At 36.9% G+C, this 59,452-nt stretch overlaps 2 protein-coding genes and 1 long non-coding RNA gene across 4 annotated transcripts; 1 reads left to right on the top strand and 2 right to left on the bottom strand.

The window, feature by feature from the left end:
* Window positions 1-12,559: 12,559 nt before the first annotated feature.
* On the top strand, window positions 12,560-19,914 carry LOC130014121 (uncharacterized). Of its 2 annotated transcripts, XR_008789111.1 has the most exons (5): window positions 12,560-13,708; window positions 14,012-14,050; window positions 16,784-16,915; window positions 17,615-17,690; window positions 18,491-19,914. It is a non-coding gene; the product is annotated as an uncharacterized LOC130014121 (long non-coding RNA). The 2 variants fall into 2 exon arrangements; XR_008789110.1 differs by lacking the exon at window positions 12,560-13,708 and having other exon boundaries at window positions 13,736-14,050.
* Window positions 19,915-34,500: 14,586 nt separating this feature from the next.
* LOC126829649 (tripartite motif-containing protein 2) lies at window positions 34,501-36,400 on the bottom strand. Its single transcript, XM_050559657.2, has one exon. It carries the CDS (start codon window positions 36,148-36,150, stop codon window positions 34,915-34,917), a length of 1,236 nt encoding a protein of 411 aa, XP_050415614.2. The 5' UTR covers window positions 36,151-36,400; the 3' UTR covers window positions 34,501-34,914.
* Window positions 36,401-45,569: 9,169 nt separating this feature from the next.
* On the bottom strand, window positions 45,570-51,644 carry LOC126830194 (uncharacterized). The gene is made up of 3 exons (XM_050560529.2): window positions 51,518-51,644; window positions 48,617-48,698; window positions 45,570-47,371 (listed from the first exon to the last, which is right to left on the bottom strand). Exons 2-3 carry the CDS (start codon window positions 48,696-48,698, stop codon window positions 45,654-45,656), a joined length of 1,800 nt encoding a protein of 599 aa, XP_050416486.2. The 5' UTR covers window positions 51,518-51,644; the 3' UTR covers window positions 45,570-45,653.
* Window positions 51,645-59,452: the final 7,808 nt, after the last annotated feature.

Raw genomic sequence — 59,452 nt, 5'->3', positions numbered from 1 at the left:
CACACCCGGCTTGAAAATATGGAAAAGATATGGAAAATGAAAATAATCCCTTCATTAAAAATTGTCCTATTAGAAAATCCTATGATAGGATACGAAAGAATCACGATAATTCTGAAAACAATACAGTATTTTGCACTATTCTGACATGCCGATTATGACGTCATGATACTTTTCGATTTCTGGCGCATAAATGCTAGCAAAAGTGGCACAAAAGTAATGGCAGTTGCGCATGAGTATTGCTAAGCCTTATCACCAGGCCCTTGTTTTAATGACGTCATGGCAAATATATAATATGAAAAAGTAATGAAAACTGACAGCCAATCTACCTTATGAAATATTATGAAGTATAAATAGACATAGTCATAGGTGCATATAAGATTCCAACTTCAGTGTCACACAATCACGTGACATACTTCCAAGTAATCTCGGTTATATATACTGCGCGCCATGGAAAACGCATCACTTTTTTTTCCCAAATATTTTATTACTAGGTGGTTTTGTATGTATAATATTATGCAATACTATGAACTTAATTGTTTCACACAATGTTCCCAATCGCAAAAAATATCGGCCCGTGTGCCAAAAAAAAAAATTGCACGAGATGCACATGAAAAACCCAATATTCACGTGCAGCATTGTGTGTGAGCCCTTTAAAAGCATGTTTTCAACTTAATGTGCAGTACATGAACTGTGAAACGTCAATCTGTCGTAATTTGTTGTTGGACGTGTGAAGGAATCGAGCTATAGGCCGCATTCCATGGGCACAAATTGTCGTTGCAAAAATATTTTCGTTCCTACAAATCCGGTCTAGAAGAAATTTTGTCAGTGTATAGTTCATATAGAGATATTCGTTTGTTGTAATGTTCTCCAAAAAATTTCATAGTTCTTCGGTGATATTCTTCTTTGAAATCCGGACTATTTATTGATAGTAAAATTCATAGTGCGCGAGGTCACTGGACAGAATTCAGCGTTGTTCGCCGCGTCACGTGATCGTATTTTCCACAATCGACCAATCACGTTATTGTCTACATTCGCGTGTGTTGTTGGTAAACACACAATGGCGTGCTTCACGAGGAACACATTGCAGTTATACATGTAGAAGCTACACGAAATGGCGACAAAGGCTCAATTAACTTGTATTGTTCACTTAGACAGTGTTAATAAGGGAGGTTTCAGAACCCTTTACAAACCCAATGTGAGGCAAATGTCGTGAGGTAGCTATAGACTGGTTTCAATTGGATGGAAATGACCAATCTATTGCAGCATTTTTCGATACAAATGGATTTATTACGAAGGATATTATATTGAAGATACAGTCAGCAGTGGTTTTGGATTTCACCCAACGTTATATAAATGTTTTAAGAACAAAACAGTTGAAAGATGCGAGAAAGAAAGAGAGTGAGAAGGCAGCGTCTACGTTCAGTCAAACCGACTAAAACTGTCACAACATTCAGAATTTTACCAAACATTATTTAACAACTGACTATTACTATTAGTATATTAATCATTCGACAAAAATAACAATTCACTCATAACATAATATTTTTAAAAACGGTTTCACCAAACCTTCAACAAGATATGACCACTTCTATTCCAACTAGTAGAAGTAATAAATAAATGAAATAAAGGTGCATCATATATAGGCTACAGACCATAAGTCCAGAAAAATTTGTGAATGAAAGAATTTTGAATATAACCATCCAAGTCAACCCAGAACATTGCATGCTGTGATTCAAAGGAAAGAGGGGTTCATACCAATTAATCAAAGTTTTTGATATCCCTAATTAAGCCCTTCACACCCCACTGATAAAGTAACATGAGCTGAACATTAATGTCCAGTCGACACAAAGTAGGTCATTTTGGGGTCCAACATATGGTTCCTTTTTATTTAAATAATTCGCTTGCGTGTAAGGGTCTGTAGCAGAGGAAGGAAATTGGGGGACTCAGAGAAAACCCACAAGGTTGAACAAATGACCCTAGTCCTTGTCACGTACAAGCAGAGAATTGAAACTACGTCACTTGACGCAATGACAGACCTTATGATTTCATGTGTACATGTTAAACCATTTGCCACCCACCCTCCATATTAAATAGATGTCTTTGTAAATTATGTATGTTATAGTTATACAGTGTATTGAGTATAAATGTCTACAGTGAATTTAAATTTATGTATTAAATAAATGTATATGAAAATATTATCTATTAAGAAATATTGGTATTTATATTATGCAATATTTATATTAATAAATATCATTTGATACATAATATATCAAAATTCAAATGTTCTTTTTGGCCATTATGACCTAATGTTTTGACCGTTATGTAGTTATGACCAAAATGTTTGGCCGTTATGACCAAATACTTGAGTCATTTTGGTTTAGGGCCTTTATGTCCATAACCCCTACTACTAGGCCTAGTACTTCAACAACTTTAAAAATTAAAAGTGTGTCTCATTCACCCCCACTCCTTCATTAATCTCACCAAAGGAATCACATCATGGTGCAGTACTTGTTACTACTTCATCAGAGTTAAAGAAGTTAGTTTTATCAGAGATCTGTATAATTTGCAAGAAAAAATCCAAGTATGTTCGATCGGGGGCCACACAAAAGAGGGACAATTTAGTCCCATGCGAAATAAAAATAGCATTTTTAATATTTTATTTAAAGCCCCAATAACACTTTTGCTGTTTTGATAAGTCCAGTGAAACAAATACCGGTAGCCTTATTCTAACTACTAAATGAGTTAGTGTCTTACTCTTAGTGTAAATCCTCCATTAAATTGTATTTTATTTATCTTAGGTGATCAAAAATATTTTTCGAATCAAGAAATGAAATGGGGTTTGACGTCCTACTGTTCTGCTCCTAAACTGGGCTAATGAAGACAGGTAAATCAAATGTAATTAGTATTGGATTTGATCGACTACATGTACAGTATCTGTTATAATTGTTTAAAGAAATCAGAATATTTATTAATCAGAAGCAAGATTTGAACATTGAAAGTGTGTGTGGCATTTTTATCGATGATTATATGTACATTGTCGTAGGTGAGCCCCATATTGATGGGGGGGGGTGCCATCTGGTTCATTGGCAGTTGCAGACAAAACCCATTTTTCTATATGAGAATGAAATTTGACAGCTTTTAATTACAGTCAAGTGTTATTTGAATTCATATATCTATTGTAAGCTTATACATTGTAGATGCAAAATTTTATTTCGTCCATATGGGCTTTTCCCTGACAATTCTGAGCTAGTTCAAATTATTTAAGCATTATTCTTAATATTTCTGCAACTTTTTAAGTTCTCAACCTTTATTTCAAAATATGTTTTTTTCATTCTTAATCTTAGCTATACACTATTCTATCCATGATCGTTATTAAGACAGCAGGCTAGACAGGTTTTAAGTATGTTGTTATGTAAAATGAATGATTTCATTAGAATCATAGGCGTACGGGAAAATTTTTGACTGGGGGGGGGGGGGCAGTGGTGGTTGGTGCCCAAAATATGTAGTTGGGTTCTTAGTATGTTACATAATAATAATAAATTCGCTGTTAAATTGGACACATTCAAGAACGTAATATTATTTTATACAACTTTTACAAAGTACAATTGTGTGCCCAAATTTTCCCAGCATTTGGTGCCCAAAATGGGGGGGCGGCCGCCCCCAGCTCGTACGCCTATGATTAGAATTACACTTATAGAAGCAGTGACCTTGTAATCTCCCTTGATATTAAGGCATTTTTCTAGTGAAATCGACGGTCCGATATCCTTAATCAGTGTTGAAAAAACCTGACTGACTGCCACATTTTATGTCAGTGTGATCAAAATACCTTTTGTGGCTCTCATACACCACTTCTCTACACAGGTGGGACGTTTTTTGGGTTCATTTGATCTCTGTTCGTCCCGACCGCGAGCAATTTGCAAGGTAAATCGTGCACATGGCTTTGTTTACAAATGCTATGACCTGGCACTTGACCCCAGAATTTTTGACCGCAACCCCGCAAGCGCGACCGCTGATTGGCCAAATTTTAAATAGCTGCGCAGGATCCAACTCACATCTACGCAAATATGGCTCCGCACTATAAAGAAATAAGTCATCGATTTCTAGCCTCTTTCGAGCTTGAACTATTAAATTGGCAAATTTTATTGGAGAACTTTGTTGACATATTGATTGCACGATTACTGATAGTCCGATTTGTAGACCGGTTTAGCGGGAGCGAAGGTGACAAGATTTCCCCCCCCCCCCCCCCAGAATGCGGCCTACTAGAGATGCCGAGACTTACTGAAAATCAACGGAATGAAGCCATGGGAATGTCCAGGGCTGGCATGTCTACACGTACTATTGCCAGACAATTCAATTGTCATCAGTCCACTATTGTAAGGTTTGGGGAACGTGTTCGAGTTACTGGATCAACACGTGACCGTCAACGTCCGGGTCCATAATGCGTAACAACCCAGGCTCAAGACCGCTACACCCGGGTCACTCATCTGCGTGACAGATTCCACCCAACGACTCGAACAGGTGCAGTCGTCGGAAGACAAGGAGCAGTAAGTGCGAACACCGTAAGACGTCGTCTAAGAGAAGTAGGACTCCGTGCACGACGACCTTATGTTGGAGCTGTCCTCAGGGATCATCACCGTCAGCGGCGTTTGATATGGGCTCAAGGACACCAGACATGGAGAAGAGTAGACTGGCAAAGTGTGCTCTTCAGTGATGAGAGTTGCTTTCATCTTTATCACGCTGATGGCCGTCAACGTGTGTGGAGACGTCTTGGGGAACGTCTTGCAGACTGCTTCGTCTTCGAAACGAATCGATGGGGTGGGGGAGTGTAATGGTGTGGGGAGGCTTCACATTTCATCACCGAACCGCCCTACACATTTGCAGGGGTCGCGTTAATGCTGTAGCCTACCGTAATGATGTCTTGCAACTAATTGTTGTTCCGATGTTTCGAGCGCACCCACAACTTCAGCACTTCCAACAGGATAATGCACGTCCGCATGCCGCCCGTTTTAGTATGGACTACCTGGCTGCTAACAACACCAATGTCTTGGACTGGCCATGGCACCGATAGAACATGTCTGGGATGAGATTGGACGCCGTCTGTATCGGAGACCACAGATGCACACCATTGCTGCTTCAGAAGCTGCTCTTGTCCAAGAATGGAACAATTTGCCCCAGGCCTTCTTTCAAACATTGGTAAATTCCATGCGACGTCGCTGCACAGCGTGCGTAAGAGCCCGTGGATGACACACGCGCTACTGACATCTGTGTCGTACTTTTGGTTTTGACCCCTCTGACTTTGTACCGTTGATTACAGATTAAACATCCATAAGATATGTTTACAGGATCATTTTGTTATACGAAAAACTAAGTGACGCGTTTTCCATGGCGCTCAGTATATTTATCTACTTCTGTCGTCTGTTTAAGCATACAATGTCATGCAAGAGCTAAATCTGCCAGTCCCAGGTCTTTCTTTAGGCCTTAAATGCTATATAAATTATTAATTGGATATTTATTAACTTGTCAAGACCATAATTAAATCTCGGTGCCATCGGATGCTCTAGATTTTCAACAGATTTAAACACGATGGGCAGTTAATGATTTCATTAAAGTTGCAATTGCAAATTTTCAAGTTATATTTTTAAAATGTATTAAAATAAAGCCTTAAAATAGATGGTATCTATAAACAGTCCTACCTTGTTAAAGAATAATCCTATGATTCGCTATTGCCAGCTGAGAAATTGGCATAAATATAATTTTTAACTTCAAATTCCAACGTTGGAAATGGCTGCCCCATGTTGTCAATAGCAAAAAAGGGGAGGTAATTGTGTTGTTATTTCCTGTGTCATAGATTTTTAAGGGTGGGAAATAATGCCCATGATAGTATAATAGTGATTTGATAACCTATTGAGCAAAAGACATAGAAATAATTATGTTTTGACTTTCTTAGAACATTTGAAATTCTCGCTTTAAACAAAATGGATAATCGAGACTTTGTTTAGTATCGTAACAACGGTAGCAATGCAAATCGAGACTCAAGGTGTTCCCTTTTCATTATCTAGTTTTTAACTTTTATAGCGAGAACTGCCAGTTCATTATCTAAACATTACACAATGCATCTTTAATGTACGTGTATGTTAGGGCCACGCGCTCTACATAACGTTACTAAAAAAAATAGTGCAACTCTACCTTCTGTGTACTACTTAAAGGAGCTAAATCGCTAATATTTGGGACCTACAAATTGACACAAATGGGTCGCAACGTATATAATAATGTAATATGAATGTAAATAAACTGATTTACATTCAATCGTTTCCGTTTTTACTCTAATTTCAAAGCGAAACACGCCAGAAGTCTCAATCGAATGGCAATCTCTGCGTCTGGTTATTCCAGACTACACCGATAGTATTTATTGCGCATGCTCTCCAGATAAGAATATGGGGTCACCGTTTGACATGACTTGTGGAATACGTCTAACCTCGTTCTCCGAGTCGCTTGCTACAAATTGCGCTGAAACGCATTATGGTACACGATTCGTGTACCAATTGTAAAATGTTTATTTTGTCTAAAATATTGGATATCAGAAGACCATCTTTTTCCCGGTAAGATCACAACACCAATGTTGATTACAATTGACAAAAAATTCGTGTTTTTAATCCCAAAGGTTTTGGATGATATTGAGTTAACGACTTAGCTACTTTAACTATTCTAACTACATTATTTTGTACTAAGTCATCACTTCTTCATGCTCTCTTCTATTAGTAGGTGCAGGAGAACCGCTCTACACACAAAACAAAAGAGGTAAGACAAACCTGCGGACTAGTAGCGTAACAGGAGGGTAGTGGGCCTTGGACGAAAGGACTATAAGGGTGGGGTGGAGGGGGCTTAAAATTTTGTTTGTTAGCACACAAACGGTTGTTAATTCGGGCATTGGAGACATTGCCCGAGAAGAAATCAAATATTCTAAAACGTCCAGTACGATGTTCTTCAAAGCTAACTCTTGCTTAAAATAAAATCATTATTGCTAATACCTGGGCCTTTATTCACGAAAATTTAAACTATGTTACAACCGAAATTTTAAGAAATACTGCAACTTCATTGGATATATGCAAATTGATTTTACTGGTCAGCCAATCGAATTGCATTATTTCTTAAAATTTCGATTGTATCTTAGTTTAAGTTTTCGTGAATAAGGGCCCAGAACTGTAAAGTTATATGATTTTAGATGCTAATATTCCTAATTCTTCGTCTGATAGCGCCAGGAGATTCGCTGAATATAAAACATTAAACACGCCAGTTACCATCTTTTGTCCCTCAAATCTTATTTTCAATTGTGTTATTGAAGTATCAACAATTAGATAAAATACATGAACTTGGAACCCCCTTTCTGGATCCTGAATTGGTTGGTCACTAGTTCTGCAAAGAATTGTTTTGTTTGTGTTTGTCTGTATTGAAACCTGGTGTTATCTTCCACCCAGATTCTTAATTATTCGCTGTTAAAATTATTTTGGACAACGACCGTCGCAGATATTGAAGTTCCCTATAAGCCATGTATAGTAAAGTGGTATATTGAAATGCAAATACCTATGCAGGTTGTGATATGATAAATAGTCACCCCACTCATTGGGATCGTAATAGTCTTTCTACGTAATGGACATGGAAACTAATTATTTGTGGCTACCGTTTTGACATAAACATCCAGACATGTTTCACAAAATGTATGACGACAGTCGATTATTTTAGGTTTTATAAAATAACCTAAACAAATACTACAAGTTTTGTCATTTACAGCCATTTTAAAACTCGATCAATTCACTCCTAAGAACAAATCATTTAATCCCGTGTCTAATCAGCATGATATCGTTGAAACAGTTCAAATTGTTCATGGCCTTGGTGATTTGCATTCCTCTCACTGACACGAGGTTTTATAACAATTTTACTTTAACAAAGGCATAATAGATATGTGTTCTAATATTACCTATTATATATTTCACGGTACAATGACTACGAAAAGTACTTCTTAGAAATCACGAATTAGAAAGTACGTCTACAAATACGAAAGAGCATTTGCGTCACTTATTTAAAACTCGAATTGGTCCGCTCTGTACAGGATAACATGCGCATAGTCGGGAGTATGTTCATCAGTGCTCGTTAAAGACGCATGGAGGCTCGGCGCAATGAAGTAAATGGAGACACCCCCCCCCCCCCGCCCAAAGATATACAAAATAGGTTAAAATTTTTACTTTAATTGAATTACATAAAGAAATTTCTTGTTTTAAATACTCAATATCCATCCAGATTTAACAGAAAAATACAACCTGAATTCTCAATAAAGGAATCAATTATTTCGGAGTAAAGTCACATTGAAGGCTCACCAATACCAAACTGTTCAGTTTCCCCTGCTTCATAATAGAACGCTAGAGTTGGTTTAATTCACTTCAAACGTTCATTAGCGCAATTAGAATCTGGTGTGGTCAGGTGTGGTTAAAACCATCGCATAATTATTAACACGATTGGTAATGAAGTATGCAGTTTTGTATTCTAACCTTTTAAGAGACTCCTAAACCTCAGGGCCGTTGCACAGGTGCCATGGGTAATCCGCCACTGCTTGTAGACACATGTCCGGGAGTCTGCCCATACACATACCCGGAAGTCTGCCCATACACATATCCGGGACTCTGCCCATACACATATCCGTTAGTCTGCCCATATACACATCTGACGTCTCCCATATTGCGTATTTGTCCAATTTGCTTGGATAATTCCTCCGCATCTGTGACGCCATCTTGAAATCGAGGACAAGAGTAATCTGGCACACCGAAATCTTTATGGCTGTTGTCTTGTATCAGATTTTGGGTCGTTTTGCACATTTCTTCCAACTGGTTCCCGTTGACTATCTCACCTATTTGTTTGTCAATTTCCATAATTTGTCTAGTCTGTTGTTCGACGGCTTTAATCTTCTGTCTGATCAACATGCATATTAAAGGACAATATTGGTGCCAGTCACTATCACATATGTGATAGAACTGGTTAAACACGTTCCAAATATTATTTTATCACAGAGATCATTGCTACGATAGATGAGTAATCAATGTTTCAACAATAGGAAGTGACGAACGCAAAAGGAAAACACGAGTTATCCCTTTATATAACTGAATGAAGTGATGGGTGAGAACAGATACATGGGCGAATTTCTGCTCACTAATAATTCCTTCGAAGACCAAAAGTTGTTGTATGGGACTGTGGGAGTATATAGTTTTGTACAATGGCGTTCTTGTACTAGCGAGCGAGACGATTTACACAGACGATTTTCGGCTCACTTATAATTACTGTACAGACGCATAGAGTTGTTATATGAGAATGTGAGGGGGGGGGGGGGTCCATAACATTCAAAAATAAAAACACATTGAAATTTAGTATTGGTATATTGAAGTTGTTATATTGCCGTGAAAATATGGGATCCTAATATCCAATATTTAAGACACATGAACGTTTTATAATCAATACGGTTGACTGCATGTTTCGTCACTAGTAATAAACAAAGAAAACAACCCACAAGACAATGTGGAAGTAATTAGTAATGGCTGATTCACAATTAACGACAAAAAAAATGATTTAAAAAAACGTGTAGAATGGACTATTCACTGAACATAATTGATCAGTAGGCCTAATTACAATATATTCTTTTTAAAAATGAACATAGGCGTACTGACTCGATGAATGGTTGGGGGGGCAGAACCTGAAATGCCCGAAACAAATTTGGGCTACCACAGACGACGGTGCCGGTCGTCTGCGATAGGCCAAGGAGCGGGGCTTACAATATAGGACCACCGCCCCCGCCCCCCCCCCCCCCAAAAAAAGAAGAAAATTTGGAAAGTTTGACGGCCGCAAACGCGTTTCCTGGCGCGAATCCTAATAGAAAAAAACCTAGAATTAAGACGGTTGTATTAACATTTTCTATTTCTGTATAACTATTTTAACACCTCACTGGTTTGCACGAATAAAATGAATAGTCAGATCTTTTATGCTCCTTAACACCGTCACTTGTGTAAAAATAAATAAAATAGATATTTGAGTAACGTCCTTGTTGATTAATGGTATCCATTAACTTCGAAGAGGACGGTCGCACTTTTAACACAGTGAGATTCACCCATCCGTAACCGTTTTTAGGTTTTCAATTTTTGTTGAAATGGGGCCTGAAATTGCTATTTGGAGGATGCAAATTAGCTGTTGTCGATACAAAAGTGCATCTTTGAAGACATATGTTGGAATTATTCGACAGAATAATAGGATTATGACACTTTTGATAATCTCCACGCTGGTATTGCTGTTATCGGGTGATATCGAGAGTAATCCAGGCCCTTCTACCCGTCAAGGTCAGATCTCAAGGACCGGAGATATTGTTTATCCACAGGACAAAGATAAGGATTTAGACCTTATGACTGTGCTTCAATCATTAAAAGGTGATATAGCCGATATGAGACAAGAAATGCGAGATATGAATATTAAAGAAGAGTTTCTTAAACTAAAATCGGATGTGCATGACATGAAAACGAATTTTGTTAACTTCGGCTCAAAACTGGATTCACTGGAAAATAAAGGCAAAGAGAAAAATATTATTATCTATGGAATAGCAGAAACAGGCGATAGGAATGAAAATGGAGAAGAACTGGTAAGGAAAATTTTGTCTGAGGAATTTAATATTGAAGGTTGTAAGAGTGACAAAGATATTGGGATTGAACGAGCTCACCGAATTGGAAAAAGAACGCCAAACGCAACAAGACCAAGACCTATGTTAATAGTGTTAAATAGATTAAAAGACCGAGACACGATTTAACGAAGTTGTAGACTACACCTCAAATCATTTGACTCTAATTTGAGAGTCGGAGAAGATTTCAGTGAACGAGTTCGAAAAATCAGAAGAGCGCTCATACCTAAGTTGAATGAAGTTAAGAAGAATGATCAAAATGTGAGAGCGTATTTGAAATTCGACAAGTTAATAGTTAATCAAGATGTGTATACGTTCGACCTTGAAGCCGAAAAGATAATAGTTCTAAGTGAAAACAACAAATAGCAAATCACATCACATCCGGAAGTTTCTGAATTTTATTCGAGTGTTAAAAAACTAAAATGTGTCTGTTGGAACGTAAATGGACTAAAGAGTAAATGTAAATTTGGCGATTTTAAACATTATTTGAGCCAATTTGATGTTATATGTTTAATAGAGACATGGTGTGGAGATGACTTTAAATATGATGAAGTTCTTACAGATTATAAATATGAAGTATGTATTCGAGGAAATGGTAAAGAAAGGGGTGGGTTAGTCGTGTACTTCCGAGAAACTATAGCAGCTGGTATTGTTAGAATAAAGAGTTGTTATACAGAAACTATACTTTTGAAATTTAATGCTGCCTACTTTGGTTGGGAAAAGGATGCAGTGTTCTGTTTTGTTTATATTGCACCTGAAGGGAGTAAAGTACACACGAATGGGTGCCTGTTTGAACAATTTGAAGAAAACTTAGTTGAAGTTGAAAGTGAATATCCTGATGTAAATTTTATATTGGCTGGGGACTTAAATTCCAGATGCGGCCAGCTGAAAGATTATATATTAGATGATAACATAGAATATTTACCGGGTCTCGAAGATGCTGAATACAATACTGACGGTTTTGACATTCCAAGAAATTCGCAGGATAATGAAGTTAACAAATTTGGACTTAAATTAATACGCATGTGTGCTGTATTCAATGTTCATATGCTAAATGGGAGGAGTGATCGTGATAAGTTTGGTGCAATGACTTGTATAAAACATAATGGTTCTAGTGTTGTAGACTATGTCATTACTTCCACTGAAATGTTCAATCTTATTGACTATTTTTATGTTCAATGTAAAGACGAATCGGATCATCTGCCCTTAGAATTCCATATTCAATGCCATGTAGAAGGTTTCTTAACCGAAAGCACAAATATACAGACAACCCCCTACAACAAATATGTATGGAAGCCCAGTAAAAAGGACGAATTCGCTATGGAGATAAATACGAACTTTGATAATTTTAATTTTGAATTCAAACATTTACTGTTAACGGAGGTGGACCTGGCTATAGAATGTGTAACGAACTTTATGAAATCTTGTGCAAAATCAATGAACAGCAGGAAAAGGTCATATCATTTTAAAACAGAGGAGCAACCGCCATGGTTTGACTCCGACTGTGTAAATAGCAAGAATAGTAAGTACTGCGCATTAGATAAATTTAGACTTAGTAATTCTGTTATTGATTTGAAACTATTTAATACATGCAAAAATAAATTCAAAGAATTGTGTAGTTTTAAAAAAATAGAATATAATCGACATGTCTGTAATCAGTTACTTCAAAATTTAAATGATCCAAGTAAGTTTTGGCAGACTGTAAAAGGTTTTCGTCAAAAGGTTTCGGTATCTGACAGAATAACCCCAAGTCAATGGGTGAACTACTTTGAAACACTGCTAAATCCAATAACTGATTCACAGAGAGTAGATAATATTAATATTAATATTACAATTAGTGAGTCTACACTGAAAAAACACTTGTGTTGGATCTCAACACAAGTACTTGTGTTAAAACTAATCTACACAAGTTATGTGTTGTTTTGCATTGCATTAACACAAACTTGTGTCGATTTATAAAATCTTGTGTGTTTTTTCATATCATTAACACAAGTAATGTGTACCTTCCACGATTTGTTTTCTTTTTAAGAAAAAAACTCCATACAAAGTCTGAATTCGGGAGTCGTCAAGTTTTAAGAAAAGTAATAAAGGGCTTAATTCACATCTCGAAAATCACTGGAAGGGAGTGAGTACCAATTAATCAGACAATTGCCAGACAGACTTGAATGTTAATTGGTGTTAAGTTGTCTGTATAGTTAAAATGTCTGTCTTTTTTTATTGACCCAATAAACTGATAGACCAAATGAATATATAGTGTACATGTGATTTTCAGCACCCTGGTGTTTTCGAAAATTGATTCAATGTGCAATGAACAAAAAAAATGAGTAAAACTCTTAATAATGTAATTGGTTGATGTAATCGAAATTGGACAGTATTGGTTAACTGAAAAGTAACCAATCAAATTTAATTGATCATCCACGTGTATCTCATAATCGACTTATTGATATAATGGTTCTCCAAGTTATCTATACTTTTTGTCTGCGATATCACTTCGGTGGAAGCGGGCGTAAAATACAACTAACTAAGAAGAAGTATCTATACTTTAGTCATTGCGACAAATTCTTTCTTTGATATTATATCAGCGACATTCAGTTAGATGTAGTGACGTTAGCATCAACAGAGTGCTTTAGCCGTGATATTTTTTAAAAAAAAATTATAATGGTCACATAGAATACCAGACCGCAGGTTTGTAAATTTTTACAAAAAATAAAACCGTGTATTTAATTTAGCATGTATATATTGCTTCTATGTATATAATAATTCGTTTCGTTTAAAACAGTCAGATTTAGAACCACTGCCACTGACTGCACCGAAATTCTATTTATATAATGGCGCCACAAAGAAATTTTTTTTGATGTGTTCTAAAAGTGTTCCGCTAATTCAGCAATCTAATGAATCTGTCTTAATTTTTCTGAAATCGTGCTTAATTATTATTAGCTAATCGGCGCTACACCGTTGTTCAAATACTTATAATTGCAAGAAACCCCCGACTAGGACCAGCAGGTAAGAATCTGTTTTGATTTTATAGTAATGCCCGGTTGCAATTATTGGCCGCCATCTTTGATTTTTATAGACGTTCGGGCCAAAAAAAAGGAGAAATGTATATCCAGACATGGACTATAGCTAGATACTAACTTTTGTGTTAGTTGTTTATTTGAAATGTAATCTTAATATTTCTGTAAAAGAAAAAAACAACAACAAACAAATCAGCCTTTTTTTTATATCAATGTCATCAATGTGTAGGCCTAATAATTAGACTTTCAATGATTCAGAAGTTTCTCTACAGTTTCGTTATTTTTTTTCCAGTCATTGATGTTAGCATATGTACTACACAAAGAAAAACAGGTAACAGAATTTCATTTCCTTTTAATATATTTTTTAAATAATGGCCAATAATTGTTATTGTATGTAACAGGAAAAGTATTTATCTCTGTAGAGAGAGGGCGAGTAAATGGGGTTTAAAATTCACTAAATTCACTTGACACAAACTATGCCATTCATTTCCTTGTATTAAATTGGTCGAATCAATGATGGGTTAGTTGTATTTTACGTCCGCTTCCACCGAGGTGATATCGCAGACAAGGTCGAATCAAGTAGGCCCATGCTTTATGTCCTAGAATCAAGTAGGACGGGTAGTCTTCTTCCGTTTCCGCCCTTTTCCTGAACACTGTCTCATTCTATTGCCATCTGTGTATGTTGTGTTATATTAATTCTGCATAAACCTAGAGTTGTTGTTAGTGTTTGTCGGATAGATCCTTTATACTTACTGGCGCTAGGTAATTTTGAGGCTAATATTGTTCAATTTTATTTGAATGATTTGCTTGCGCGTACCGTAGGAGTGTATTAGAAACAGTGTTCGCGCAGGTTCGAGAACGGCTGAAGAACATGAAAACACTTTCATGAGTCTCGAACATGAGAGAACGGTATCCATGGTAACAAGATGAATTAAATTTATACAATCTGTTACGATAACTTGTTTGGTATTGACTTCGCTATTAGGCATACTTATGATAAATTATGACTCCATTTTACTCCTTTTCAATTCTTTGGATGACGATTACATCACCTTTTGATACGCCCACATGGAAATGTGGTCGCATATTGTCATCGCCCTCGTCCGTAGGTTTGTCCGTCGTCTACAGACCTGATTATTTTGAAATTGATATGTTGTTTATTTTAATGAGATGAATCCTATTTAATTTCAATAATTTCCGTTAGTTTCTTCTGGAGTTATGGCCCTTGTTTCACTTTGTGAAATGCATTTGCATCTTTTAAATTAGTAAAACGAAGACGTCTATTAAATTTCTGCGATTTCCGTGAATTATGTCTAGAGTTGTGGCCCTTGTTTCACTTTTTCGAACCTTGTGGACGCGCGAACAACAAAATTATCATCCGATTTGTATGCATTATTTAAATTAGTAAAACACAAAACAAAAAAATCTGTCAAATTTCAACAATTAAGGCCCTTGTTTCAGTTTGTAGAACCTTTGTAAACCCACAAACGACAAAAATTATAATCTTTTCTTGTAAATGCCCACATTACCTACAAAAGAATGAATATGCGACAATCCCTGTTGACTGAGCAAACGATTAAACTGCTGTGGGCATATGTTTCGTTGCCTGGCAACCTAACTTATTTGATGTTATACTGGCCACATACTACATCCAATTTTCGAACGGTATTAAACTTTTAAATTAATAAATGCACCCATGATGCTGTTTTCTCAGCAGTTATCGATGCGTCGACCATGTTTGTTCTCCCTCACACCAGCTATGAGGTAGTGTGGGATTTGAGAACGGGAACGTGTTCGTGAACGCATTCCAGACTGCTCAAGTCCGACAAGAACCCATTCTCCGTCCGTTCTCTGCACCGGAACACTGTTTCGAATACACCCTAGAGGTATTTAGCAAAGGGAGGAAACCGGAGGACCCGGAGAAAACCCACAAGGCTGGACAGGCGACCTTATTCCTAGTCACATTCAAGTGGGGAATCACATAATAATGGCCTATTTCAAATAAGATATTTGCATATAAAGAAAGTAGGCCTACAGCCTCTTTCAAATGTGATATTTGCATATAAAGAAAGTACAAACTTAAATCGTCAGTACTGGATAAACTAGCCAAAGGATTCGGCTGAATCAATTGGCGCTAAACTTCACCTAGTTTATCCACTGACATACGCCCGAATCAAACATGTTTAATATATTTGGTCGAATTGTATTTGAGTGGTGTGTCCTGCTGTCCGCTTCGCCGAAGCATTCGTCTGATTTTAGAATTCATTAGCCAATCACCACTCATTTATATCGAGTGGGTATCACAAACTAGCAGTCGAACTGTGACACGGGTGCTACAGCCAACAAATTCCAACTACCATACTATCGGCTTAAATGCACGCCAATTGGACCTCAGGTTTTGTGTTCCATTGAAACTACTAGAAATGAAATGGGGTTTAACGTCCTACTATTTTGCTCCGAACTGGGCTAATGAAGACAGGCATACACCACACAGTGTGCTATGAGGGAAATTTTGCCCGGACAGCGGCACTGCGGTCTATCGAATTCCAACTGTCAAGGGATCTTTTACGTGGACGCCAACGTGTACACGGGACCTCGTTTTTTCGTATCATCCGAATGACTAGACAACTGTCCTTGTCAGGCCCTCCATCCTGCATCACTGACAAGGGGGAACCACGCCGGAAAATCTGGGTGAACTTTCTCGGCCAATGCAGGGATCGAACACCCTACCTCCAGGCTAGCGAGCCAGCGTCTTACCCACTTAGTCACCATGACGACTAGACAGGGAATCCATGCTAAAAAATCCAAATGAGCTTTCTCGGTCAACACTGGGAGCAAACCTACAAACTCCCGGGTAGCAAGCCAGTGCCTTACACACTAAGCCACATGGCTCTCTTCTAATTACTGTGACAGTCCAGTCACATGACAAACAAGGGTTATTAAAACAGATTTTCACGGCTTCGGTAAGATCTTCGGGATTCAAATGGTTTTAGATATCACACAGTTTGTATATGGTAAGGTATCTTAAACAGTTAATTACATGTCACATATTTATATTTTTCAGTTTCCATATTAGATGCCATAGCAAATCAAAGATCATATAATAAAATAAGTCAAAAAACCCAAATATGGGAAAAAAAGAGCTGAAGAAATGGTGATTTGAGCACCTATGATTTCTCATAGTTGTTTTTTGAGGGTGAGTGTTCAATTCTAATAGAAAAGATTGTTGTTGTGGTATTTTAGAATCTCACCATAATGTGTTTGGCACAATATAGCCCGGTTGGAGCTGATGTGACATAAACCTTAATTTCATTTTATTATTTGGAATTTAAAATTCAGTTTAGTATAGTAAAACTGTGAAGTACATGTATGTGCACAGACAGAATCTTACTTATGTCCAGATACATGTAGATATGACTATCTCATCTGTGGGGACCTACGGTGACCAAGTGGGTTAGACACTGGTTCGCATATTTTAAGGTCGCGGGTTTGCAGTAAGACAATGCAGAACGGAGGGCCTTACAAGGACAGCTGTCTAGTCGTTCAGATTGAACAAAAAAACGTGGTCCCGTGTACACATTGGCGTGCATGTAAAATAGCCCCTGGCAGTTAGAATTTGATACAAGAGTAGGCCTTAGGGTCACGGTACCCGGCAAAATTTCTCTCATAGCACACTGTATGGCATATGCCCAACCTCATTAGCCCAGTCGGAGCTGAACAGTAGGACGCCGAACCCCATTCCATTTCATTTTTTTCATTTTGTCTCATCTGTGACAAAGCAAACCAACACATTACAATACAATGTAATTAAATTAAAACTTTCATCTTTTAACTGTCGAGTCGATTTAAGTCAACTAATACATAGTATGTTTTTTTTCTCCGTTAACTACATCAGAAAGATCAAGACAGTTGAAAATGGCTATTCATATTATGGAAACTTTTTCTCACAGAGCTTGATAATCAGGTAAAATGTAAGTAACATACATATTTGTATTTTTAATCATCAACTAGTTCTATACACTTGCTTGGTAATCTAGTTATTCTTCTTGGGGCAATGCCTAGGACTCAGCTATTTCAAGTACTTGGCATGCTTGATTTTTGCCAATCACATCCATTACAGTAAATAGCAGTAAAATAATGATGGACAATATTTTACTTTTCAAATAGATTTCAATAGATTTTAAAGGGTAATATCCAATTTGTTGTCAATGGAAATAAAATAAGAATGGGTCCAAAAATAATTAGACATTGCCAAGTAAATAGGTGCTGCCAATGATGTAGTAGGGAATCTGGATTTGCAGACAATACATGTATGAACCGGGTGAATAGTTGACCTATTATGAGACTTCAGTCCCAAATCTCAAGACTTTTTTCTGACTTGGCCTGACAATGACAGCTGTCTAGTCCTTCCGATGAGACGAATATTGGAATGCACGTAAAAGATCCCCTGGCAGTTGGAATTCGATATAAGAATAGATGATAGTGCCGCTGCCCGGGCAAAAATTCCCTCATAGCACACTGTGTGGCATATGCCCGTCATTATTAGCCCAGTATAGGAGCAGAACAGTAGGACGTTAAACCCCATTTCATTTCATTTTTCTGACTTTTAACCCATTTGATTTGAGCATAATAATCTGCCTGGGTCTTTAAGTGGACAAGACACAATAAGCGTTACGCAAAGTTGAAACCAAATAGAGACTCAGTCTCGATGTGGCAAAATAAATTGTTTATTTAAACATCGTATTCTTATTGCCTACTTTTTATTTTTTAGGCTGGAACACCCTTGAAAGAGTATTTGGTGTATGATAACAACAAGAGAACCCAAGCATCAATTTATTTTATACTTCTGGGAAAGAATGCATTTGACCCAATTTTTAAATATTTATTTTTTGTTATTAATGTTAAATTTTCTTCCAAAACACAATTAGATTTTAATTCTCTTCAAATATGTATGTATAATATAGCAAGTAAACTGACATATAAATCACTTAGAATTTGGTCGGAAATCATAAAGTATTTAATAGGCATTACTAGAAACCAAATGTAGATCAAATACACCCAGAATTACAAAAAACCTTGACCTACATTAAGGTGACTTTCCCTTGCTTATGAAATGAAATACGTTTTAATATCCTGCTTTTCTGTGTTCTTAGAGTGATTCTACCCTACCCTTATATCAAATATTTCAACTGTCAAGGGTTCTTTAAAGGGTACCCAGGGGGGCCGAATGGTTAACACGCACACATTTGATCAGAAGGTCTGTCATTGATTCAAATAATTCAATTTTCAAGGGTTCTTCAAAGTGTACGCAGTTGGGTTGGTTTCAATTCTGGGGGGTGGGGGTGGATGGCCGAATGGTTAGCACGTGCATGCTGTATCATACGGCCTCCTGTCATTGAGTCAACTGGCATGGTTTCGAATCCCCGGTTGTAGACAAGGAGTAGGGTCGCCTGTCCAATCTTGTGGGTTTTCTCCGGGACCTCCGGTTTCCTCCCACTGCTAAAGACCCCTACGCGCTAGCGAATTATTGAAATAAAATTAAACCATATGTTAATCCCAAAATGATCTAGTTTGTGTCGAGTAGATGTTAAACCCCATTTCTCTCTGTCTCTCTCTCTTTTGATTCTGGGCTTGTACCCAATTATCCCTTGCCATATCCAACACTGAAAAGTGGGAACTATGCCGGAAAATCCAGTTGAAATTTCGCGGCCAACGCCTTATGCTCACTGAACCACTGTGGCTTATGACTTGTGATTGTATATAAATCTTTTGTACATATGATATTTTTTTATTTCAATCCTGTAATCTTGATGCTTTGCTTCTTTTATTTATAAAATATTCATTTTGTTTGGGGGTTTTTTAATGAGGAAAAGGCTCTACATCATTTTATTACTCCTGCAAAATAGAGCAATTTTCTTTTGTTAGTTTTCTGTGTATGCTAGTTATTTCTAGATGCCTCACAAATCACTTGTAGTGTGATTTTGTAGCATTTTTCAGTTTTTGAAATTGTTTCAATTTAGTGCATAATTAATCTTATTAGTGCTTAGTTTGGATGTTATTAAATTTAGATATATTTGAATTATATATTTTGGGGTATGGGGTAGGGATACTGTGTACATATCTTTATATTCTCAGTTCTTGTTTTGGGGTAAAGAACAATTTAAATAGCTATTTTATATTTTGTGATGGGTAAAGTGGGGGGGGGGAGGGGTCATTATATATAACACAACATAATTTGTATTAGAATTGAAGTCTCTGTTTTTCTGTTAACATTTCAAATATCTATTTAGTTTTGATGTATTAATTTACTTTTTCCTATGATTTTATGAATAAATAATAATCTTACAAATTTTTTTTTTGTTTCCTTCTTTTATCAAACTTTACAGGTCTAACAGAGCAAAGAGAGGGGTCCTGCATAGAAAGGTTGCTATGCTGGATATAAATTGGGGAAAAATACAACACAAGTTTTTGATGATGGTTATACACAAGTTTGTATGAAACCACACAAGTTTCAGAAATTTCAACACAAGTTTCAGAAATTTTAACACAAGTTTCAGAAATTTCAACACAAGTTTCAACACAAGTATTGTGTAGATTTCACACAAGTTTCAACACAAGTTTTGTGTTGTTTGATACATTTTAACACAAGTTTTGTGTTGTTTGATACATTTTAACACAAGTTTTGTGTTGTTTCAACATTTAACACAAGTTTTGTGTTGTTTTAACACAAGTTTGTGTTGTTAAATAGAGACACCTAACTTGTGTTGAATTTAACACAAGTTTGTGTTCTTTCAACACAAGTTTTTTTTCAGTGTAGTAATATTTTAAATGAACCTGTAACATATTATGAAATTAAGAAATGTATAGACAATATGAAAGCAGGTACTTCACTTGGTCCAGACGGTCTAGGAATTGATTTCTATAAGTCATGTGTAGAACTAATAGGCCTAGTTCTCACAACTTTGTATAATACCCTATTTGATGAAGGCAGATTTCCAAACTCGTGGTCAAGGACCCTAATCACACCTCTGCACAAGAAAGGAACAAAACATGACCCATCAAACTACAGAGGCATATCTCTGACTGATTGTATCGGTAAAATATACTGTGCTGTGCTCAATAATAGATTACAAAATTGGTGTTGTGTCGAAAATAAGTATTGTGAAGCACAAGCAGGCTTTAGGAAAGGGTACTCTACTGTCGATAATATTTTTACTTTACATGGTCTTATTCAAAAATATCTCACAAAATCAAAGGGGAGAATGTATTCTTTATTTGTAGACTTTTCTCGTGCTTTTGACTCATTGAATCGAAAGAAACTATTAGCATTAATGCTAACAAAAGGTGTGAATGGCAAGATGTATTTAGCATTAAAAAGCATGTACTCCAATGTATTATCAAGTGTAAAAGTAGGATCCAACATAACCCCCTATTTTGACTGTTTATCAGGCGTTAAACAAGGATGCATATTAAGTCCTCTTCTATTTTGTTTTTATGTCAATCAACTCGTAGAAATGATGGAAGCTAGTGATGTAAGAGGGTTGTTCACTACGCAAGAAGCAAACGATATAATTATGTTGTTATATGCAGATGATCTTAGCATATTATCAGACTCGGTTGGTGATTTACAAAGAAAACTAAATATTTTGTATAAATTTTGTACTAATTTTAATTTAAATGTAAACCTTTCAAAGACAATGAAGTAAATGGAGACCCCCCCCCCCCCCCGCCCAAAGATAAACAAAATAGGTTAAAATTTTTACTTTAATTGAATTACATAAAGAAATTTCTTGTTTTAAATACTCAATATCCATCCAGATTTAACAGAAAAATACAACCTGAATTCTCAATAAAGGAATCAATTATTTCGGAGTAAAGTCACATTGAAGGCTCACCAATACCAAACTGTTCAGTTTCCCCTGCTTCATAATAGAACGCTAGAGTTGGTTTAATTCACTTCAAACGTTCATTAGCGCAATTAGAATCTGGTGTGGTCAGGTGTGGTTAAAATCATCGCATAATTATTAACACGATTGGTAATGAAGTATGCAGTTTTGTATTCTAACCTTTTAAGAGACTCCTAAACCTCAGGGCCGTTGCACAGGTGCCATGGGTAATCCGCCACTGCTTGTAGACACATGTCCGGGAGTCTGCCCATACACATACCCGGAAGTCTGCCCATACACATATCCGGGACTCTGCCCATACACATATCCGTTAGTCTGCCCATATACACATCTGACGTCTCCCATATTGCGTATTTGTCCAATTTGCTTGGATAATTCCTCCGCATCTGTGACGCCATCTTGAAATCGAGGACAAGAGTAATCTGGCACAGCAAAATCTTTATGGCTGTTGTCTTGTATCAGATTTTGGGTCGTTTTGCACATTTCTTCCAACTGGTTCCCGTTGACTATCTCACCTATTTGTTTGTCAATTTCCATAATTTGTCTAGTCTGTTGTTCGACGGCTTTAATCTTCTGTCTGATCAACATGCATATTAAAGGACAATATTGGTGCCAGTCATTATCACATATGTGATAGAACTGGTTAAACACGTTCCAAATATTATTTTATCACAGAGATCATTGCTACGATAGATGAGTAATCAATGTTTCAACAATAGGAAGTGACGAACGCAAAAGGAAAACACGAGTTATCCCTTTATATAACTGAATGAAGTGATGGGTGAGAACAGATACATGGGCGAATTTCTGCTCACTTATAATTCCTTCGAAGACCAAAAGTTGTTGTATGGGACTGTGGGAGTATATAGTTTTGTACAATGGCGTTCTTGTACTAGCGAGCGAGACGATTTACACAGACGATTTTCGGCTCACTTATAATTACTGTACAGACGCATAGAGTTGTTATATGAGAATGTGAGGGGGGGGGGGTCCATAACATTCAAAAATAAAAACACATTGAAATTTAGTATTGGTATATTGAAGTTGTTATATTGCCGTGAAAATATGGGATCCTAATATCCAATATTTAAGACACATGAACGTTTTATAATCAATACGGTTGACTGCATGTTTCGTCACTAGTAATAAACAAAGAAAACAACCCACAAGACAATGTGGAAGTAATTAGTAATGGCTGATTCACAATTAACGACAAAAAAAATGATTTAAAAAAACGTGTAGAATGGACTATTCACTGAACATAATTGATCAGTAGGCCTAATTACAATATATTCTTTTTAAAAATGAACATAGGCGTACTGACTCGATGAATGGTTGGGGGGGCAGAACCTGAAATGCCCGAAACAAATTTGGGCTACCACAGACGACGGTGCCGGTCGTCTGCGATAGGCCAAGGAGCGGGGCTTACAATATAGGACCACCGCCCCCCCCCCCCCAAAAAAGGAGAAAATTTGGAAAGTTTGACGGCCGCAAACGCGTTTCCTGGCGCGAATCCTGATAGAAAAAAACCTAGAATTAAGACGGTTGTATTAACATTTTCTATTTCTGTATAACTATTTTAACACCTCACTGGTTTGCACGAATAAAATGAATAGTCAGATCTTTTATGCTCCTTAACACCGTCACTTGTGTAAAAATAAATAAAATAGATATTTGAGTAACGTCCTTGTTGATTAATGGTATCCATTAACTTCGAAGAGGACGGTCGCACTTTTAACACAGTGAGATTCACCCATCCGTAACCGTTTTTAGGTTTTCAATTTTTGTTGAAATGGGGCCTGAAATTGCTATTTGGAGGATGCAAATTAGCTGTTGTCGATACAAAAGTGCATCTTTGAAGACATATGTTGGAATTATTCGACAGAATAATAGGATTATGACACTTTTGATAATCTCCACGCTGGTATTGCTGTTATCGGGTGATATCGAGAGTAATCCAGGCCCTTCTACCCGTCAAGGTCAGATCTCAAGGACCGGAGATATTGTTTATCCACAGGACAAAGATAAGGATTTAGACCTTATGACTGTGCTTCAATCATTAAAAGGTGATATAGCCGATATGAGACAAGAAATGCGAGATATGAATATTAAAGAAGAGTTTCTTAAACTAAAATCGGATGTGCATGACATGAAAACGAATTTTGTTAACTTCGGCTCAAAACTGGATTCACTGGAAAATAAAGGCAAAGAGAAAAATATTATTATCTATGGAATAGCAGAAACAGGCGATAGGAATGAAAATGGAGAAGAACTGGTAAGGAAAATTTTGTCTGAGGAATTTAATATTGAAGGTTGTAAGAGGGACAAAGATATTGGGATTGAATGAGCTCACCGAATTGGAAAAAGAACGCCAAACGCAACAAGACCAAGACCTATGTTAATAGTGTTAAATAGATTAAAAGACCGAGACACGATTTAACGAAGTTGTAGACTACACCTCAAATCATTTGACTCTAATTTGAGAGTCGGAGAAGATTTCAGTGAACGAGTTCGAAAAATCAGAAGAGCGCTCATACCTAAGTTGAATGAAGTTAAGAAGAATGATCAAAATGTGAGAGCGTATTTGAAATTCGACAAGTTAATAGTTAATCAAGATGTGTATACGTTCGACCTTGAAGCCGAAAAGATAATAGTTCTAAGTGAAAACAACAAATAGCAAATCACATCACATCCGGAAGTTTCTGAATTTTATTCGAGTGTTAAAAAACTAAAATGTGTCTGTTGGAACGTAAATGGACTAAAGAGTAAATGTAAATTTGGCGATTTTAAACATTATTTGAGCCAATTTAATGTTATGTGTTTAATAGAGACATGGTGTGGAGATGACTTTAAATATGATGAAGTTCTTACAGATTATAAATATGAAGTATGTATTCGAGGAAATGGTAAAGAAAGGGGTGGGTTAGTCGTGTACTTCCGAGAAACTATAGCAGCTGGTATTGTTAGAATAAAGAGTTGTTATACAGAAACTATACTTTTGAAATTTAATGCTGCCTACTTTGGTTGGGAAAAGGATGCAGTGTTCTGTTTTGTTTATATTGCACCTGAAGGGAGTAAAGTACACACGAATGGGTGCCTGTTTGAACAATTTGAAGAAAACTTAGTTGAAGTTGAAAGTGAATATCCTGATGTAAATTTTATATTGGCTGGGGACTTCAATTCCAGATGCGGCCAGCTGAAAGATTATATATTAGATGATAACATAGAATATTTACCGGGTCTCGAAGATGCTGAATACAATACTGACGGTTTTGACATTCCAAGAAATTCGCAGGATAATGAAGTTAACAAATTTGGACTTAAATTAATACGCATGTGTGCTGTATTCAATGTTCATATGCTAAATGGGAGGAGTGATCGTGATAAGTTTGGTGCAATGACTTGTATAAAACATAATGGTTCTAGTGTTGTAGACTATGTCATTACTTCCACTGAAATGTTCAATCTTATTGACTATTTTTATGTTCAATGTAAAGACGAATCGGATCATCTGCCCTTAGAATTCCATATTCAATGCCATGTAGAAGGTTTCTTAACCGAAAGCACAAATATACAGACAACCCCCTACAACAAATATGTATGGAAGCCCAGTAAAAAGGACGAATTCGCTATGGAGATAAATACGAACTTTGATAATTTTAATTTTGAATTCAAACATTTACTGTTAACGGAGGTGGACCTGGCTATAGAATGTGTAACGAACTTTATTAAATCTTGTGCAAAATCAATGAACAGCAGGAAAAGGTCATATCATTTTAAAACAGAGGAGCAACCGCCATGGTTTGACTCCGACTGTGTAAATAGCAAGAATAGTAAGTACTGCGCATTAGATAAATTTAGACTTAGTAATTCTGTTATTGATTTGAAACTATTTAATACATGCAAAAATAAATTCAAAGAATTGTGTAGTTTTAAAAAAATAGAATATAATCGACATGTCTGTAATCAGTTACTTCAAAATTTAAATGATCCAAGTAAGTTTTGGCAGACTGTAAAAGGTTTTCGTCAAAAGGTTTCGGTATCTGACAGAATAACCCCAAGTCAATGGGTGAACTACTTTGAAACACTGCTAAATCCAATAACTGATTCACAGAGAGTAGATAATATTAATATTAATATTACAATTAGTGAGTCTAGTAATATTTTAAATGAACCTATAACATATTATGAAATTAAGAAATGTATAGACAATATGAAAGCAGGTACTTCACTTGGTCCAGACGGTCTAGGAATTGATTTCTATAAGTCATGTGTAGAACTAATAGGCCCAGTTCTCACAACTTTGTATAATACCCTATTTGATGAAGGCAGATTTCCAAACTCGTGGTCAAGGACCCTAATCACACCTCTGCACAAGAAAGGAACAAAACATGACCCATCAAACTACAGAGGCATATCTCTGACTGATTGTATCGGTAAAATATACTGTGCTGTGCTCAATAATAGATTACAAAATTGGTGTTGTGTCGAAAATAAGTATTGTGAAGCACAAGCAGGCTTTAGGAAAGGGTACTCTACTGTCGATAATATTTTTACTTTACATGGTCTTATTCAAAAATATCTCACAAAATCAAAGGGGAGAATGTATTCTTTATTTGTAGACTTTTCTCGTGCTTTTGACTCATTGAATCGAAAGAAACTATTAGCATTAATGCTAACAAAAGGTGTGAATGGCAAGATCTATTTAGCATTAAAAAGCATGTACTCCAATGTATTATCAAGTGTAAAAGTAGGATCCAACATAACCCCCTATTTTGACTGTTTATCAGGCGTTAAACAAGGATGCATATTAAGTCCTCTTCTATTTTGTTTTTATGTCAATCAACTCGTAGAAATGATGGAAGCTAGTGATGTAAGAGGGTTGTTCACTACGCAAGAAGCAAACGATATAATTATGTTGTTATATGCAGATGATCTTAGCATATTATCAGACTCGGTTGGTGATTTACAAAGAAAACTAAATATTTTGTATAAATTTTGTACTAATTTTAATTTAAATGTAAACCTTTCAAAGACAATGAAGTAAATGGAGACACCCCCCCCCCCCGCCCAAAGATAAACAAAATAGGTTAAAATTTTTACTTTAATTGAATTACATAAAGAAATTTCTTGTTTTAAATACTCAATATCCATCCTGAATTCTCAATAAAGGAATCAATTATTTCGGAGTAAAGTCACATTGAAGGCCCACCAATACCAAACTGTTCAGTTTCCCCTGCTTCATAATAGAACGCTAGAGTTGGTTTAATTCACTTCAAACGTTCATTAGCGCAATTAGAATCTGGTGTGGTCAGGTGTGGTTAAAATCATCGCATAATTATTAACACGATTGGTAATGAAGTATGCAGTTTTGTATTCTAACCTTTTAAGAGACTCCTAAACCTCAGGGCCGTTGCACAGGTGCCATGGGTAATCCGCCACTGCTTGTAGACACATGTCCGGGAGTCTGCCCATACACATACCCGGAAGTCTGCCCATACACATATCCGGGACTCTGCCCATACACATATCCGTTAGTCTGCCCATATACACATCTGACGTCTCCCATATTGCGTATTTGTCCAATTTGCTTGGATAATTCCTCCGCATCTGTGACGCCATCTTGAAATCGAGGACAAGAGTAATCTGGCACAGCAAAATCTTTATGGCTGTTGTCTTGTATCAGATTTTGGGTCGTTTTGCACATTTCTTCCAACTGGTTCCCGTTGACTATCTCACCTATTTGTTTGTCAATTTCCATAATTTGTCTAGTCTGTTGTTCGACGGCTTTAATCTTCTGTCTGATCAACATGCATATTAAAGGACAATATTGGTGCCAGTCATTATCACATATGTGATAGAACTGGTTAAACACGTTCCAAATATTATTTTATCACAGAGATCATTGCTACGATAGATGAGTAATCAATGTTTCAACAATAGGAAGTGACGAACGCAAAAGGAAAACACGAGTTATCCCTTTATATAACTGAATGAAGTGATGGGTGAGAACAGATACATGGGCGAATTTCTGCTCACTTATAATTCCTTCGAAGACCAAAAGTTGTTGTATGGGACTGTGGGAGTATATAGTTTTGTACAATGGCGTTCTTGTACTAGCGAGCGAGACGATTTACACAGACGATTTTCGGCTCACTTATAATTACTGTACAGACGCATAGAGTTGTTATATGAGAATGTGAGGGGGGGGGGGGTCCATAACATTCAAAAATAAAAACACATTGAAATTTAGTATTGGTATATTGAAGTTGTTATATTGCCGTGAAAATATGGGATCCTAATATCCAATATTTAAGACACATGAACGTTTTATAATCAATACGGTTGACTGCATGTTTCGTCACTAGTAATAAACAAAGAAAACAACCCACAAGACAATGTGGAAGTAATTAGTAATGGCTGATTCACAATTAACGACAAAAAAAATGATTTAAAAAAACGTGTAGAATGGACTATTCACTGAACATAATTGATCAGTAGGCCTAATTACAATATATTCTTTTTAAAAATGAACATAGGCGTACTGACTCGATGAATGGTTGGGGGGGCAGAACCTGAAATGCCCGAAACAAATTTGGGCTACCACAGACGACGGTGCCGGTCGTCTGCGATAGGCCAAGGAGCGGGGCTTACAATATAGGACCACCGCCCCCCCCCCCCCAAAAAAGGAGAAAATTTGGAAAGTTTGACGGCCGCAAACGCGTTTCCTGGCGCGAATCCTGATAGAAAAAAACCTAGAATTAAGACGGTTGTATTAACATTTTCTATTTCTGTATAACTATTTTAACACCTCACTGGTTTGCACGAATAAAATGAATAGTCAGATCTTTTATGCTCCTTAACACCGTCACTTGTGTAAAAATAAATAAAATAGATATTTGAGTAACGTCCTTGTTGATTAATGGTATCCATTAACTTCGAAGAGGACGGTCGCACTTTTAACACAGTGAGATTCACCCATCCGTAACCGTTTTTAGGTTTTCAATTTTTGTTGAAATGGGGCCTGAAATTGCTATTTGGAGGATGCAAATTAGCTGTTGTCGATACAAAAGTGCATCTTTGAAGACATATGTTGGAATTATTCGACAGAATAATAGGATTATGACACTTTTGATAATCTCCACGCTGGTATTGCTGTTATCGGGTGATATCGAGAGTAATCCAGGCCCTTCTACCCGTCAAGGTCAGATCTCAAGGACCGGAGATATTGTTTATCCACAGGACAAAGATAAGGATTTAGACCTTATGACTGTGCTTCAATCATTAAAAGGTGATATAGCCGATATGAGACAAGAAATGCGAGATATGAATATTAAAGAAGAGTTTCTTAAACTAAAATCGGATGTGCATGACATGAAAACGAATTTTGTTAACTTCGGCTCAAAACTGGATTCACTGGAAAATAAAGGCAAAGAGAAAAATATTATTATCTATGGAATAGCAGAAACAGGCGATAGGAATGAAAATGGAGAAGAACTGGTAAGGAAAATTTTGTCTGAGGAATTTAATATTGAAGGTTGTAAGAGGGACAAAGATATTGGGATTGAATGAGCTCACCGAATTGGAAAAAGAACGCCAAACGCAACAAGACCAAGACCTATGTTAATAGTGTTAAATAGATTAAAAGACCGAGACACGATTTAACGAAGTTGTAGACTACACCTCAAATCATTTGACTCTAATTTGAGAGTCGGAGAAGATTTCAGTGAACGAGTTCGAAAAATCAGAAGAGCGCTCATACCTAAGTTGAATGAAGTTAAGAAGAATGATCAAAATGTGAGAGCGTATTTGAAATTCGACAAGTTAATAGTTAATCAAGATGTGTATACGTTCGACCTTGAAGCCGAAAAGATAATAGTTCTAAGTGAAAACAACAAATAGCAAATCACATCACATCCGGAAGTTTCTGAATTTTATTCGAGTGTTAAAAAACTAAAATGTGTCTGTTGGAACGTAAATGGACTAAAGAGTAAATGTAAATTTGGCGATTTTAAACATTATTTGAGCCAATTTAATGTTATGTGTTTAATAGAGACATGGTGTGGAGATGACTTTAAATATGATGAAGTTCTTACAGATTATAAATATGAAGTATGTATTCGAGGAAATGGTAAAGAAAGGGGTGGGTTAGTCGTGTACTTCCGAGAAACTATAGCAGCTGGTATTGTTAGAATAAAGAGTTGTTATACAGAAACTATACTTTTGAAATTTAATGCTGCCTACTTTGGTTGGGAAAAGGATGCAGTGTTCTGTTTTGTTTATATTGCACCTGAAGGGAGTAAAGTACACACGAATGGGTGCCTGTTTGAACAATTTGAAGAAAACTTAGTTGAAGTTGAAAGTGAATATCCTGATGTAAATTTTATATTGGCTGGGGACTTCAATTCCAGATGCGGCCAGCTGAAAGATTATATATTAGATGATAACATAGAATATTTACCGGGTCTCGAAGATGCTGAATACAATACTGACGGTTTTGACATTCCAAGAAATTCGCAGGATAATGAAGTTAACAAATTTGGACTTAAATTAATACGCATGTGTGCTGTATTCAATGTTCATATGCTAAATGGGAGGAGTGATCGTGATAAGTTTGGTGCAATGACTTGTATAAAACATAATGGTTCTAGTGTTGTAGACTATGTCATTACTTCCACTGAAATGTTCAATCTTATTGACTATTTTTATGTTCAATGTAAAGACGAATCGGATCATCTGCCCTTAGAATTCCATATTCAATGCCATGTAGAAGGTTTCTTAACCGAAAGCACAAATATACAGACAACCCCCTACAACAAATATGTATGGAAGCCCAGTAAAAAGGACGAATTCGCTATGGAGATAAATACGAACTTTGATAATTTTAATTTTGAATTCAAACATTTACTGTTAACGGAGGTGGACCTGGCTATAGAATGTGTAACGAACTTTATTAAATCTTGTGCAAAATCAATGAACAGCAGGAAAAGGTCATATCATTTTAAAACAGAGGAGCAACCGCCATGGTTTGACTCCGACTGTGTAAATAGCAAGAATAGTAAGTACTGCGCATTAGATAAATTTAGACTTAGTAATTCTGTTATTGATTTGAAACTATTTAATACATGCAAAAATAAATTCAAAGAATTGTGTAGTTTTAAAAAAATAGAATATAATCGACATGTCTGTAATCAGTTACTTCAAAATTTAAATGATCCAAGTAAGTTTTGGCAGACTGTAAAAGGTTTTCGTCAAAAGGTTTCGGTATCTGACAGAATAACCCCAAGTCAATGGGTGAACTACTTTGAAACACTGCTAAATCCAATAACTGATTCACAGAGAGTAGATAATATTAATATTAATATTACAATTAGTGAGTCTAGTAATATTTTAAATGAACCTATAACATATTATGAAATTAAGAAATGTATAGACAATATGAAAGCAGGTACTTCACTTGGTCCAGACGGTCTAGGAATTGATTTCTATAAGTCATGTGTAGAACTAATAGGCCCAGTTCTCACAACTTTGTATAATACCCTATTTGATGAAGGCAGATTTCCAAACTCGTGGTCAAGGACCCTAATCACACCTCTGCACAAGAAAGGAACAAAACATGACCCATCAAACTACAGAGGCATATCTCTGACTGATTGTATCGGTAAAATATACTGTGCTGTGCTCAATAATAGATTACAAAATTGGTGTTGTGTCGAAAATAAGTATTGTGAAGCACAAGCAGGCTTTAGGAAAGGGTACTCTACTGTCGATAATATTTTTACTTTACATGGTCTTATTCAAAAATATCTCACAAAATCAAAGGGGAGAATGTATTCTTTATTTGTAGACTTTTCTCGTGCTTTTGACTCATTGAATCGAAAGAAACTATTAGCATTAATGCTAACAAAAGGTGTGAATGGCAAGATGTATTTAGCATTAAAAAGCATGTACTCCAATGTATTATCAAGTGTAAAAGTAGGATCCAACATAACCCCCTATTTTGACTGTTTATCAGGCGTTAAACAAGGATGCATATTAAGTCCTCTTCTATTTTGTTTTTATGTCAATCAACTCGTAGAAATGATGGAAGCTAGTGATGTAAGAGGGTTGTTCACTACGCAAGAAGCAAACGATATAATTATGTTGTTATATGCAGATGATCTTAGCATATTATCAGACTCGGTTGGTGATTTACAAAGAAAACTAAATATTTTGTATAAATTTTGTACTAATTTTAATTTAAATGTAAACCTTTCAAAGACAAAGATTGTAATTTTTAGAAATGGTGGTATTACTAAGAATATCGAAGTGTTTTATTATAATAATGTAAAATTAGAAGTTGTTTCTTATTACAATTATTTAGGTATATTATTTTCGTCGCGATTATGTTGGAGTAAACCTTTGTATAGTTTAAGTGTCAAAGCTGATAAAGCTCTTATACCCGTAAAATGTCTTCTTAGAACTGTCGACTGTATATCCCTAGATCATGCTTTCAAAATATTTGATGTAATTATCAAGCCGGTATTGTTGTATGGGTCACAAGTATGGGGCTTCGAATACAGAGAAGATATTGAGAAAGTTCATAGTGCATATTGTAAATACATTTTAGGCGTACACAAATCTGGCACAACCGTAGGATCACTGGGAGAATGTGGCCGCTATGGTTTATCGGTATCTTATATTTCAAATTGTATTAAATATTGGGTCAAATTATTAAATATGACCTCAGATAGATACCCTAAGCAAGTATATATAATGTTGTGTAATTTAGATAGTGCTGGAAGGGAAACATGGGCGACCAAAGTAAAACATGTACTTTGTTCTTTGGGATTCGGCTATGTATGGTTTAACCAAAATGTTGGAGACAAACGAATATTTATGACATTATTAAAACAACGATTAACTGATATTAACGCACAGGAATGGTCATCGAAACTAAACGAGAGCAGTAGTCTATCAGAATATAAATGTTTCAAGCTTAATTTAATTCCAGAACAATACTTGTCTGTACATATTCCAAAAGTAGCCAAAAGAAATATCACTCTGTTACGTTTAAACTTATTGCCATTATATGTAAATATGTTTAGAAGAAAATTAAGTAAAACAAATTTGTGTCCATTATGTGAATTAGAACCAGAAGATTCTTTTCATTTCATATGTAAATGTAAATTATTACAAGACACTCGTGTTAAATATTTAGATTTTGTAGACTCTTCCGATATTAATTATTTTTATAAATTGTGTACATATAAAGATAGAGAATTTTTATTATCTTTGTCAAATTTTATAAATGCAGCCATAAAGATTAGAAATCATCAAATTATGAATTAAACTGTTTATTGTAAATAAATTAACACTTTTTAAAATGTTCATAATAGTAGCTAATTTATTTATTTAATGACCTGTTTGATATATTTGTATACATGTATATATTTATTATTTATATATTTACAACCTTGTAACTTTGGGTCGATGACCTGTTTACTGAATAAAACATTATTATTATTATTATTATTATGTCAATAATATAAAGAAGACGGTGTGTGAAATTGTATACGTATGTATAACATCAACGATAAATAAATTCATTATTTATACATTTAAATTTTTTAGTAACCACGAGCCTTTTATGAAGGTTGTTTCATGTTTCACCTAGAAATATAAATTAATACATAAAATGGTCCCGTGATGCATAGGCGTGCGAGCTCGACGAATGTTTGAAAAATTAACTGCCGCAAACGCGTTTTCCTAGTATTCCACCCCGTGCATACAACAACATCAATGTGGTCCCAAATCCCAAACAACCTATCGTCGCGGGGTATGGGGGACTCGCGCTCCCCGAGAAAATTTTGAAAATTTAACCGCCGCAAATGCGCTTTTCTGCTATTTTATCCCGTGAATTAAGCAACTTCAAAGTTTCCAATCGGGTTGCAACCGAAATCCCACTCTATGCCGGGGACCACGGTGGCTAAGTGGGTAAGACGCTGGCTCGCTAGCCCGGAGGTCATTAGATAACAAACCTTAATCTTTCAACCCTCCGTGTTTCGAGGTAAAAGACGATGCCATTGCCTTCGATGTAGCACATGCGGGAGCGATTCGCACCCGGCATTTGTGAACAAAATTAACAATATTTTAATCAAAACAACGATTGGTATATTTCTGCCACACCCAACTACAATTAAGCATATAATCCTACCTGAAACGGGTACAAATCCCCTCTTTTAAACTAAAGCGACAGTAGATTGCTTTTTCCGAAATTTTAAATTTGCGTCTGTAACACATAAAGGCGGGGCCTCATGTGCAATAGCCAATCAAAGTACCCATCTGATCAGAGTTGCGCATTAGTAATACGGCGTAATTATGAACGTCCGAATCAATTTTGATAAAGACAACGCTTGATTTACTTTATTGTCAATATTTGCTGATAAATGAATGTTGTTTCAGTAGATTGGACTGCGTATGTGTAATAAGTACTAATAGTATAAAATTAACTTATTTTTAAGATGGTACATACATTAATAAAGAAATTGAGTTTGCCACTTGGAACTAAAGGCATCCAATCGTAGCTAAAAAAAAAAAACAAGCACATCAGTATATCTCAGCTTTTTTAGTTACGTTCTCGTAGCATTTGCCGAGAAAGTTCATCCAGATATTCCGGCGTGGTTTCCCCTTGTCAGTGATGCAGGACGGAGGGTCTGACAAGGACAGCTGTCTAGTCGTTCGGATGGGACAAAAAAACGAGGTCCCGTGTACACATTGGCGTGCACGTAAAAGATCCCCTGGCAGTTGGAATTCGGACTTAATAGCATGCTCAAGGATGTAAGTTGAGGTTTCTAGATGAAAATATATATCAAGACACGGTTTCTATTTTTGTCATAAAAGAAAATATTTTAATTCTACAAAATGGACATTTACATAAGGTGTAAAAATTATTTCCATACGAAACCAACGCAGTCCGTCTACAATTAGACACGAAGCTAGTTGACCGACATACATTTTCTTCTAGATGAGATTTCTGAGTTTATTGGATTTCGATAGACGAACATGTGACTTGTACTTTAATTTTATTAACATAATTTAAAACCATTCTCAGATTTAAAGATAAAATTAAAATATTGTGGTTCACAAAATCTTTGACCTGAACTCCTGAATCAGTTAATGATTTACTGTTGTCCACTCGTCCTTGGCATTGATTATTGTCAGTGAAAAATTTACACAAGAAATATTTGGTAACACGGTCGTAATGTGGTTCTTCTAAAATCTCGCCATAGCCTTGTGCTGTACAATATTACTCCTGATAACCAGCGATCTGCGCATACGCACAACCGGGATTCTGCGCATACGCATAACCGGTATTCTGTGCATACGCATAGCCGGGATTCAGCGCAAACACATAATCTGGATTCAGTGTAGACCCATAACCGGGAGTCGGTGCCAAACCATAACGGGGAGTTTGCCTATTACCAAGGATCTGCCCATCCAAATACATGTAAATGGGATTCTGCGCGTTCTCATAACCTGGAGTCGGTACATGCCCATAATTATTATTATCCACATGAAATCTGCCGTCTCCCATATTGTGTATTTGTCCAATTTGCTTGGATAATTCCTCCACATCTGTAACGCCATCTTGAAACCGAGGACAAGAATAATCTGGTAGAGTAAAATCTTCTTGATTGATATCTGGTATCAATTTTGGTTCGTGTTCAGTACTTAATATTGCCTCACACACCTGGTTTGTTTTCGCCATCTCCTCTATCTGGTTCCAAATTTTTCTAATTTGCGTCTTCTGCTTTTTGGCGGCTTTAGTCATCTTTTCGATCACCTTCTTGTGCTCCAAATTAGAATCCTTCATTTTCAGTTTTAGTTTTTGGCCTTCATCTTTGATAATTTGACACATCTGTTCTATTCTTTGGTCAACTTTTCCACATTCTTCAGCATACTGTTGGGCGACTGTTCTAGCCTCTTTTTTCAAAAAATCCACAATAGAATTGATCAATTTGGCTTGTTCGTCTAGTGGATAGAGAAATATGTCAAATTCGCGTAACATATCTTCAATAGTATATACGGCGTGGCCTTGATGACCACTAAGACATTGATAGCAAAGTGTGCGGTTACAATCTTTACAGTAACCCATTTCTTCATTGTGTTGTGGACAGAGAGGATTTACAACTTGCTTTTCATTCTCTTCAGTGGATAAACAAACAGGGGCACCACTCTCTCTTCTTGAGACTAACACCGTTTCCTTAGTTGGTAAATTAACTGAGGCATTTACTTTTCTTCTTGGAACTGGCACTGGCTTTTTTTTCTTGAGGGCGTGAAAGTTCACTTTATAATCTCTCACTCCACCATCTGGTATTATATTAGTCTGTCTACATAATGGACATCGGAACTGGTTATTTATGACTACATTTTTGACATAGCCATCCAGACATAATTCACAAAATGTATGACGACAGTCGATAATTTTAGGTTTTGTAAAATAATCTAAACAAATACTACAAGTTTTGTCATTTACAGCCATTTTTAAACTCAATGAAATTCACTCGTAAGAACAGATCATTTAATTCTGCGTCTATTCAGTATGATATCGTTGAACAAGTTCAAATTGTTCATTACCTTAAAATAACTACAAAATAATAACATATTTTTTGTACTCCGTTCACTGACACGACGTTCTATATCAATTTTACTTTAATAAATGCATAAAAGATATATACTTGCTGTATATATATTTCACGATACAATTACTACGAATAGCACTTCTTAGAAATCAGGAATTGGAAACTACGTCTACAATACAAAAGAACAGTGATGATGTACGTACTGTACTCTTCTCACTGACACGACGTTTTATATCAATTTCACTTTAGCAAATTCATAATAGATGTCTCTTCATTGCACACACACACACACCCACACGCACATATATATATATACGTGATTTCTAAGAAGTACTATTCGTAGTCAACGACAATATGAATTGTGACACAAAAATTCTCATATATGTCTTGACTTGCAATGGGTGTCTAAATTTTTACATAGGGGAGACGTCCACGCATCTACGGGATAGAGTACGCAACCATCGACGGGATTGTAATATTGAAAATAGGCCCTTATTTGTAAATAGACATATCTTTAAATGTGCACAACACCTACAAGTAAAATTCCAAATTTCCCCATTTGATAAAATGAAAGTCGATGACACCACGAAAAGGAAATTAATGGAAAACCATTTTATTAAAAAATACATCATGGTATTGACCATGAATAGTAGTTCTTAGAAATCACGATCACGAATTTGAAACTACGCCTACAATACAAAAGAACATTTGGGTCACTTTTTAGAACCCGAATTTGCCAGTGGTTTCCCATCAAAACTCTTAGCATAAACACTCTTGGACAGCAGCAGAGATTTTTTTGTAGCCGATTAAATTGTCATTCAGCTCGGTCGCTGTAGATACAGGTGGCTGTATGTTCCGTTGCCTTTCAACCTATGTTTTCAAAATATAACATAGTGTTGCCAAGCACTAAATTATAGTCCCTTCAACAGCAGTTGGAAGGATGTGTTTCACGATAGGGTTTTTCTTTGGAACGTTAAGCCGAATTTCATTTTATTTCATTTACATTTCCAGGAAGAAGAGGGTCAAAATAAATCTCTTTCTTAACAAATTGTTTTTTTACAATTGGACCGGTATAAAAAGGTTTTCGTATTTTAAAGTGAAAATACCTTTCCACGTACTGTTGGTATTCAATTTAAGTCTTTAAGTATACCTGTTGAACTCTAACAAAGAACGTTTATAATATTGATCCTGTATTCAAGAGTTTTCTTGTTTTAAAGAGAAAATAGCTTTCCGCGTAGTGACGCTAGTCACTTAAATTTGTATTCAATTCCAGGCTTTATTTAGGTATACTTGCGGAACAACGCCGGTGTATGTGTGCGGGGAGGGTAGTATTTAGTTCTGCGAAATGGTGCGCTATCATTGTAGTAGAGAGCGATAACATCTACACAGACGATTTTCGGCTCACTGATAATAACTGTCACATATTAAGATTGTTAGAGGATTTTCCATAACATTCAATAATAAAAACATGTTGGAATTTAGTATTGGTTTATTTATATCAATATTGAAGTTGTTATATTGCCGTGAAAATGGTTATAGGGACAAACTACATTTGATGTAACAGCAATCGCTATATGGGGGTAAATAACATTTGATGTAACAGCACAATCGCGATAACATTACAGGCGTATTGTGATATTGGTTGGGAGTAGATATGTCCTCCAATGAAATACGTGTAATTACGTGTGCAATCCGCCATTCCCGGGAATATGTTAGGGCATACGTATTGTGATGCAGGTGCTACGATACGATTTCAATCTGATTAAAATACAGATCTATATTTCGTTTCGTTTTTATACGCCCACATTTTCATGTGGACGTATATTGTCGTCGCCCCTGTCCGTCCGTCCGTCCGTCCACAATTGTTTGTGAACAGTCTACAGGTCACAATTTTTATCCGATTTCAATGAAACTTGAAATATAGGTTTATCACCCTAAGATCTCGGTTCCTTTCGATATTGGCATCTATCGGACCATAACTTCATGGATTATGGCCCCTGATTCTACGAAAAATCACGTTTTTGGCTTGTGAACACTGTAGAGGTCACAATTTTTATCCGTTTTTGTTGAAACTTGAAATGTAAGTTTATAACACAAAGATCTCGGTTCCTTTCGATATTCGCGCATATCGGACCCTAACTTCATGAATTATGGCCCCTGATTGTACGCAAAAACGCGTTTTTTGGCTTGTGGACCCTATAGAGGTCATAATTTTTATCCGATTTAAAAAACCGTATTATTATATCACCGTTAAACCCTAAGGACGGTTGAGTTTGAATTTCGTGAAAATCAGCCCAAAACTGACAGACAAAATGGCCGCCCTTCTTTCTCAAATAGCGTAAAAATATGGTATATCAAGGTTGTGGACCCTATAGAGGTCACAATTTTTATCCGATTTTGTTGAAACTTGAAATGTGAGTTTATAACACAAAGATCTCGGTTACTTTTGATATTCGCGCATATCGGACCGTAACTTCATGAATTATGGCCCCTTATTGTATGACAAATCACGTTTTTAGCTTGTGAACCCTATAGAGGTCATAATTTTTATCCGATTTAAAAAAAAACGTTTTATCATATCACCGTTACACCCTAAGGACGGTTGAGTTCGAATTTCGTGAAAATCGGCCCAAAACTGACAGACAAAATGGCTGCCGTTCGTTCTCAAATAGCGTACAAATATGGTATATCAAGGTTGTGGACCCTATAGAGATCACAATTTTTATCCGATTTTGTTGAAACTTGAAATGTAAGTTTATAACCCAAAGATCTCGGTTCCTTTCGATATTCGAGCATATCGCACCGTAACTTCCTGAATTATGGCCCCTGATTGTACGAAAAATCACGTTTTTAGCTTGTGGACCCTATAAAGGTCATATTTTTTATCCGATTTAAAAAATCATATTATTATATCACTGTTACACCCTAAGGACAACTGAGTTCAAATTTCGTGAAAATCAGCCAAAAACTGACGGATAAAATGGCCGCCCTTCGTTCTCAAATAGCGTAAAAAAAATATGGTATATCAAGGTTGTAGACCCTATAGAGGTTACAATTTTTATCCGAGTTTGTTGAAACTTGAAATGTAAGTTTATAACCCAAAGATCTTGGTTCCTTTTGATATTCGCGCATATCGGACCGTAACTTACTGAATTATGGCCCCTGATTGTACGAAAAATCGCGTTTTTAGCTTGTGGACCCTATCGAGGTCTTAATTTTTATCCGATTTAAAAAAACGTATTATTATATCACCGCTACACCCTAAGGACGACTGAGTTCGAATTTCGTGAAAATCGGCCCAAAACTAACAGACAAAATGGCCGCCCCTCGTTCTTAAATTGCGCATATCGAATTGTAATTTCCTGAATTATGACCCTTGATTGTAGGAAAAATCACTTTCGTTTTAGCTTGTGTTCTATCCATCTCTCGAAAATGTGGGCGTATCCTGCCTGGCAGCCGCTGATTTTATACTTTCGATGGCCTACACTACATGAAGATCTGACCGGTTGTAGTGATAGGTCGCGTCAGAGGTCATACGAGGGCTTTTGACCCCATGACGCCAGACATTTGATTAACCAATCAGCATTGATGTTTCTTGTGGATTACTAGAGCTCACCGTGACAGGCCGTTTCATTGGCTAATCCCTCACATCATCCAGAACACGTCAATGATAACAACTCTTCCAGATCCTAGTGTAGCAAAGACAAGTAAAACGAAATTTTGAACAATAAAAAACGAAACGAAATAGGATCTGTGTTTTAATCAGATTGATATTATTCACAACCAGGTCAATATATAGCAAGAACACAACAGGATAAATGAATAAGTGATATTTTTAGTCCTGCCGATGTGGATGAAAATAAGGACCAAAGCAATTTAAGAGTATTTGTGTAGCCTACCTATGGATAATGTGTGAGGTGGATAGTGACAAGTTTTACTGAAGCGAAAAAAACCCCAAAACATTAAAAAAAAAATCGCGACACATCGATTCAGCTTTTCGCGATGCAATACGCGAATCGTGAGAAGGTGAATTCAATACATCGATTCAACGATATATCATGCCAGCACTAGTAGTTATCGTCAATCTCCAATGACGATAACTACAAGGCGGTACACTATAAATGACCAGCTTCATTACATGTTTATTCAGAATATATCTTCAAGCAATAAATGTCCCTTGAGTCTCTCTGGTAACGGTAAGTATGGTACAGCACAGTACAGCCCATCTCGTAAAATATCACGTATTTTCACTCTACACATATTCTTAAGGGAGGTAACTCCGAATTCCCAAGATTTGATGGTTTTCACGATGTCTTGATCATAAAGGCTTAGGATATAGGCACTGTAGAGATCGTCTGAAAGCCAAGTCTCTCTTTTCCAGTTAGTTTTACAGTGTAAGACTAAATTGATCAAATAAAAGTTGCTCTGTTGACAAAGTTTATGCAGAGCGGTAAGATCAAAGGGAGATCCCAGAGATGGGTCCGAGCCATATTTGAGCAAAATGGCGGCTATGCGAGATTTTTGCAAGTCAACAGCCCGGTAAAACGGAGATTCAAGAGTACTGTATGCTCTCCAATTTAACATACAGCCACCTTTAAGTAATGTCAATAATATTTTGTGGAATAGTTCACTGTCATTTATAGCATTTACAGCAAAATGAAGAGGTGTCGCATGACCAAAATCTTCACAAATATTAACGTCACACCCTGTAAATAAAAGTATAAAATATGTGATTAAACTTTTGTTGGGCCTATCTAAAAAAAAAACATATCGTGACAGGTATATTTTCTGTCGGGACTCGAACCCGTGTGGAAGACTTTCATGATAACTAGACGTCCTATTGGCTGAATTTCAATTGGGTAGCCTATACACGAAATAACTACAGCTTCACTCAAACACGTTACACAAGGAACCCACCAAACCTGTTATTGTCTGGAATACTTTTTGGACCCCTCTGGACAGACTTATAATAAAGAAGCTGCTTGTTGGGTTTTTTTTAAGAAAAGCTACCAGCTGCCAGTGGTCCTTTCATTTACACAGTATATGGTGGCTACCTAGATAAGAAACCAGGACCCTGATTCTCGAAATCTTAACTAAAGATAAAATCCAAATTTTAGTAGATACTTCAGTTTTGATTGACTAAGCACTAAAATCAATCTAATATTATCCAATCAAATTACTAAAATTTGGATTTTATCTTAGTTAAAATTTCGTGAAACAGGCCCCTGATCTCGCAACCCTCCGTGTTTCAAAATAAGAGATAGTGCTATATAGTTTCAACTGGCCAACCCCAGCGCTAATCACATCGGGTTTCAAATAAGTAAAATTGACAATTTTTTCTTCAAAACAACGATTAACGATTATTGTTATTTCTAACATTTCTGTTTCCTCCCACTGCTAAAGACGCGCAAGCGGATTATTGAAATAAAATTGAACCATGCGTTAGTCCCGAAATGACCTAGTTTGTGTCGAGTGAACGTTAAACCCCATTTCTCTCTCTCTCTCTAACATTTCTGGTTTTTCTACCAGCATCCAGCCACAATTAAGCAGAAAATCTTACCTGACAGGGGTACAAACCCCTTCTTTTTAAATCGAAGCGATAATAGATTGCTTTTTCAATGGTTACAGTTTTTCCGACTGGCATAAGCCTGATATCGATTTAAGTATATGCAGTTCGGCTCCATTAAATTTAATATGATAAGGAAGACAAAAAAAAAACCAAACAAACAAAAACGTTTGTTGGTGTGGTGTCGATAGCTCTTACCCCCATGAGAATGTTCCTTTAAGTAACCTTAAATTAACATCTAAATTGTACATATGTTTGTTTTTCTTTGATACTATATATTTGTGTTTATATACTCTTCAAAGAAAGTAGGGGATATTGAAATGCAAATACCTATGCAGGTTGCGATATGATAAATAGTCATGGACATTTGACATGCTTTGAGAGTATGTTCACAGATGAAGAACTTACCGGCCCAACAGAACCACTGAGCTACACATGCGACACGCAATAGCGCCATACACGTGGGAGGGGTTCATTGTCAAATTTTGACACTTCAAGGAAGGGTTGATGAAAACTGCCGCGTGCTTGTTTATCTATCCATGTTTGCTTTCCTATCGGTTATTGCATAAGATTTACTGTTTAGCGTATCTTTGCTTTAGTGTGTTACGTTTAATTTGATCGGGAGACGTGTTCATCGACATCAATTCAACCGACAACACTGCAAGAAATGGCCGTGGGTCAGATTGCCCTAAATCGTGATTGGACGGTTGATTAGGAGCATGCCACGACGAATTGCTGGATGTCTGAGGATTGGTGGAGCAATTACTCATTATTAAGTCAAAAATCAAAAACGTTCATTTTCACTTTTGACGGCGTATCTTTTTGCGAGTTAAATGGGGCCGTCAGATAAGCCGCCCATATGAACTGTTTATGTTCATGTGTAGGCAATTGGCCTGTTATTAACATACACTGGTTACCTCTAATAAAAACAGCCGTGCATTTCCGCAGTTTTGTATTGTTTCTGAATATTCCCAACTGTTTTTGAAGAGTATATTATGATTGTCAGTGCAAATGTGTTAAAGGTCCATTTTAAGGAAGCAATTTTATATCAGCTGATAAAGCTTGTTATCGTATCCTGTATTTATTATATAAATTTTGTAAATTTAAATGAATAAACTATTGTTTACGTCTTTAACACATAAAGGCGTTGCCTCGTGTACAATAGCCAATGAAAGTACTAACCTGATCCGAGTTGCGCAGGAGAAATGCCGTGATTATGGATGTCCGTATGAATTTTGATAAAAACTTGATTTACTTTATTGTCAATATTTGCTGATGAATGAAAGTTGTTTCAGTAGATTTGGCTGCGTATGCGTAATAAGTTCTAATAGTATAAAATTAACTTATTTTTAAGATGTTACACGCATGCCATTAATAACGAAATTAAGTTTGCCAGATGAAACGAAAGGCACTCAATCGTCGCTATAAACAAGCACATCAGTATATCGCAAAGTTTTTAGCTACGCTCTCGTAGCTAGTGGCAACCTAGCTACGCATGGTCCTTTACAGTGAGTTTATACCCCCACCCCCTCAAACTTAAGTTCCTACTCGCTGAATTATGGCATTATTTATTTCTTTAATAGAATAAACACATAGATCTATGATCTATCCCACCCACACTCCCTTCTGGCTTCATCCGCTCCTTTCTAAGAGAATTGTCATAATAAACCTCACTTACCGTGTTGTACCAATAATTGTATGATATCTGCATTACCGGTTTTAACAGCTATATGTAGCGGCGATTCAAACTGATTATTTAATACATCTGTTTTAGATCCATGTTGTAGAAGGTCTTGCACAAGAGTCACGTCCCCTTGTTCAACTGCCTTATGTAAGGGGAGATTGTTATCATTGTCTAACTCGTCTATTTCCATATCTTTTTTATGTATTTCAAGAAATAGGGAGAAAAAGGTGACAACTTAGCGTTTAGGTTTGTGTGTAAATTGGTCTTGTGTTCATGATCTGAGAGTTATCTATAGTTCACAAATACAGCGTGGTGTCGTAGCGATGATCGCTTGTATCTTTCTAATCGAGTGCGACTCGTGCCTCCCTGTTCTCCCTGAACGAGCCGTTGACTATACTTGTTATCAATTACTATTGGATGAAGGCGAATCTACTTCCTACGACAATAATGAATCATAACTCATTCATATTTCAAATTGATACCATTGCATTCACATAAACACATTCAAGATCCCATTTATCACCGTTTTGTGGCAGTGGCAGTGTTATTGTTGTTGGTGGTGGCTCTACTTGATTCTTTACTCGATTACAAATCTCGCACGGTAGTTCGAGTAAGCCCGAACGGGGACAGCTGAGCATACGCGATGTGGCTGCCACATATGTTCTGAGTATAAATATAGGAGTCAAGCAAACCTCTAGCACTTGATTCTTACTTCTGTACAAATCTCGCACCATATTTAGTGTAATTCCGAGGGAAGATAGCTCTGCACGCACCCAGTGGACATATATTTTCTAAATACAAAATATCCGGTTCAATCAACTCTATCGTAAAGACCTATCAAATAAAAGAAAAGCGTCTTTCTTTATTCTGAATAGGAAACAAACTGTTGAATTTTAAAAAGATTAAGATAACTACATAATAACTAGCGGTTTGATGGGGTTTTTTGTTTGTTTTTATTTTTTAATTTTCAGTGCCAACCTCATGGGTTTTCTCCGGGTCCTCCGGCTCCCTCGCACAAGCGAATTATTGAAATAAAAATGAACCGTTTGTTAGCCCCGAAATGACCTAGTTTGTGTCGAGTGGACGTTAACCCCCTCTCTCTCTCTCTCTCTCTCTCTCTCTCTCTTTTCGGTGTCGTAGGGGAGCTGCGGTGGCTCAGTCAATAAAATGCTGGCTCGCTAACCAGGAGGTCTCGGATGCGCTCCTGGCCCTGGCCGAGAAAGTTCCTCGGAAGTTTTCGACGTGGTTTCCCCTGTGGTTTAGGACGGTGGGCCTAGTCGTTCGGATGGGACTAAAAGCCAAGGTGCCATGTACGTATTAACGTGCACGTAAAATTTCCCTCTTAGCCAATTGTTAATTATAGTGTCTTATGTTGTGATTAAAAATAGAAATTGTAATCTAATATTTTATTACATTGTGTGGCGGGGGCCACAAAGGATACATCTATCTGGCTGCTAGTGGTCTGTTAACGTAAGAAAAAAAACCTATCTAGTTTCTAGTGGTCCTTTAACACGGGGAAATATAGTTATCTAGTTTCTAGTTGACAATTTAATGCAGACAAATATAGCTATCCAGTTTCTAGTAGTCCTTTAATGCAGGCAAAAAAAGTTATTTAGTTTATAGTGGTAGTATAACTATCTAGCAGCTATTGGTCCTTTAATACAGGGATGTATAGCTATCTAGTTTATAGTGGTCCTTTAATACAGGGAGGTATAGCCATCCAGCAGTATCTAGTGGTACTTTAATACCAGTAGTGTTACTATCCAGCTGCTGATGGTCCTTTAAAATACAGGGAAATGTAGATATCTAGCTGATCTTGGCCCTTTAACACAAGTTCATACTGGAATGTAAAAGAGTACAACATACGCTTCTGGGCTTATTCAATTGAAAGTGGTATCAGACATTTTATAGAATTGCTAGAAAGAATAACCAAACATGTGAATCATGGACCACCAGCAGAGTTATTCGTCCAGCTTGTCTAAATTACAGTGTCTAAATTACATTGCTATAGACGTGACGCATTATCTACTGATTACCCATGTACAGTATACATACATGAACGATCAGGAATCATTTCTCAGGTTTATATTGGAAAACTATGATGATTATAAACACATTAAGTAAAAGGTTCATTATAATACGATATACATTATTTAAGGTCCGCTACCATCGGATTTTGAAATATTTTCAAATACCTCAATGATGTGAGTTAGTTTTGGACAATGGACCAAACCTTTCATTAAACATGGTTCAAAGGTTCTAGCGATTTCAATTGCTAGCAAATCATGTCCATTTAATTCTAATAAAGCCCGGCCCACACTGTACACATCAGACTGGACCGAAGTCGTACCCGATTGTTCTACTTCTGGTGACGTGGAGTTGTATGCTATGATATCCTGCAGTATAATGGAATCTGTCAATCCTTCTAAACCGCTGACACAAGATAACCCGACTATTTTAATATCCGCAAAGTCTTTATCAGCCTGGACTAGAAAATTATCCAATCCGATATTGTTTATGAGTAACCCACGGTCGTGGAAAGTCTGGACAACCTGACAGATACGAACTATAACCGACAGCTGAAAGCGAACAGTTCGACTTTTCATTCCTGGCACCAAATCTTCTACAACTTCCGCTGAAGCGAAGAATCTGTTAACCAGACCTAAACTGGAGACTAACTGACCGGTCGGATACAGTCCGTAGAAATAAGGGGTAACACTGGTGTCGTTCATATACATGTAAATCAAAGCTTCATTAAGAAGATATTTATAGTCGGTTTGCTTGTAAACTTTGACAGCTACCGACCTGTCTAAATACGTGGCTAAAAATATATTTGTTGTATCAGATTTCTTTATCCACACGAATCGGTCAGTTTTGGATGAAACCGCGTCGGCAGAAGTGATCAAAGGAATCGTTTTGTTCATGAACGGCAAATCTTCAAAGTCTACGGGCACCTTTCGTTCCTTTCCTTTGACAACAGACAGGGAATCGGCAGTTTTAAGGTTGTTTAGAAAGAGTGATAACAAGAAAGCGACCCCTTTAGCAGAAGGCCTCTTTTCCCGCTCAGTTTGCATGCACATTGTGACGATCCGGTTTAAAACCCTCTTCTTGAGCCTTATGTTAATTCGACGCAACACCTCACCTAAACTATAAACTTCAGTGGCCGGTGAAGATAGAACACTATCGTCCGAGAATTCGGGGGCAACAAATGTGTAGATATTCCCAAAATCCGGCACATAGGGTGTGCCAATCCTAAATGTAGCTTGCCCAAAGTCAATCACCTTGACAACGGATTTGTTGTTTTCCATGGTAACCAGTATATTGGACGTGTGGTAGTCGTTATGAAGGACGAACTTTTGATGAATTTTTACTAAGGCCTCCGTTACTTGCATTGCTATGGAAACCAAATTGGTGTCAGTGATGTTAGTACTGATCAGCAGCTTCTGTAAGGTCTGGGAGTTCGGGACAAAATCGTGGACCATTCCCAACCTTTTCTTAATTCTAACATACCCATGATGGTAGGGAGTAGGAACTGTGTCCTGAACGTACGTCATTATCATCGAACTTTCAAACTGAAACAGAAGTTCGGTCAGTTTGGATATTTTGACGGCCACCGGCTTGAAATTCTTATATTCGCCCAAAAATACGTCCGTGTATTTGCTGCTTGAAATGGTTGTTATGTCTCGCTGTGAGTCTGCCTTGTAGATGATGGATGAATCCTGCAGCATCACTGGACTAAAAGCTTCCAGATTTTCGGGGATCAAGGCGGGGTCATAACCCTGGTTTATTAAAATGACCGTAACATTTTCTTGACTTTTGAGTAGTTCCGTGGCGTTTAGAGCGGGAAATTTAGAGGAAGAATATTCAGCTTCTGTAAAATAAAGTAAAACGGCAAATACATTAAATCTGACTTCCGTCGCTTCGTAAATGAGTTTTGCCGAAGGCGTGGTTATTTCTAATTTTAAACTGTAAGTAAATCTGGGTATTTGGTTTCATTTTCAGTTGTAAAGGGGAATATAATTTCGTAAGTCACGTGATATCCATCATTATGTATTGCTCTGTGTAATACCCCCTGTAGCAGGGTTACAGACAGGACAAATGGGAAATTGCTAGTTACAAAAATAAACAACTTTTCGACTCGTAAAATACGACTGCCTTATTGATATGTCGTTGAATGCAGAGGCGGGATTGTAGGCAAACCAGGCAACTGCATTCGGCCAGTCAAAAAATCAGCCAATTAAAAATTGAAAACCCAATCCAAATTAAATCTGATAAGAGGGCTGGAATTGGGTTGTATGGTAATCTGTTTAATACCGGATGTCAATGTTCCTTTTTATGTAGTTATTTAACCAGCTTAGGAGCAGATTTAATGTGGGTGTAACCGTTCCGGACAAAGGTGCCAATTTGTCCACAAATGCCACACCTAAGCTGAGCTGAGCTACGGGAAAAGGAAAAATTCCGCTTGCCAAACGTGTCTGTTATCTCGTCAACAATCACGTGCACCCTATTTACATCTCATGACTTATGACGAAGTCTGCAATGGGCCTTAGCTTTTAGCCTTTACCTCCAAATACAGTATAGTGGCCATCTGGGACCTTCAAGATTTCTGCTAACCATGTCCCTATGTTCCGGCTTCGAAACCACTTAAAGGGACAGTAACACTCTTGCTGGCTTGACAGCTCCAGAAAATAAATAATAGCCTTATTCTAAGTACTAGATGTTTAAGTATCCTACCTGTTGTGTAAATTATCCATTACATCCTATTTTACTTGTCCAGAGGGTTCGAAAATATTTTTAAATCCAAGTCACATTTGAAAAGGTTTACGTTAGGCTTTTCAAATCATTTAGTTGAATTTTTCCAATTTTTTAAATTAGGTGTGTTAAGATGAAATTTGTATCATCAATTAATTGAAATATTGTAAAATAGTACAATTTGTTGACCAGAATAAAGATTGGGACATATTATTCAGTTACAACAAGAGTGGTATTGAGCCTTTAAGATCGCAAACTTAATGTCTAAACCTACATTTTCAAAATCAAGGAAAAGGATTAAGTGTTTTTTATTGACACACAGCGACTCCAGCCGATGTCAAGTGTCACCCTGGCGAAATCTTACCTGTCTTTACTTCTGTCTTTACTTCTGTATTTGCACATGCATTGTGATAAAAACAGAAAATAAATAATAGCAGGTACAACATCTGAAAGTAGAAAACAAAATATATTTAAATTAGGAAATGAAATGATATTATGGGATTTATGCACTGACGGTCATAATGAATACGGACATACGTCATGCAGTGTGCTATGAGGGAAATCTTGTCCGGACAGCGGCGCTACAAAACTTATATCGAATTCCAACTTTCAAGGGTTCTTTTATGTGCAAACCAATGTATACACTGGGCCTCGGTTTTTGTCCTATCCGAACCACTAGAGGCGGTACTTGTCAGGCCTGTACTGCACCAATGACAAGGAGAAACAACGCCGGCAAATCCAGAGGAAATTTCTCGGCCATTACCGGGAGCGAACCCGAGACCTCCATGCTAGCGAGCCAGCGTCTTACTGACTGAGCCTTACGCATTGAGCCACCACGGCTCCATTTAAATTACATATATAGGCCAACACCACCACATACTTTTTTACCTTTAGGATGTGAAGCTCGAATGTATTTTATTGAGTATTACTTGATGTGGTAGATGTAAAGCTAAAGGTGTTAGAGACTTTTGGCAAGCGTAAATTTCTGGTTCGTATCTCGAGTCCGTATGGATTTTGCGTGTGACGTCATCAATGTGTGTGTATTTCTCATCCATGATACAGCACACTGATACGGCAGTACGTATCGAACAGCTTTCATACGGAAAAGGTCCGTATAACATTGTCGTGTCCTTATACCGTCTTTTTTGCTACTTTTAGACGCTGAAATGTTGTATCGTAGCGTTTTTATGAATCTTTATGTATTCTAGAACACGAAGGTGTATATTTGGTGTGATTTTAACCATGATGGTTGATCTACGAATTTAGGGAGGCGGAACCTTGCAAATCTGTAAATGATTTTATTCTGTTGTAAAGGGGTATAAACTTTTTGAAATGATATTTTTGTGAAACCAAAAATTGCAGTCGAGTCGAAGTCGAAAATTTTTAATAAGATTCGACATTAATTTTTTTTAAATAGCTTAGCGACTGTCGAGCGACTTCATTCCCTCCGGAAACTTGTCGGCTCTAATAGGCACTTGAGTAGTACTGATGCCATCATGCTGTAACAGAACTAATCTCACCTGATCGACTTTACATTTACATTTCGTGACCTTAAATAAATCTGCAGGTGGCCTTAACATTTAGACCTAACCATGAATGAAGTGTTTTATTCAAGGACACAAGAATTCGAAACTGGAACCAGCAAATCCTAGCGGTTTCCCCAAATACCTAGTGGAAACGGCTACTTACAACCCCCTTTGGACTGGCAAGGAAAGTGTGTCCAGTCGTTCAGATGGGAGGTAAACCATTTTAATACAATAGTGCAAATTTAGCTGAGCAAATTTAGCTGAGTAAATTTAGCTCAAATTTAGCATTGAAACTAATTTCAACATACATGTACATCGGGGGCATGGTGAGCCATGATTTTGCATGAGGAACAAGATCCCGTCCTGGCCCACCAAAACAATATTTATATATGTGTGCGGGGAGGGGAGAGTGTCCCTCCCAGTGCCGCCGAGTAATATTGGGCTGTGTGGAACACGATAGAGTCGATTTGTAGCATATCTGACCCACGGTATATGTTTGATACTGGTTAAGCATTATGATTATAATATTGAAAACCGCATTAAAACCGTGTATTTTGTGCCATTTGCGAAGGGGTGCAAAAACTCAAGGGAGCGCAAAAACTCAAAACCATGACGCAAAGCGGTTCATTGCGTCCTTTTCACTTAGCCCCTGATGTACATACACACCATGTAACCTCGGTTAGACTGAAATGAAATGGGTTTAACGCAGAGGCGGATCAAAGGGGGGGGGCGAGGTGCCCCCCCCCTTCCTAATTTTCGACAGTGCCCTTTTTTCTGCTAAAAGTGCCTTTTCTCTGCAGACTCAAATATGTCCGTTCCCAACCCGTTGCAGGGATCCCAAATGACTCAAACCATCGACTCAAACACACCAGTCTGGTCTAATTAATGCTTCCACTTTCAAAAGAATTCTTGTTGTTTAGCTGACGGTGCCCTAATCCTATAGAGTGACTATAGACAGACATCAATGATAGCATCTTGTGGAGTCGGCGGCGTATACTACTATACACTCATGCCCATCACCGACGCGCATTAGTGCAACTTGATGTAGCATTGTTTCATGTGTGGACAGTACAAGTTACAAGGCTTAAATAGTGAAGTGGCCAGGGAATAGATTCGTCTTTTTTCCCATCATAATGCCTCACTCGCCTTGACAATTTTTGAGTCGCGTGTTCAACTGGCTTTTTTGCTTATTTTAAGGCTCTTTTTCAACGATTTCCGAACGTTTACTTAGACGATAATATCAGCCAAATAGCTCTTTAAATGGCTACAGATGCAGGAAATGACGGATAATTTTCTTGGGCCCCCCCCCCCTCTCAGCGGCGTGCCGCGTCTCCGCGGTCAGTGCCCTCATTTTGCGGCGCCCCCCCTTTTCAAAATTCCTAGATCCGCCCCTGTAACGTCTTACTGTTCTGCATCCACTGGACTAATGAAGACCGCCATTCGCCATACAGCGTGCTTTCAAGACATTTTGCCCGGACAGCGGCGCTATGGCCTACTCTACACCACTGACAAGGGGGAACCACACCGTCAATCGGAACTATTTATAGACAGGCAGCGTAAGTTTAATATGAAGAGGTCTTTATCGAGAATACCAGATATCTTTTTTTCTAAATTCCGATAATACAATGATCCGATTATTGATATCATATGCAGTTACAGAGAAACTTTTATTTTGAAAAAGATAATATAGAGAATAAATAGAATTTTTATGCTAAATAAATTGAATAAAAGAACCTTACCTTGTTTAGCAGCAATACGTGTTCAATCTTGTGTGAAAATCTTTCCAAAATCTTACAATATAAGAATGGATTGGCCACGTGGAGTCAAATTATACGTTACAATTGTGTTGAGAATTTTGAAAGATATTGTTATTGATTGAATATAAATCTGTTAGTAAAGTTATTATACGTTGTTTAGTTCTAGTGGTCTGCTGTTGGTGACATCTGGACGCACAGACAATAAAATCGCTAAACATTATTAGATTGTAATAGAGTGTGATTTAGAGCTTTGTTAAAACTTTACCTAGGTGATTTGGAGACTAACGTATGGTTGTAATTGTTAACACCTTATTACTTATTAATTTGAGACTTGTTTGTAATAGAGTGGTCTTGTTTACACTTTACAAAGGACTTTTTGATACTAACACATGGTTGTAATAGAGTGACCTTGTTAACACTTTACCGAGTAAATTTTGAGACTAATACGTGTTTGTAATAGAGTGGCCTTGTTAACACTTTACCTAGGTCATTTTGAGACAAATGTATGGTTATAATTGTTAAAACCTTATTATATTGAGACTAGCACGTGGTTCTTGTTAACAATTTACCTAGGTCATTTTGAGACTGCAATACGGTGAAATGAAATGAAATGGGGTTTAACGTCCTACTGTTCTGCTCCGAATTGGGCTCATGAAGACAGGCATACGGCATACAGTGTGCTATGAGGGAAATTTTGCCCGGACTACGACCTACTCTTAAATCGATTTCCAACTATCAAGGGATCTTTTACGTGCACGCCAATGTGTACACGGGTCCTCCGTCCTGCATCACTGACAAGGGGAAACCACGCGGGAAAATCTGGATGAACTTTCTCGGCCAATGCAGGGATCGAACATCCGACCTCCAGGCTAGCGAGCCAGCGTCTTACCCACTTAACCACCGTGACTCTCTACAATATGGTTATTAGTTGTTAACCTATTACTGTTCATGTAAAAATACATTCTCAGTATCCCCAGTGGTATCGTTCCGTTCTACTCCACTAAACCCTTCAAGTAACAATATCAGCACAGCCCTATCTAAAATGACAGAACTCTTTATTTATGATAGAACGTAAAAAAATGTCGAGTTAACTTAGCCCACCATCCCACCCCCTAAAAAATGAATAAAATAATTACCTATTTTGTTTAGCCCATATCGCCGACCCTAAACTTTTTCCTTATTATCCAGGTTCTATAAGTCGGTTTGTGTGTGCATCTTTGCAGTAATTCAGCTAGAAATGCTAGGAAATAATTAATACACACTTTACGGTATCTTCATGAAATCACAAAGGCTATAGAATGCAAGTGTCGACGTAGGTTATTAAAATATTAATTACATCTAGACCCCCCGTCAACACACGTATTTTCTTTATTTGGCCCTATTAGTTACATTGTGTGGTTTAACGTCCTACTCTTCGGCTCCGACTGGGCTAAGGAAGATGGGCATTCGCCATACAGTGTGCTGTGGGTGACATTTTGCCCGGTTAGCGCCGCTACGGCCTACTGTTACATCGAGTTCCAACTACCAAGGGATATTTTACGTGCTCGTCAATGTGTACACGGGACCCCGGTTGTGTGCTATGAGGGATATTTCAATATCCGACTGTCAGTGTACCTTTGACAAGCCATACACTGGAACGACTAGATGACACAACGGACAAGGGGGAACCTTCTTGGCAAACATCTGGGTTGAGGCCGGGAAATAGTGGCGGACGCTGGAAATTTGGTTAGAGGGGGACCTGGTGTGGAGTTTGCGGATAACCCACAAAAACTTTGAAAAATCTGGATGTTGTGATTTGTGTCGCATATTTGGATCCGAATATATAATCAACACTCACAAAGTTCATATTTACACGCTTCATAGTAACAAAATAATAACTGGAATTTGTAACATAGATGAGAAATCTTCTTTTGATCTTTTCGTTAAATAAGCAGATTGTTTTCCCTTTAGTAAAGGGGGGGGGGGATGGCTGAATGGTTAGCGAGTGCCCGCTGTATCATAAAGTCTGTCATTGAGTCAAATGGCGTTGTTTCGATTCCCAAGTTGTACCTGAAAAGGAGTAGGTTTTCTCCAGGTCCTCCGGTTTCCCCCACTGCTAAAGACCCCTACGCGCAAGCGAATTATTGAAATAAAATTAAACCATATGTTAGTCCTGAAATGACCTAGTTTGTGTCGAGGGGACGTTAAACCCCATTTCTCTCTCTCCCTTTAGTAGATTGGGTGGAGCTTAACCGTGCAATAACTAGACATGTTCAATGTTATTGCACACTTTTGCTGGTTTACTTGTTAACTCATGAAAGCCGTGCTATAAATATAACTTGTATACTGTTATTTAGGTGGATCAGTTACCTAGGCTAGTACGGCTACTAGGTTAATGAAACCAGCCCCATACTCACCGATGGGTTAGGTCTAAATATTAAGGCCAACTGCAGATTTGGTCAAAGTTCCCCTTAACCCTACCCCTAGACCTACCCTAACGCACAATCTCGTCAACAATCACGCGCCCTAACCCTATTTACTTCTCGCGACCTTGACGAAATCTGCAGTGGGCCTTTACATTTAGACCTATCCCTCACCGATGTATCGTGGCTCCAAGTTGAGTGAAAGGGGTTACTGCACTCGATCTATAAAACGCCCTAATGATCACAGTTTGTAAAAACAAATATCTTAGGACACAGTTTATGTATTCTGTAAGAAAAACGATATATTGCGGATACGCTTATAAACGCCCTTAGAAATATATAGATTCTAAATATTATAAAAAAAAATGTTTATTAGGGACATAATTAATACAAGTTTGCGGTTTATTAGGGACATAAACGTCCTTAGAAATATAGATTATAGATTCTATAGAAAAACGGTTTATTAGGGATATATTTAATACACGCTTATAAACGTCCTTGGAAATATAGATTATAAATTCTATAGAAAAGCGGTTTATTAGGAACATAGTTAATACACGCCTATAAATGTCCTTAGAAATATATATTATAAATGTCTATAGAAAAAACGGTTTATTAGGGACATAGTTAAACATGCATTATGCAAGAGCTAAATTTGCCTATTGCGGCTCTTTCTTTGGGCCTGAAATGTTATCTAAATTATTCATTAGACATTAATTAACTGATCCAGGCCATAATCAACTCTCGATGCCATCGTTAGCCTGCGATCTTTACTGGATTTGAATTTCCCTTTTGTGATGGATAATTTAACGTAAAAATGGATAATCGAGACATTGTTAATTACTATTTTTAACTATTATAGCGAGAACTGTCAGCTCTTTATCTAATTTTACCTAATGCCCCTTTTAATGCACGCTTTTAAAGCGAGAATATCATATTTTCTAAAAAAGTCAAAACATAATTATTTCTATGTCTTTTTCTCAATAGGTTGTCAACTCACTATTATATGATCATAGGCGCCATTGTCACACTTAAAACGGAAATAATAACACAATTATCTCCCTTGTTTTCTATTTTCCACCATGGAAAAGCTATCTTCAAACGTTTGAATTTGAAGTTGAAAATGATATTTTTGCCAATTTCTCAACTGGCAATAGTGAATTATAGGATTAATAGGATTATTCTTTAACAAGGTAGGACTGTTTATAGATACCATCTATTTTAGGGCTTTATTTCAATACATTTTAAAAATATAACTTAAAAATATGAAATTGTAACTTTAAACGTTTTTAGAAATATAGATTATACTCGTCCTTAATATAGATTATAAATATCCAAAGTAAAACGGTCAAAGAAACATAGTGAATAACCGTAATAAATATTCCATGCACTACTGTTTATAAATGGCCCGATTCAAACATAGTTTATAACTATAAGCGGTATGGAAAAACTCATCTGGATTCCTGGATGTTTGGGACTAAAGAGGCTAGCAGGCACAAAGTTTAGATAATGTTGGTGTCTTTATAATACAGTAATAATTTTTTTTTAAAATTAATAACTATTGTTTAAACACGTGTACTCTAGCTTCTAGGGTCTGTCATAAGTGGCGTGGTTATGATCCCAGGCTTGTACGCCATGAGGGTTGCCTTCCACGTCGACAGATCCTTGTGTGCAAGCAAAATATTGATATTAATATATTCCATGATCATCCCCAAATGGCCCATTTTCTCTCTTCCACTTGCCGTCAATTAGGGTAAGGTATATAATCTGTTAAAGCCAAATCAAATTGTGATTTGCTGATGAGTGATGAATTACACGGAATTCCTTTCCATAGCCCATCCTCATTACATGTTAATACAACTTTAGTGGTCGTGCCAGAACAACCGTACGTAGTCCTATAACCAATCGTTGTTCCAGAAAATTGAACAATAAAACCGAAAGTCATATTGGGGGGCACACCGCAGTCTACAAAAACACACTCAGTGCCATTGGTTACCGGAACACATTTATGATTCCTTCGACAGGTAATATGAGCACAATCTCCAGCAACTATCGAATTCCAGTCCGCTTTTTTACCGTACAGGATTCCTGGAACCTGGGTTAGATTGTTTGTACTACTTGATGTTTCTCTGTTCAATTCACATCTTCCCAATGATTCATAAAAGTTAAAAGACAGACAGTTGGAATGATAAACACATTCTCTGGAGCAATGCATCAAACCGTCTGATAAAAAGGTCTCTATATATTTAGACTGTAATCTCCATCCGATCTGTAAAGGTTTAATCAGTCCTGGATTAGTACATCTGAGTGTTTTTTGTAGCCAAACTTCTGGAAGTAAAACATTAAATAAAATCAACGTTAATATGACGGACATATTGACTCTTGTGTTTCTTCCAACTACCGCTAGATACTGTCTCTATAGAGAGAACTGAACAAGCCTGTGGAACAATCGCTAGATGTCTGAAGAGCACGAGTCTGTTGAACAACCACTAGATATTGTCTGAAGTGAATAAGATGTATGTACCTAGTGACATTGGACAATGGATAATAAAAATTGCTGTAATGACTGTAATAAGTGAATATAGTGTCATGGGCGTATCGGGATTCTTTGGTTTAGGGTGGATGAGGGGTTGGTTTGCCCGAAAGTCTGCACATTTTATAAAATGCAAGTACGAATTCCTAATACACAGCAATCAACTTGAACTTTCATTTGGTTTATGTATCTGAAATCGCCGAAATTGGTTAAGGGATAATTCGTTCGTTCGTTCCTGGGGATTTACGTCCGTTTTCACCTAGGGTGTAATCGAAGACGAATGGTTCCTAAGAAACTTGCTAAAAGAAGCCACATAATAGGCTTTGTACAGATTTGGGTAAAGGACACAATGTCTTTGCAGGGAAGCGTCTATGGTTAATGTTAGAAGTAAATTGGCGAACATTCGCGGTCTGGCCCCCTTTGTATTAATGTTACGATCTTATATATAAGGTAGTTAGGTCTGACTCTTAGTCGGGCCCGATGGCCCGCCGCAAGGGATATTTGATGCTGCTATCGACATATTCGACAAGCCGACGGTGCTCAATATGGTCGGAATTAACATCTTCAAGATTCGGAGCTTGTGAATTATCACTACAAAAACTTCAAAGTGGAGATCTAAAATGTCTACGTAGAATGGACTAAGCAAGCGTAAACTACTGTCGTTCAATTTGAACTGTTTACGTATTTCACCGAACATAATTAATTAGAAATTACAATAATTGTCTTTTAAAACGTGAATATATATCACTTTATATACAATAATATGTCATTAATATGTGTTTTTATACCAATTTTCGTTAATTTTAATGTTCCAACCAGGGGCTGCCAGGCAGGATACGCCCACATTTTGCAAGAGATGGATAGAGAACACGCTAAAAACAAACGGGATTTTTTGTACAATCAGGGGCAATAATCCAGAAAGTTATGGTCTGAAATGCACAAATATCAAAAGGGACTGAGATCTTTGGGATATAAAGATAGATTTAAGTTTCATCAGAATCGGACAAAAATTGTGACCCATGGAGGGTTGACAACCTTCGTATTGCATACTTTTACACAATTTGCGAACAAAGAGCGGACATTTTGTTGGGCAGTTTCATTTCGATTTTCCCGAAATTCGAATTCAACCGTCATTATGGTGGAATGGTGAAATATTTAAAATCGGAAAAAGAAATTGTGATCTCTAGAGAATCCGCAAGCTAAAAATGCCATTTTTCAAACAATAAGGGCCCATAATCCATGACAGGAAGTTAAGTTCGGGTATCCGCGATTATCAAAAGGATCCATCATTTTAGTGTGTAATGGTGATATATTTACACATTTTTTTTAAATCAGATAAAAATTGCGACCTCTACAAGGACCACAAGCTAAAAACGCGATTTTTCGTACAATCAAGAGCCATAATTCAGGAAGTTACTATCCAATATGCCGAATATCGAAAGGAACCAAGATCTTCGGGTTATTAACTTACATTTCAAGTTTCATAAAAATCAAAAGAAAATTGTGACCTCTAGAGGGTCCACAACATTGATATACCATATTTTTACACTATTTGAGTACGAGGGGCGGCCATTTTGTCTGTCAGCTTTGGTCCGATATTTACGAAAATCGAATTCAACCATCCTTAGGGTGTAATGGTGATATATTCAAACGTTTTTTTTTTAAATCGGATAAAAATTATGACCTCTAGAGGATCCACGAGCTAAAAACGCCATTTTTCGTACAATCAGGGGCCATAATTCAGGAAGTTACTATCCAATATGCCGAATATCGAAAGGAACCGAGATCTTTGGGTTATAAACTTACATTTCAAGTTTCAACAAAATCGGATAAAAATTGTGACCTCTATAGGGTCCACAACCTTGATATAACATATTTTTACGCTATTTAGGAACGAGGGGCGGCCATCTTGTCTGTTAGTTTTAGGCCGATTTTCACGAAATTCGAACTCAGCGGTCCTTAGGGTATAACGGTGATTTACTAAAACGTTTTTTTAAATCGGATAAAAATTATGACCTCTATAGGGTCCACAAGCTAAAAACGCGATTTTTCGTACAATCAGGGGCCATAGTTCAGGAAGTTACAGTCCGATATGCGCCATAATATAGAAAGCAATCGAGATCCTTGGGTTATAAACATGCATTTCAAGTTTCATCAAAATCAGATCAAAATTGTGAACTCTAGAGTGTTCACAAGCTAAAAAAGCGATTTTTCGTACAATCAGGGACGACGACAATATATTGTACGTCCACATGAAAATGTGGGCGTATAAAAAATAGTCGTTCGCCCTTTAAGTGATATATTAATACTGCACGAGGACGTTAGTCCGAGTATTGTTTCAATGTATTATGTAATTTTTTGCCCGAGACCATTAAACAACTTATAATACAGACATTATCCCGCATGTGCTTTTCAATAAAATCGTCGATTATGTTTCATCTAGTATAAATAATGTACGATTGGCACGTCGCCTGTAGCGTTACTTGAAATAATTGTAGGTGAGCATCAAAGGATAGCGTCGCTAATGTATTTTAAACATTTTGTAAATTTTTGTGTGTGTGTGTGAGAGCACCCCAACTCCCTCAACCCCCTCCTCACCACACTACCCTTTTAAATCATGTTAAATCGATAAGTGTTAACTTACCCTTGATCCTATTCATTTCCTATTCATTTAAGAGGCGAAGCGGACTAATGACGTAACGATACATCCGCTGTCACGTGTAAAATAACACTCGTCCTTTATTCTACTGTAAACTTTTCCATTTTAATTCTATTCAATACATCGCATTAATCTATCAAGCGTAAATATCAGCGCTGGATTACACTTTATTTTCAGGTGATTATGGTATCACTATTATTTTAAAGGTATGTTGATTTTCGAGGCAATAAATCGATTAATTCCTATAAAATAATAAAGTCAGATCGGATTAAAGAATGACAAGATTATATGGCACACCCATGTAGTTTAAAATAAAAACGATT

This window comes from Patella vulgata, chromosome 8, assembly GCF_932274485.2.
Source record: "Patella vulgata chromosome 8, xgPatVulg1.2, whole genome shotgun sequence".
Classification (NCBI taxonomy): Eukaryota; Metazoa; Mollusca; class Gastropoda; family Patellidae; genus Patella; species Patella vulgata.
Note: the sequence above shows the minus strand (reverse complement) of the source record. Positions and strands in the feature narration are given on the sequence as shown.

Bases quoted from the DNA above. Each gene is read 5' to 3' on its own strand.
- LOC126830194 (XM_050560529.2), bottom strand. From the start codon at position 48,698: ATGTTGTACCTGCTATTATTTATTTTCTGTTTTTATCACAATGCATGT. The intron at 47,372-48,616 runs GTAAGATTTCGC...TTTATTTTACAG, and splicing joins AAAGACAGAAGTAAAGACAG to AAGCTGAATATTCTTCCTCT.
- LOC126829649 (XM_050559657.2), bottom strand. From the start codon at position 36,150: ATGGCTGTAAATGACAAAACTTGTAGTATTTGTTTAGATTATTTTACA.